General features: G+C 34.0%; 5 protein-coding genes, 1 long non-coding RNA gene and 1 other non-coding gene across 7 annotated transcripts; 2 read left to right on the forward strand and 5 right to left on the reverse strand.

Annotated features, from left to right (window-relative positions):
- Positions 1 to 18,568: 18,568 nt before the first annotated feature.
- Positions 18,569 to 29,371, reverse strand: LOC126686886 (uncharacterized). The gene is made up of 3 exons (XR_007644008.1): positions 29,217 to 29,371; positions 19,693 to 19,767; positions 18,569 to 18,776 (listed from the first exon to the last, which is right to left on the reverse strand). It is a non-coding gene; the product is annotated as an uncharacterized LOC126686886 (long non-coding RNA).
- A 2,711-nt stretch (positions 29,372 to 32,082) lies between these two features.
- Positions 32,083 to 33,798, reverse strand: LOC126686885 (glutathione S-transferase U17-like). The gene is made up of 2 exons (XM_050381166.2): positions 33,355 to 33,798; positions 32,083 to 32,611 (listed from the first exon to the last, which is right to left on the reverse strand). Exons 1-2 carry the CDS (start codon positions 33,670 to 33,672, stop codon positions 32,237 to 32,239), a joined length of 693 nt encoding a protein of 230 aa, XP_050237123.1. The 5' UTR covers positions 33,673 to 33,798; the 3' UTR covers positions 32,083 to 32,236.
- A 4,242-nt stretch (positions 33,799 to 38,040) lies between these two features.
- On the reverse strand, positions 38,041 to 38,111 carry TRNAG-GCC (transfer RNA glycine (anticodon GCC)). The gene has a single exon. It is a non-coding gene; the product is annotated as a tRNA-Gly (tRNA).
- Positions 38,112 to 42,205: 4,094 nt separating this feature from the next.
- On the forward strand, positions 42,206 to 43,051 carry LOC126687771 (uncharacterized). The gene has a single exon (XM_050382327.1). It carries the CDS (start codon positions 42,206 to 42,208, stop codon positions 43,049 to 43,051), a length of 846 nt encoding a protein of 281 aa, XP_050238284.1.
- An 8,842-nt stretch (positions 43,052 to 51,893) lies between these two features.
- Positions 51,894 to 52,739, reverse strand: LOC126687772 (uncharacterized). Its single transcript, XM_050382328.1, has one exon. The coding sequence runs from the start codon at positions 52,737 to 52,739 to the stop codon at positions 51,894 to 51,896; it is 846 nt and encodes a 281-aa protein (XP_050238285.1).
- A 3,794-nt stretch (positions 52,740 to 56,533) lies between these two features.
- On the forward strand, positions 56,534 to 58,112 carry LOC126687085 (wall-associated receptor kinase-like 20). The gene is made up of 2 exons (XM_050381447.2): positions 56,534 to 57,449; positions 57,751 to 58,112. Exons 1-2 carry the CDS (start codon positions 56,585 to 56,587, stop codon positions 57,804 to 57,806), a joined length of 921 nt encoding a protein of 306 aa, XP_050237404.1. The 5' UTR covers positions 56,534 to 56,584; the 3' UTR covers positions 57,807 to 58,112.
- Positions 58,113 to 58,359: 247 nt separating this feature from the next.
- Positions 58,360 to 62,021, reverse strand: LOC126687084 (hydroxyproline O-galactosyltransferase GALT6-like). The gene is made up of 7 exons (XM_050381446.2): positions 60,991 to 62,021; positions 60,487 to 60,719; positions 60,108 to 60,398; positions 59,881 to 60,009; positions 59,547 to 59,720; positions 59,051 to 59,158; positions 58,360 to 58,953 (listed from the first exon to the last, which is right to left on the reverse strand). The coding sequence occupies exons 1-7, from the start codon at positions 61,802 to 61,804 to the stop codon at positions 58,747 to 58,749; spliced, it is 1,956 nt and encodes a 651-aa protein (XP_050237403.1). The 5' UTR covers positions 61,805 to 62,021; the 3' UTR covers positions 58,360 to 58,746.
- Positions 62,022 to 72,089: the final 10,068 nt, after the last annotated feature.

Consider the following 72,089-nt stretch of genomic DNA (forward strand, 5'->3'; position numbering starts at 1 on the left):
ATTCATTTGATTTTCAAACTTTCAGCTTTCCCTCTAGGATGTGAGTCTGTCTTACGTGTGTGTTCGCTTGTGATGAGATGCGCGTTTATACGGTATGTGTTTGCGATAATATGTGATTGTGTGGCTAAGTAACGCTGTTTGTCTTGGTCAGGATGTCTGACCAAAGACAAGAAGTAGAGGGAGCTGCCGCTGCAGCACGTAATGTTATAGAAGGGGCGCATGACGTCCATCCAGAAGCTCAAGATGAGTCTTCTGTTCAGGGTGGACTTAACTTACCACCTGAAGCGGCTGGTGATGGTAGAGGCCAAGAGGCCCAGGCACAGGCACCTGGAGTGCAAGCGCAAGCCCAGCAACCTAATGTTGTGGGTTTTGATCTGAATCAGTTTCTTACGGGAATTGCGGCTATGCAAGCCAATCAGGCTGAGGTGCAGAATATGCATCGTGAGCAACTACAGCAGCAACAGTTATGTAATGTGGCTTTCACTGACCGAGATATCGTCCTGGCTTATATGCGTCTTAAGCCAACTAAGTTTGACAGTACAGGCGATGCTCTCGATTTCCTCGAAGAAGTAGAACGTAATGCTCGACGCCTGCAAGCTAGTGAGAGACAAACCATCATTATGGTGGAAATGTCATTGAAAGGACCTGCGAAAGATTGGTTTCAGCAGCATATTCAGCCAACCATGGATACTATGACTTGGGCTGAATTTGCAAACCACTTTAGGGAATACTTTTTACCATATGCGGTGACAGAGAGTTATCGTAGTCAGTGGTTGACCCTGAGTAGAGGCAATCGGTCTGTGCAAGAGTATGTGACGGAGTTCACTAGAGTGAGTAGGTTTGCACCAGACCTGACTACAGACCCTGTTAGAGTGAACTCGAGGTTTGTAGAGGGTCTAGGAGCTGAATTTGTGAGTCTGACGTCTGATATCGGAAGAACCCTAGTGCAACTGATTGATAGTGCTAGGCAAATGGAAGTTTCTCTGATCCGTTTTGGAAGAATTCCTGACCCTTCCAATGTTGCACCTGTGAGAGATAATACGTTTCGCAGCGTACAGAGCGCACCTACCCAATCATACGTTAGGAGTTATTCTCGACCCCCATCACGTCAACAGAGAAATAAGAGAGCTCGGTATGGAACTAGAGTCAGTACTTCAGGCACCGGATTTAGTGCCAGATCGATGAGTGACGTGGGAGGCGGAGTTCCTATATGTCTGAACTGTAATAGGAGGCATTATGGCGCGTGTTACACTGCTAATGGAGCATGTTTTAACTGTGGTCAACGGGGCCATTTTGCTAGAGATTGTCCGAGGCAGATGCCTCAGGGTTCGATGACTACAGTAGTACAGCCTTCTTATCAGCAGCAGAGGACTGCACATGAGGCAGCGTCAGGATATGATCAGACAGGAAGTACCTTCACTGGCCAGAGAGGCCGTGGTTACGCAAATCGAGGAGGCAGAAATGGCGGAGGACGCGGTACTGGTCAGACTTCGCAGGCTGGCGGAAGTCAAGCCAGGGTCTTTGCACTGAATCCTCAGGAGGCTCAGGCTTCCAATGCAGTGGTGCAAGGTACCTTTCCTATCGCTTCTCAAGACGCACTAATTTTATTTGATCCGGGCGCTACGCATTCGTTTGTTTCGCCTAGTTTTGCTGGTAAGTTAGGAGTGCAACCAACGTACCTTAGGAACCCTTTATCCGTAGCTACCCCAGTTGGCGAAAGTGTGGAAGTTAGTATCGTTTATCCGTCCTGTGCTGTGAAAGTTCAAGGACGAGATTTGTTAGTTGACTTAATTTTACTCGAAGTATTAGCTTTTGATGTCATATTAGGAATGGATTGGCTAGCTCAGCACTACGCCAATGTGGATTGTCGGAAGAAGACGGTAACGTTTAACACGCCTGGAATTGAAGCAGTTTCAATTCAGGGTGATAGAATGGAATCTTCTACGAGTATTATCTCAGCTGTTAAAGCTTGTCGTATGTTGAAGAAAGGATGTCAAGGATTCTTAGCGATAGTACGAGACGTGGAGAAGAATAGTGTAAATTTAAGTGACGTGCCAGTTGTGTCGGATTATCCAGACGTTTTTCCAGAGGAATTACCTGGATTACCCCCAGATCGCGAAATTGAATTTTCTATCGAATTGGCTCCCGGCACGAAGCCGATATCGATACCACCTTATCGAATGGCGCCAGCAGAGCTCAAAGAACTTAAGGATCAGCTGGAAGAGTTATTTGATCGTGGTTTTATTAGACCAAGTGTATCCCCGTGGGGTGCACCAGTGCTATTCGTGAAAAAGAAGGATGGATCGCTTCGATTATGCATCGATTATCGACAGCTGAATAAGGTGACGATCAAGAATAAGTATCCGTTACCTAGAATCGACGATTTATTCGACCAGTTACAAGGAGCGAAATACTTTTCCAAGGTTGATCTGAGATCAGGTTATCATCAGCTAAAGATTCGCGATGATGATGTTCAGAAGACTGCTTTCCGAACTCGATACGGACATTATGAATTCCTTGTTATGTCATTCGGATTGACGAACGCCCCAGCAGCCTTCATGGATTTGATGAATAGAATATTCAAACCGTACTTGGATCAGTTCGTGATTGTGTTTATCGACGACATTTTGATTTATTCACGTTCAGAAGAAGAGCACGCTCAACATCTGCGGATAGTACTACAGACGCTAAGAGAACATCAGCTTTACGCCAAATTCTCTAAATGTGAATTTTGGCTAACGGAAGTGGCTTTCCTAGGTCATGTGGTTTCACAAAGCGGTATTAAGGTTGACCCAAAGAAGATCGAAGCTGTGATAGAATGGAAGCGGCCTGAATCAGTTACGGAAGTTCGAAGTTTCCTTGGTTTAGCGGGATACTATAGACGATTTGTACAAGATTTTTCAAAGATCGCCGTACCTTTGACAAAGTTAACTCAGAAGAACGCGAAGTTCAACTGGACGGACCAGTGTGAACTCAGTTTTCTGAAACTGAAAGAGTGTCTGACGACGGCCCCAGTCTTAGCACTACCAGAAGGGACAGAAGAATTCACAGTTTACTGTGATGCCTCAAGAGTTGGACTGGGATGCGTCCTTATGCAACACGGTAAAGTGATTGCATACGCTTCGCGACAGCTTAAGAAGCACGAGACGAATTATCCGACGCATGATCTAGAATTAGCAGCAGTAATATTTGCGCTAAAGATTTGGAGACATTATTTATACGGCGCTACGTGCGAGATCTTTACAGATCATAAAAGCTTGAAGTACATTTTTGACCAACGAGAGTTAAATCTCAGACAACGAAGGTGGATGGAGTTATTAAAGGATTACGATTGCACAATACAATACCATCCAGGCAAGGCCAACGTAGTGGCAGATGCATTAAGCAGAAAGTCGGCAGGAAGTCTCGCTCACGTTACAACAACATGGCGGAGACCATTGATCAACGAGATTCATACGATGTTTAGCCAAGGAGTGGAGTTCGAGATTTCATCTCTCGGAAACCTAATGGCTCAGTTAACGATACGATCGACGTTGATAGATCAAATTAAAGAATTGCAAGCGGACGATCCTCAATTAAAGCATCTAATTGAGGAAGTTCAACAAGGAAAGAGTCAAGACTTCAGTATTGTCAACGGAATACTGAAGTACAGCAATCGAATGTGCGTTCCAGACGTGGAAGGCTTGAGACAGAAGATCATGGAAGAGACTCATGGAACGATCTATAGAGTTCATCCTGGTTCCACGAAGATGTACCATGACATCAAATCAACGTATTGGTGGAGCGGAATGAAGAAAGATATCGCGGAGTTCGTGGCGAAATGCCCGACTTGTCAGCAAGTCAAGTTGGAGCATCAGCGACCATACGGTTTTCTTCAGCCCTTACCCATTCCAGAGTGGAAGTGGGAGCAAATTACGATGGATTTCGTAGTCGGACTACCTAAGACGCAGAAAGGTTTTGACTCTATTTGGGTAATCGTGGATCGTTTGACGAAGTCAGCGCACTTCATTCCGATCAAGACGACGTATTCTGCAGCAAAGTTGGCAGAGATTTACATCGATAAGATCGTGAGCCTACACGGAGTTCCCGTGTCAATCGTTTCCGACAGAGGTTCCGTATTTACCTCTCATTTCTGGAAGAGCTTACAAGACGCGTTAGGAACACGATTGAATTTCAGCACTGCGTTTCATCCTCAGACAGACGGTCAGTCTGAGCGGACGATTCAAACGTTAGAAGATATGCTTAGACTTTGCGTATTAGACTTCGGAGGTAGTTGGGATACGTACCTACCTCTAGTCGAATTTGCCTACAACAACAGCTATCATTCAAGCATTGAGATGGCTCCTTACGAAGCATTATACGGTCGCAAGTGTCGATCCCCTATCTGTTGGGACGAAGTCGGTGAACGAAAGCTCACTGGAGCAGAGATCATCCAGATTACGTCAGAAAAAGTACCATTGATAAAGCAGCGTTTGAATACTGCTTCCAGTCGACAGAAGAGTTATGCGGACCCCAAGAGGAAGGATATCGAATTTCAGATTGGAGATTACGTGTTTCTCAAAGTGTCACCGATGAAAGGAGTTATTCGTTTTGGAAAGAAGGGCAAGTTAGCTCCGAGATATGTCGGACCATACCAGATCATAGAGCGCATAGGCTCAGTTGCCTACAAGTTGGATTTACCACCAGAGATGTCACAAGTTCATCCTGTCTTCCATATTTCCATGCTCCGGAAATATGTATCAGACCCTTCTCGAATAATTCAACCACAAGTGGTGGATGTCAGCGAGGAACTGACGTACGAAGAACGGCCAGTGTGGATTGTCGATACCCAGATACGACAATTACGAACGAAGAGAATTCCAATGGTGAAAGTTCTTTGGAGAAGTCAATCTGTAGAGGAGTGCACGTGGGAAACAGAAGAGGATATGAAGCAGAAATATCCATATCTATTTACTCAAGGTACGTGGCTAAAGTTTAAATTCGAGGACGAATTTATTTTAAGGGGGGGTGAATGTAATACCCCAAAATATTTTAAGGTAATTAAGTCGTGCCACGTGTCGGGATTTCCGATAAATTAAATTAAGGAGAATTTAATTTAATTATATCGGGAATTTAAAATAATTTTTATTAAGTGGATTTACGTGATTTAAGGATATAACTTCGAAAATTAATATAAAATAAATTATAAATCCCGTAATGGATTTTATTTCGCCAAAGTCCGCGAAATAATTTATAGTATTTGTGGTAAAAGTTTCGAGTCGATCGGAGATCGTTTAAAATTTGGACGCGGATAGGTTTTGGATTAAATTGAAACTTTTGAAAAGTTTCAAGGACCAAAGTGCAAATTAACCGATATATATATATATATATATATATATATATATATATATATATATATATATATATATAAGAAATGAGATGGAGAAGGATCCAGATACTCATTTCCTTCCTCAGATCATTTCTCTCATTTCTTACTCTCGCTCCGTTTCTTACGGTTCCGTCGCTCGATTCCGTTTCTCGTCCGTTTCCGACGTTCTATAACTCCAAACGATCGTATTTCGACGGGTAATCGCGGTAAGCTTGACGTTTTACCGTTTCGTTGATTATATTTTGAGTTATATCGATTTAAAGTTTTAGGCCACGAAACGAATATATCGTTTTAATCGATATTAGGATTGAATTATAGTGTTTTGGAGTTAGATTAAGCGTTTGGGGTGTGTTTGAGCGTTTTTGGATCGAAAGCACGTCGGAAAAGCCGAAAAAAAATTGGTTTCCGGGGCGAGGTGTGCGGCACGCCCGCATAGGCGGGCGATGCGCCCGCATAGGCGGGCGATGCGCCCGCATAGGCGGGCGATGCGCCCGCATATGCGGGGCGTGCGCCCGCATACTATGCGGGCGATGCGCCCGCATAGGCGGGCGATGCGCCCGCATAGACGGGCGACGCGCCCGCATACGCGAGGCGTGCGCCCGCATACGCGAGGCGTGCGTCCGCATAGGCGGGCGACGCGCCCGCATATGCGGGGCGTGCGTCCGCAGCCCGCGTGAGTCGGCGACTCGCCCGCACCGTAAATTCGCCGATCGACCTAGTTTCGAGAAATTTGATGTACGCGCATATCGAGACTCGAGATTTATTAATATTCGATTAATTATCGATTAATTTGAGACGTTAACCTAACGAGGTTAAACGAGAATTGAACTAGAAGTGATATTTTATCCATAAACGAGTCTGATACCGTTATTGGATTAATCACGTGAGAAGCACGACGGTTATTAAAGTGTGTCGAGTCTCGAGTCTAGAGTCAATCTTAGAATAGGATTCTAATACAAGTCAAATATTTTAAAATCTGTTTTAGATCCGGCGAGGCAAGAAGCAGCTGGACCAGTAGTTCGGGAAGCTTGACGTTCTAAAGCCCCGACGTATTTTTGGATAAGCGTTTTCTGTGAGTTGATATGATTTGCTTTTAAAGTATTTATTTAAGCAATTATTTTATATTGCTTATTAATTGAATCGCATGTTTTATATGTGAAACTTTTATACGAATTGCATATGCTGAATTTGAAACCAGTATTGATCCGATGGAACGTGCTACCTATTGGGCGACAATAGGACTGTGTGATCACCAGTTTTGATATAACTCAGCTGGGAGCTGATGATGAATATGAAATTTACGATTGGGTTATGATTTCGATACGCAGAGTGAACTCGGCTACGGTGTAGCCTGGAAGTCCCCGTATCTAGTGGCTGGGCCACCAGCGAGTTGGACTCGCAATTGACATTTATGATTGGGTTGATCGATTGATTATTAGTATGTTCGAGGATTAAGGTTTCATTCGGATCCTATACTTGGCTGCATATGATTGATTATGATTTTATGTTTTATTTGAATACTTATTAGTAAATGTATGAACTCACTCAGTATATTCCCATATATTGACCCCTCACAGATTTCCTTTCAGGATAAAGACGCTTTGAAGTAACGGACTTCTATCCTACTCCCAGAAGTCTGTATTTTTGAGTATGTAAAGAAACAGTACTTTACTCCTAGAGTTGCAGTAGATAAGTATTTTGTCAGTCAGCTTGTAATATATAGTTTTCTGTAAATATAACTTTAACGTTTTAAAGTTTTAAACGCTTTACGCCTGCTGCGTTAGTTATATTGTGATTGCCAGAGGATATGTGTGCCTGGCATGTGTGCTCCTGCATGACACGTGTTTATTTACGTCATGCATGACATTTATATTTGCGAAAAATTATTTTACGTTTTTAGGCTTGCTACGGGTTTCGGAGCAACCACTCCCATTCCCTAGCGCCGGTCTCGGCTCTGAAATTGGGTCGTGACAACACCAAAAACACAACACACCCCGAAATTAACTCGAACAAAAACATGATAACTAAACATATAAAACATTGAAACTAAAAGACTAAGCAAAATGAACAAAAACAATAAATCGAACCTCTCGGGATTGCCTCCCGAGTGCGCTTTATTTGGAGTCCAAAGCTAAACTCTTCGCGTAAGATTGTTAAAAATATAACCTAACATGTGGAAGCCGTCTTGGTAGCATCTTCTCCCTCTTTTGCCTTGTTGGCTCCTTCAAATAAGGCTCATGTGATATGAAGTATGCGTGTACTCTAAAATAATGAACATGAGGAGTATGAAGCATCTTCATATACTTGGTATTATTTCCGTCATACTCGGAATCAAACCCCTCTAAGAATGGATCTTTATAATCAAAGGATTTGTAGATTTCCTCGTAGAGTACCGTAATACCAAATTTCTTCTCACTTTCATCATTTACGCTCTTGGGACAAGTAAGTGGCTTGGAAATTGGAGCTTCAAGTTCAACATCCTCACACTTTTTTCTTTCGATCTCTATGTGAACCATTGTGTGTGGATGTTCTACTAAAGCACCATCATCTTTCAAATCTATGGCCATAGCATGTTGTGTTGGAGTAGCGTCAATTTCGGCTAGTAATCCTCTTGGGTTGTCCGGCGCTCTCTTGAGTAGACTCGGAAAGGGCACTTTTGGTACATAAGGAGGTGGAGGTGGTGGTCTAGCATATGGAGCTTCAATATCAATAGCCACCTCCTCACAAGAACTAGGTAGTTCTGGACTAGAGCTAGCAAAACCAATCACTACTTGAGGCTCATCCTCCTTAACAACATGCTTCTTCCCAATGGCTTTCTCAAGGTTCCTCCCGCTTCGAAGCTCTTCCGCTTTAAGATGCTCTCTTGGATTGTTTTCCATAGTGGATGGCAATCCGCCTTGTGCCCTTCCTTGAAGTGCTTGGCCAAGTTGGGAGATTTGGGTCTCCAAATGATGGATTGTTGAGGCTTGGTTTTTCTCTCTTTGCCTCGCTTCAAGCTTCATCTCTCTAAGCTCCTCCAATAACTTAGCAAGCATGTTCCCCTCATCAAACATTCCATTTTTCTGAAATTTATGTGATTGTTGTGGTTCACTGCGAAAATTGGAGTTGAAGTCCCATTGGTTTTGATGTGGGTGATAGCTTGAATCGAAGTTTAAGTTTTCATTGAAGTTCTCCCAATTGTTGCTCCAACCATAATTCGGAGGGTTGTGCCACCCCGGATCATACACGTCGGAATAAGGGTCACTAGCTTGCCATTGATCACCCACATAGTCAACATTCTCATTCCACTCCGGATATAGTTTGGGACACTCATCTCCGGTATGACTAAAATTCCCACAAATATCACAATTGTAGTTAATGTTTTGGTACGGCAAATAACTTTAATTCCATGCCATTACTCCTTTCTGACCATAATTCTCCATAAAAAGAATATTTGAAGATAAACCAATGAAGTCCAAAATTTCCTACGCAACCACAAACAAGAACACCAAGCGTAATTCACGAAAACACAAACTAACAAAAGAAAAGTAAAAACAGAAAATAAGGCTAACTCGACCGAATTTCAAAATACTTTCAATCAATTAAACGCAACCTCATCCCCGGCAACGGCGCCAAAAACTTGTTGGCAATTTTACTCACCAACTTGTAATAAAAGTGGACTTTAAGTCCGGGTTGTCGAACCCACAGAGATGAGAGGTTTAAAATGAGTGAAATATGGTTTTGAACTTCAATTCGGAAAGCAATGAAAATAGATTGGTTTCTAATAACAACTAAACAACTAACCAACAACTAACACTAATCTAGCAATTAACAACTAAAATGGCGATTAGTAAAAACTAAAACGATTAACAATTAACAAGAATTCAAATGATAAACGAGGTTTGGGGGTTGACAATCCACCTAGGTCATGAATTCTCGGTATTCGGGTTTAGGGTCATAAAACGAGGGCCGAGTGTTTCTAAATCGCAACTCCCGCTCTCTCGAGTATCAGAGAGCTACAAAACCACAACTAATCAAGCTTAACCTACTCTCGTAGAACTAAACACAAATAGAGCAATTACAATAAATCACAACTCAAAGGCCACTTAATTACTAACCCACTCTCATGGTGTCACTAATTAAGCATCTAATTAACTCTTTCCAATTAATAAACCCTCTCCCAAGGTGAATTTTAATCTAGTAACAATACTTAGGTAGCTAGTCTAAGCAAGCCTTAGGAGCATTAATTAGAACATCCAAACTAACCCAAACCCTAACCCAATCATGCATTAACTAGGATTCATAACAACCTCCAAACAAGGGGATTTAGCCAACCATGGCTAAATCAACAACAATCAAATAACCAGAGCAATAAAGCATTAAAGAGATAGAAGTAATTATCTTAAGTAAGTAGGGAAGACATATCATAGACAAGATAATGAAGATAGAAAACCAAAAGCTTGCATTAATGGAGATGAAAGACAAATTACAAAATCTGAAAATTAATTGAAGAACACTGAGAACTATGAAGATCATATTCTAAAAGTAGAGAAAAAAAAGGAATTACAACTACACTAAGAATTGATGTCTCCTACACTAATGAGGCATACCCTAAAAAAGAGATAAAGTTGTTTATATTGTACTCCTAGAAAGGTAATAAAAGACAACCTATTACAAGAGTGTTTGGCTAAATGTTGAGCCTTGAAATTTGAAAGCTGAGAATTAATTTTGCACAGGTCCAGATCGTGACCCTCAGGGTCTAGATCGTGACCTCCTTTAAAAATGCCTCTTCGCCGTTTTCTTGCTCCAAGACTTTGCCGAATCGATTCTTTCCCGGTTCTTTCCGCTTTTTGGGCCAAATAGTCTCCATTACGCTCCAATACTCCTGAAATGCATACACATACGATAAGGCACCAAAACACCTCAAAATACGTGCTAAAATGTATCAAAACGTAATGGAAACGACTCTAGATATAGGAGTATTTTACTCTTATCACTACTACCAATATTCCTTCTTCTGCTTTTATTCTTCCTTAGGTTGTTACCACATAGATAGCATATTTGAGGAAGCGCCATGCCTCTTTGCTTCCAGATTCTTCTTCTCCTTGCAAACATCTTCTCCAAGTCCCAGAACCTCCATGTACGTGGAAAATTCTCAAAATAAATCAAACTCCTTTAGGATAATTTAGAATCAGATTTCCTAGCCACCAAATTGGCGTTCGATATGCTTGAAATCAAGGTTTGAGCATAGATAGGGTTAGGGTTTTTTGGGGGGTTTTGCGTGGAATTCATAATGCTTGATTATTTGTCGGATCACACTAACATGTTGAACTTTAAAGGGCTTGTTACATAAATACCTCTTTTAATGAGGTCATTATCTTTTATACATTTGAAAATATGCTTTTTTGAAAAACTGTAATATTTCTATGCTCTTTTCTTCCATCTCACCTTAATTGGACTAAAATAGATTTTTCCAACATCCATCTTAAGATTAATCGTTTCTTAAAAAAATTAAAATTACAAAGAAATTGTCTGATTTCTACTCTCTCTCTCTCTATCGCAGCTGCATTTACTCTCTCCGTTGCAGTTTTGTCTGATTCTAATCTCTCCATCGCACTTGCGTCTGATTTTTTGAGCAATGTATTTGGATTCTCATGTGTATAGGATGTTCATTTTTGATCTATTTTTGTATGAACACTGCCTTATTAATCTTGTCCAAATCAAATCTTAATTTTTTGAGAAGATGAAGGTTTTAGCTGAGAAATTATTACATAGACTTAGTGGATGTTTGGTTCAACTTTTCGTTGGAAGTTTTAGCTTTTACTTTTCAAAAAACTCCACTAAAGCGTTTGATGAGAATTTTTTAAAAGTTTTTCAGAGATTTTTGAACCTCCCATTTTGAAGTTTTTTTCCAGCAACTGATAGTTTTTTCAATATTTTAAATTATTTAGACAAAATTACCCCTATTAGAATATACCATTTTTTTAATATATAAAGTTATTTAAATTATCTTTCAATACTCTAATCATTTATAAATTATATAAAATTATTTTATTTATATTAAAACAACTATAATTTAATTATTTTTTAAAATAAATTATAAATTTATTAAAAAAATCTAAATAAATTTAATTTTTTTTTAATAAATGGTGATTATATTAGCGCTATCACAAGATGCGATAGGCAAAAAAATAAACAAGCACTAGATCCTTGTGAAGAAGTCTAGGCATCGGAATACATCAATACCACTAAATATAAAATGCGGGTTATGGTATCGATAATGAAACCCCTTTACTAATACATTGAAAAATCTAATCGTTGTAACTCGAGACTTCGTTGCGAAAAACCACCTTGTTCATTGCCTTCTAAATCTCCCAAACACCAAAAACTAAATTGTTGCCCAAAGATTCTTATATTTTGAATTTGCCAAATCCATCAATTGGTAATAAAAGCTTGTTATATCTCCCGGCATCGTCCAAGCCATAATACCAATATTGGTTAAAAAATCCGACCAAAAACCCCAAGCTAACGGACAAAAAAGAATAACGTGCATGGAAGTTTGAACCTCAGAGCAGTGAGAGCAAATTGTTGCTCATGATCAATTATTCTCCGCTTAGCCAAGAAATCTTTCGAAGGAATTTGACCCCTATGCAGTAACCAAATGAAAAACTGAAGTCTGGGAGGTATCTTGTGCTTCCACATCTTCAACAAAAAACGGTCCCTTCTTCTTTCAGTCATTGCAGCATTGAACAGCCTATAAAAGCTTGCTGTTGTGTACTGGAATTTGCCGCACCAAACAGCAGTGTCTTGCTGCCCAGAAAATGTAACCTGCTGAAGCTGCTGAGTACGTAAGGGAACGCAACGACTCTGTTTCTCCCAATCTCAAGCGTCTTCGCTAATTGAAATTCCAGCTGAGCGTGCCTGAAGAATCTTGCGACGTCATATTCAAAACAGTAGCTGCAGGATCTCTAGCAAGACTGAACAGATTCTGAAACTCCAAACTAAGAGGATTAGACTGATTAGCAAGCCAAATATCTCTCCAAAAAAATGATGTCAGAGCCATTCCCAACCGCAAAACTGAAATTTTTTGAGAATAAATTCCACATTTCAGCGTTAAGACACGCAAAAATTCCGAACTCTCTTCCAAAGAGGTGACAAATGATGATTGCTAGGATCTAACAAATCATTCCAAGAATTCAAGCTAGAGTTTGAGCGAGTAACCAAAAACCAAAGCGACTCTCTATCACAAGTTAAAAGCTTCCAGATCCGCTTCAGAATTAAACTTTGATTTCTAAGCCGTAAAGAGGGGACATTAAGGCCGCCACAACAAATAGGTAAATAAATATCCTTCCACGCGACTAAATAAATTTAAATTAAATATTGATTTTTGTAAAAAAAATAATTTTTAATATTTTTATTGAATATTATATAATATAATATATTTATAATTAAAAATTAAAAAATTATGCCATTTATAGTCATTTTTATATATAAACAGTAATAGTTAATCAAATCTCATCAAACACATATAGTCTATCAGCTATCAGTTACCAGCCAACAACTAACAGCTATTAGTTACACCTAACAGCTATCAGTTACAAGAAAGAGCTAAACCAAACAGACCCTTAGTCTACCACGTCATCCGTAAAATAAGTCAATCACATTATAACACGTCATTTAGGGGTGAGCACGGGTCCTGGATATCTCCAAAACCGAACAGAAAACCGAACCGAAAATATCCAAGACCGAAAAATATTTGTTGACCATTGACTTTCTCTGAATTGAATCGTACCAAATTTTCTATTGGTATGGTTCTGGATCTTAGGTAAATAACCGTACCGAAACCCGTACCAAACCGTACCAAACCAAAAAATCTAACTTATAACCGAAGAACCCAAAATTTTATATATACTAGTTTTTTTGGCCACGTGCTACGCACGTTAACGATATCTATATGACCCATTATTTAATATTATAATTGTATATTTCTTTTATAATATATTTTTATTTAAATTTTATTAGACTTGTATTTTTTTTATTTGTTTTGTTTAATTATTTTATAAAATTTTAATTTCTTTTATTGAAAATGTTAAAAAGTTAGAATTAAGCAATAGATTTAATTTTTGATATTATCGTTATTAAAAAATGATAATATGATTGAAACAAATTTATATTATTTTTCATTGTAAATAAATAATAAATATAAAAAATATCAAAGTTTTAATTAAAAAATGATAATATAATTGAAACAAATTTATAATATTTTTCATTGTAAATAACTAATAAATATAAAAAATATCAAAGTTTTAACACGAATATTGTAATATGATTATTTAATATTAATAAAACTCGTCATATTCTTTTATATATAGTGATATATCTGCGCAATTTCTATTAGAATTAGGAATTTAACACATAATGATAATTATTGCACAATTCCTTTTAGGATTAGGAATACATAATGGTAGCTACTGCGATAATTATTTTTAATATGTTTCCTTTATAGATTAGGAATGTTATTTTGTTTGTTTGTTAAGCACAAATATGTAAAGGGTATTTTTGTCCGTGAATGGAAGTGTTCCCCTGAATACACTTTTATATTTGTTATATATATATATATATATATATATATATATATACTACTTTATTTTTAATTTAATTAATACATTCATATTACGTTAGAATTACTGAACATTAAGATTAATTTGTAACCTTAAAGAATATAAAAACTGTAGCTAATTTAATAATGATAAAAATAAAACACAACCATATAATTATAATATATTTAATTATAATTATAATCTCTAATTATTTACTGAAAAATTATATATCAAACTAATTGATTGAAAATTCTAATTAAATTGAATTATTTATAACATAATTAAAATCAATTAATATTCTAATTAATTGTCTATCAAATACTTAGAAATAATCTCTATCTATATACTTATATAATTGAAAGGATTGAAAGAGTATTCTCATGAGTTTTCAATTTAGATAAAACACTTATTTATTTTTTAAAAGTTATTATTAATAGATAATTCTAATTAATATCCAAATTTGAATAAAATACTTGAACTAAAAGAGCATTTTTATAACTTCCAAATTGAATTATCCAATGTCTATAAGCTAATTTATCTAAAAATACAAATTACTATAAGCTAATGTATGTACCAATGATAAAAATAAAAACCGTATTAATAGAGCGATTAATTATTACGATTAATTTAAACCAGAATCAATAAGAATCATGTCTAATATAATATTTTTCTTTTAAGATAAAATAAGGGGTTTACTATTCGCCGCCCCAAATTACTGGCCACCGCCCCAAAAATTATCATTTTACCCTTATTGTAAAAAAAAAAATTCTGAACCAAAAAAAAAATGTGTTCTCTCAAATGATAGTAGTCCACATTTACTAATTCGATTAAAATGACGGATAACGCTCGTAATTCGTCGGGAAACGAATATCCACCATCCGAAACTAGCGTATCCGGATTTGCCGAGGTATTTTATCTATTTTACGTTCGTTTTAAATTTTTTTAATTTTTTTTAAATATTTTTAAATGGTCCATCGCCGACAGATGGCGATGGACCATATGGGCCATCGCCCAACGATGGCCCATGGCCGCATGGGCCATCGCCATCTTTGGGCGATGGCCCATATGGTCCATCGCCATCTTTCGGCGATGGACCATTGGGCCATCACCCAATGATGGCGATGGGCCATGCGGCCATGGGCCATCGTTGGGCGATGGCCCAATGGATCAATTGTCCCTCGGGGACGATTCCGTCCCTGAGGGACAATATTTTTCATTTTTTTTTAATTTAAATAAATAAAAAAAAAATTAATTAATGAATTTAATTAATGAAATAAATAATTAAATGTCTTTAAATTAATTAATTTTTATTAGTTAGAGATCAATTAAATTCTATTAGTTATAATATAAGTTTAGTGTTTTAATTAAATTTTATGTGGATTACTATTTATTTGTTAGTGTTTTTAATTAGAGTTTCGATTAAATTTAACTTTTTTTGTTAGCGAATTTTTGTATTCATGTGTTTAATGTTATTTTATAATTGTGATTTTATTTAACTAGTGTAATTTTAATTTATTTTTTTGAAAATTGTTACAATTATTTTCGTTTTGCAGGTTCATTTAGAAGATTATGGCAGTGACGGTATCGATTACAGTGAACGGTTTTTTTATGCAAACGGGTTTGAAAGTGATACCGAAGCAATAAATTGGGCAAAGGGAATTGCTATACAGATTGGATTTGAGCTGGTTATTTCGTCTCACAAGAAAGGGGGGTTGGTAAAACTTTTGAGATGTTGTCGGGGTGAGAGATATAGAGGGTCGCACACAGATTTAGATTCTTTTGCACGAAAGAATACGAAGACGAAGGCCTGCCAATGCCCTTTCAGGATTGTGGTGAAATTTATTAATGGCACATGGACTGTTCTTGCGAAGTCTGGGATTTCAAGTATGCACAATCATGCGTTAGCTGTGTATCCTGAGGGACACCGTCAGATGAGCGGACTGAGCGCTGCGGCCAAAATGATTGTGCGGGATATGAGTGCGGCACAAGCTAAGCCGTGTGCTATTTTGGCGGCTGTTCAAGAAAAATTTCCATCTGACAACCCTACAAGAAGACAAGTTTATAATTACAGAGATAATTTGAGAAAGTCCAGCTTTGAGGATAGAGATATGGGAGGTCAGTTTTTTCATTTGGCTCTGACGCACAACTATTTACACTGGACGCTTTCTGAGGAGAGCACATATTCTAAATTGTAAATACCTAAATTTATTTAGTCCGTAAAATTAAAGATTATTTCTTAAAATCTAAAATAATATCACTATCAAAATTAAATTTAATTAAATCTATATAATAAAATTTAATTAAATAAAAAATTATATTATACAACCTAAAATTGTACTATTAAAATTTAATTTAACTACACCTATAACTAATAAAATTTAATTTAATTACACCTATAACTAATAAAATTTAATTTAATTACACCTATAACTAATAAAATTTAATTGTATTTTTCAATTAATTTTTTTAATTAATTATTAGGTTATTTCATTATTTATTAAATCGATTAATTTTAATTTTTTAAATTAAAAAATATATATAAAAAAAATTTAAATCGATTTACGGCCCTCGGACGATGGCGATGGTGCAGCAGACCATCGCCGGGCGATGGTGCACGCCATCGCCTGGCGATGGCGAAAGTCCGGCAGACCATCGCTGGGCGATGGCGATGGTCTGCTGGACCATCGCCATCGCCCAGCGATGGCGTGCACCATCGCCGGACGATGGCGATGGTGCAGCAGACCATCGCCATTGCGATGGCGATGGTCTGCTGCACCATCGCCATCGGCCAGCGATGGTGCAACCGGTCATCGCCATCGCCGGACGATGACCGGTTCCCGTAAAAAAAAAATAAAAAAATTTAAAACTGAAATTAAATTACTTACCAGAGGTCCCCGTCTTTTATCTTTCGCCAATTCCGATATAAATCGGCTCCGATTATTGCTTGAGATTTTGTAATGGATTTTAGAGAATTTTGGTTTGAGAGGAAGTTGAGAGGATGGTTTTTTTGTTTTTTGAGTTGAAAAAGGATTAGGGTAGTTTGGTCAAAATTGGGGCGGTGGGTAGTAATTTGGGGCGGTAAATAGTAGTCCACTAAAATTAATGTAACATACTTCTATAATGGAAAATGAAAATTATAAATTAACCAAATTCCGCGTAATGGCGTGGGCATACGATTAGTGCTATTAAAATAACTCCAGCTATATTATAAATTTGTGGACAAAACCTACTGCTTATACAATTGTGTATAAAAACTTATGGTTAATGACATGGTTATCAAACCCGAACCGGGCCGGCCGGTTTGCCCGAAAAATCCTCGAACCGGTCATATCAACGGTTCGGGTTGCACTAAAAACCCTTATAATTACAAATCCGCGGTTTTCTCAACGAACTGATCGGGTAACCGCTGAATTAGATCATTAATCGGCCAATTAACCGGTAAAATCGGTAAAGTTTGTTTAACAACAACATTCTCTTTGTACAAAAATAAAGAATTTAAATGGGAACCATAGGACTTGAACCTTGGTGCTAGGAATAGAAACGCTAAGCACAAGACCACCAAGCTATTTCAATTAAGACACTTCTAAGTGCATCAAGAGGTTATGGGTACGAACCAAGCCTCAGTAACTAACAACTGATACTCGAAAGAGTCGATTACCATCTTTGACAAAAAAAACTTCAATTTTATGTTTATATTTCTTATTATATAACATATATAATAATTAGTATTTGTAAATTTTACTATTTTTTTTTATTTTTATAATTCCGGTTTAACCCCGGTTGAATTTCGGTTGAACCTTTAACCCTTGACCTTCTAATGCTACCGGTTTCGTGACCGGATCGGGTTTGAAAACATTGGTTAATGATTTAGTTTCATCATTTTTTTTTTCTTACAACAATTAATAAATTTCTTATATTATATTTAAAAATACGGAGGAAGAGACATAATTTGATGTTAATACATTCAAAATTATTTTAATTATTAATATAGTTAATTAATACCATTCATAATCTTAATATGATTGGCTTAATTTATGCATGACGTGATAGACTAAATCTACCTAATAATTTCTCATTTTAGCACTATGTATTTGAATATCTTTTGTTCATAACTTGTGCTAGTTTCCAAATTAATTTATAAAAATCTCGGTTTTTTAAAACTCGGACTGGATCGGCCAGTCGAACTGAGAATCGACCAGAGGTTCGGTCTAAACCATGAAAAATTGAATCTTTGATTGGACTGGTTGGGAGAATCAAGCCTGATTGAATCGGTAAAAAAATCGAATGTTGAACCGGTGAGCCGGAAGTTGAACTGATCAGTAAAAAGCCGGTGAACCAAACTTTTTTAAATTATTAAACCGGTTGAACCGGAAACCGGTGGCCTCACCGGTTTGGCCACCGGCTCGGTTTTTAAAACACTGAAATATGCTACGACACATCAGTGACATCACTAAAAAATCAAATAGAATATGAAGCTGCATTAAAATGATGTATGTACTTTACATCTTATACGATATTATTGTACGTTATGTATTGCTAGTGTATATGACTGGTTTCATCAGTTCTATATTGGGGTTTTAAACAATGATGTATGTACTTCAATCAAAACAATTTGTTTAATAAATAATGCTATATTTTAAAGCAACGTATGCATTCATAAATATGCTATACAATCCGTATGACACAATTGCGTATAAAGAAATGCATTTTAAATACTTCAAATGTAAACACATATAAACTCACGGCTTGCTACTTCAAATACTTCAAATAAGCATAATGAGTTATTGAACCGTATGCTCCCAGCCTCGTCGATATTCCCTTCATTGAGTCTACCAAAATCCAATAACATGACGAATTAATAAAATTTCTAAATAGGATTAACTTGTCAAAAAATATATTTTTTAGCCTACTTCGGCTATTAAAACGCTTATCTTAAGTAGTCCGAACCCTAAAAAAAATTGACATTATTAAAGTTTAGAATGTCGGCTACCACTTTCGTTTAGGTCTCGCACTGAGATTAGCACCCGAAGGTGTCGGTAATCAGCCCAAAAGTTATTTCCTGGGGGCTGTTTAAGAACTGCATGGCAAACTGCACAACAAAATGTTATGCTCCAAATGTACGTCTTAGGATCCGAATTAGGAAAAACTTAAATTTCGACAATCATAGATAACACATTTAAGTTTCTGTACCAACAAACATAACTTAATTTGGAGTTATACAACTCGATATATTTCTCTTGCAATATGGTTGTTTGCAGAACACGTTTCCGCAAAATGTCAAACTAGTTTGCGTCGGAGCTAAAATCCTATCGTAATTATATTTTTATATTCATACAATCCAACCACCACATACCATCTTAGAAACTTGAATTTCATGATCTAACACCATTAGAATCATTTAAATATAAACCTTTCATTAAGGCCGAACCATATCATCAATTTTCCCATCAAAATCTTAACAATCAATCTTGACTCAAATTAGATCTATATTCATTCATATTTCAGCTATACAACTTAAAACCAAAGCTTATATACACATCAATTGGATTCCATATCAACAACCTAACATAGGGTCGAATGCCCTAGTCCCACTTCATGTCAAAATTTTCAATTCAATACAATTTCTATAGCTAAAACATCAACTATTAATCTTCACCAACTACATAGCAAAATTGAACCCTAAGCCAACCAAACTCATCCAATTTCATCAAATAACTTAATCAAAACTTAAAACACTTAGCTCACCTTGATTGTTGATGAAAGCCGAAGGTTAATCTTCCAAAATCATTGTTACAATCATTCATACAAGCTCCCAATTACCTTATAACAATCAAATACATAAAACTCCTAAATTAACTCCAAAACTGAATTAATAGCTCTAAAACCTTAATTATATACTGAGATCATGTCACGACCCAAATTATTGAGCCGAGACCGGCGCTAGGGAGTGGGAGTGGTAGCTCCAAAACCCGTAGCAAGCCTAAAACCACTAATAATTTTTCGCAAATAAAAGTATAATACATAATACGTATTAAAACATTTCCAGGAAAACCCTTTCGGATAATACACTTATAGATATTAAAATATCATATTAAAGTTTACAATATAAAAATACTGTTTGAAGTCAAAAAGTTTATCTAGTACTGACACCTACTGACTACTGCAGCTTTAGAAACTCATACTTGTGCAAGTCCACTGACTTCTGGCACAGTGGAGATGGTTTGTCTGATCCGACTCTGCCTACCTGCAAACATCAGAGTGAGGGGTCAGTATTTGGGAAAATACTGAGTGAGTTTGCAAGTTACTAACGATATTATTAAATTGATAATATCGCATACTCAAAATATTATTCATGACTTTTCATTTCATAACTATCGTACTTAATCTCATCCTCCTGACATCGATAGCGAAGCCAACCGATGTATCTTACATGCCTGACATCGATAGCGAAGCCAACCGATGTATCCTATATGCCTGACATCGATAGCAAAGCCAACCGATGTATCTCATACATCTGACATCGATAGCAAAGCCAACCGATGTATCGGATAAGTCTGACATCGATAGCAAAGCCAACCGATGTATCCGATTTAACTCACACAAACCAATCTAATATATATCATGCAGGTCATAAACATCACCACAAGGTTGATGTATCAAAGCAATCAAACATAACAAAAGCCCATACAAACAAATCATATAAATGCGATGTATAGATATCAACACTCACAATATATGAAAATAACTTTTATAATAATAATAATACGCGAAAGTAAATTGCCACTCACAGTGACCGCTATCCAAAACTGCACTATTATAATCCCGCAAGCGTAAGCTCCATGCATTGTCCAATCACGTAAACACTTCGGCCCAATGGCTTGGTAGCTCGTCGATACATCAGTTACTTAGTCGAGTTACCTGTACGTTTAATCCATAAACGTAGGCTTAATATCAAAACTCTAAGTTATAAACTTAGGTTAATATAACCGTAGTTCAAATACGACTTTTAACCTTGATCGTATTCTAATACTTATGATATCTTTAAACTTTAGGGTTTAGTTTCATTCCGTTGAAGTTTCAAGTAGTTTTCAGGACAATTCGCAGGTGCTGCCTGCGCACTGACACTGTTTAGTAAAACGACGATCTCTCCCAATTGAACCGTTGGATCGAGATAAAATTGGACAGAGGCGTTCCTAAGAGGCAAATCTATAAACTGAACGTAGGGTTTCTGAATCTGGCAACTTTTAGGTAGTGTGCGAACGCACACAATGAGTGTGCGAACGCACACCCTAACTTTCAAGGAGTGTGCGATCGCACACTCAATGTGTGCGAACGCACACCCTTGACAGCCCCCGGAAAAGTCATTTTCCGGGCGCTTCGCCGCTTTCCGGCACTCCCGACATGCTTCCGCTTCATTTTATCATATAACCCAACACAATTCTCACTAAAAACGGCTATAGAAACGCGATTACAATTCGTTTAATTCGTTAAAACGATATAACCCTAATTTACTAATTCTCACAATAAAAACGTCAAGCTTACCTCGATTTGAAGCTTAACGATGATAGAGGATCGAATTCTGGACGAATCGATATAAAGAACTCGCGATTTGGACGAGAAACGGCGAAACCGCGGCGGATCGCAATCGATCGTCGAAAACCCTTCGTCTGTTCTTTCTTTCCATTCTCTGATCATTCCTTCTTCTTAAGGAATCATTTATATATCTTGGTTAATTTTTCCTTTTAATCCTTCATTTCTTTAGCTCAAACCATTTCTCTTTTAAACTTTCTAATTTAACCAAATGGTTAAATTATTCTTTTAACTCAATTACTTACGTATTATTTATATCCAAATAAATAATACTAATCCATAATTATTATTTCCCGTCAATAATCTTTTAATTACTATTCTTGAGATTTATTTGGCTAATTTACGTTTTGGCCCTTGAACCTTTCAAAAGTTGTAATTTAGCCCAAAACGTATCCGCGTCCAAATTTTAAAAGGTCTCCGATTGACCCGAAACTTTTACCACATATATTATAAAATATTTCGCGGACTTTGGCAAAGTAAATTTCCATTTTCGGGGCATAGTGGCTAAATTACCACTTTAGTCCCTGTACTTTGTTCTGGGACTTTCTTGACATTTTTCCCTTTAATTCCAATTCTAACTTAAGTACTGAGATATAATACTAAATTCTTTACTATAATCTCTTTCAAAACCGATCTACTAAAACTTATTTATCTTACTTTTATCGGAAGACTTTCCGATATCGCCACTTTGGCGACTCAAAACTGGACACGTGGCCCAATTAGATAATTAAACATTTTGGGGTATTACATTCTTCCCCCCTTATAAAAATTCGTCCTCGAATTTTCTTATTCTTTTCTTCCTTTAATCCCATCTACATCTAGAATCCTTATTCATAGTAGGAATACCGTGTTCGTCTTACGACACTGATTAGCGTAAGGAATCGTTGTCTCACTTTCTGTACCTTTTGCACTTTGACGTCAGGTATCATTGACAATCTATCTTTGATTTCTTCTTTTTATTCTACAGCACAATCCATGTGTTTGACATTTATTACTATAAACACTTATAGTCGTACTTGAACTTTCAGTTCCTTACTGATGTTCAATGATAGCTTATCTTAATGATATTTTATCATTAAGAATGATAATGTTCGTCACTAAGCTTCCTCATTTAGACAATCCGTTAACCTTTTCTATTTGGTCGTTGTCACGACTTGATTTTATGCTCCAACACCGCCTAATCTTATTATTGTTTTTTGTTGAGTGATGTGGAGACTTAAGCAACTCGTGCTTTACTACTTACGTAGTTTCTCTTGTATGACTGTTGCCGTCGTCCGATTGTTATTTGTAGTAGCGCTAGGAACTTATCCCATTATCCGCTATTCTCTCTTGTCTCATTACTTTACTTCTCGTATGAAGATTCTTTCGCTATCGTCATCAATCATGGTTATCTATAAGGTGAATCCTCAGGATATATCCTTATGAGGTCTTTATTTACTTTCTTTGTAAAGCTTATTTACTTTTCTTTTTGTGTCAGTATATCTCGTATGTTTATTGACCTACTTCCTTTCCTTTAGCTTAACGCGCTATTCTTGAAACTTCTTGTTCCTTCATACTTTACATCAATCTGTTTTATCAATCTGGTTCTCACTCAGATAGGATTCTCATATTGGTCGTTAACTTCTTATGTTAAAGACAGCGTGTGACCTATGCTCACGTAAGCTTTCTTTGCTTAAAATCCTTAAATGAGGATCTTAATCTTCTTCCAATTATATACTTATATCAGAATGTTCCTTAATGACATCATGGCTCACTCCATGCTTGATCTTTTATTCATTATCCTTTTTCACTTCATCTACACTTTTCTCTTCTTTTTCCATTGTCTTTTTGACCTTGTTCATCTTTTGGCCTTCAAAGATGCTTTTAGCATTTATCACCATAATCCAGCTCTTTCTTAGCTTCTAAATCATTTCTCTTTATTATCACGTAGTACTAAACTTACTTCTCATTACTATTCATGATCCTTCCATTTCACTTGTTATTCCTACTTCTGTCCATATCGTAGGTATACTTCTTCGTTACTTTCTTTGACTTCTTGTCCTTAGTTAACCAATAGGAACAATAGTCTAAATGCTATGATCCTATGGTACTCTTATTGCGTTCCTAATTCACGTTCTTATCGTGTTTCTTAATCATCTTCTATTGCATTCTTTGCTTTCCTCCTCAGCGCATCTCGTACATCATGTACTACTTGCTTTTAATATCCACAACATCGATCATTAATTGAGAGTTGTGGCCTTCTTTATCTAAATTTTCCCGACGTAGTGCGTTCTTAATCGTATACATATCATCTTATCGTATTTGTACTATCATCATGGCCGTCTGTAAAGCCGATCTTATGCTGATATCACTTCTATCGCATCTCGTATTCCTGATATTTCTTGTTTCAGCACTCTAAACATCGATCACCAATTAAATAATGGGTTGCAGTTCTTTTGCCTGAATTATCGACGTAGTGCATTCTCGATTACATACATATCGTCCTATTGTACCCTTACTGACATCTTAACTGTCAGTGGATCCATTCATATGACTCTATCATCTTTATTCCTTTTTGTTTCTATGCGTTGACGACTACATAATATTTAATCCATCTGATACTCTCGTCATCTTTCCACGTGACTTTCTCTTTTTCATTTCTCAATAACTCTCATCAAGTTCCTTGCGACATACGCAGGCTATCCGTACTTTCCTTAACTCAGTTTACTTTAACTAATTTCTTATTATCCATAATCTACTTTTGCGTCTTTATACTTTATCATATACGTCATGTACCTTTGGAAATCCCTCGATCGTACGTAGGAAGTCAGTGGAATACTGTTCCACTGGTAGCATTCCTCGTAAAAAGGAGCGCATTCGCTTCCTACCCTGATCAGAGCCACTCGTGCCTGACCATTGGCTATCTCCGCATCCTCCCTCAGATTGTGATATTTTCGTACACTGGATCAGAAATGCTTACTCTAGTACTCCTCGACATCGGACTAGTCTGATAACTCTTCTTCCTAGAAGTCCTCTTCCTGAGGATCTCTTTCTGGCAATGTATCAAACAAGTTTGATCGTGTTTAATACATCTTAATCCTTTAAGGATTATAATCAATCTTCTATATCGATCATATTATGCACTTTATTCTTTATTTGATCTAACTTGAAGTCTAAGGTTTAGCACTTCACAAGCATCCATTACATTTGTATTTTTCATAGCCTACTATTCTGCTTCATAATCGGAACCTTGAGGTGGAAGTTTCAACTCTCAATCCGCCGATTGGAGTTCTTGTTGTTTGTCTCTTGATCTAAGCACCTTGATTTTTCCCGATTATCCTTAACCGGAACTAATAGTTGAAAGAATTTTCCAAATCGGGTCACAAACTTAGTTCATGTTATTTGGTCCTTCACTGCTCTAATTGCATGTCGGACTAATCATAGGTTGAATCTTTCATCGACATCTTTATTGACATTATTGTTTGTCCATCATCCGCTCGATGTGTACGAGCATCTTGCTTTACCTTCCTAGTGGATCTAGCATACCGCTTGACCCGTCAAACTCTTTTAGTCTTAACTTAAGTATACAAATATCAAATCTCCATAGGTGTCCCTTTCTTCACGTTGATACTATCTTTATATCCATAGTCCTATCATTGGCACACAATTCCTTATATCAGTTACTTTTACTGTTAACTGATTCTTAATGACGTTGGGTTACTGCGGCACTCCCGAGGCCTATACATTCCCACTTTATCTTGTTAGGTTCCCGTTGACCTTCATCGCGTTTCTGGCCTTTACTAGCCAATTGGACTAGGTTGCATTTGCCTTTGTCATCTCGATCTTATTCTCGCGCCTCATATACTTGCCGTGCAACAGCACGCATTCGCGCAATTCTGCATTCTTAGTATAGCGATTATACAAAGGAATACTGATAAATTCCTTACTAATCATCACGTCTAATCGATGTCCACGTACGTTGGACTCTAGGGACGTTTCCTTCCTTTAGACTTTCTAGGGTTACGTCTCTTATTGCAAGTCTTATGAGTGTTCTAACTCATCATAGACTTAGCAAGTCATCAAAACATATACTCGCAGTGTATATGTTGCACGCATATTACTATCGTAGCTATAAGCATCTATGTTGACCGGATTCAAGAAAATCAGTGTCCCCTAGATTTTCTTGATTACGTATCGCATCTTAAGTCTTGCGAGCATTCCACTCACATGGACTTAATCAAACATCATAAGTATCAAGACATAACATACATGTTCTATATATTAATAATTGGATATAAATTATTATCCGAACACATATACTATTCTAATTGTGTACTAGTTTGTTTAATCAAGGCTAAGTTCAATAACTAGAGGCACAAATCCTATATCTCTCAATTATACATATTCATTCTTCTCATAGCCTTAATCACAGCTTGCTCGCGAGCATCTCACTTCCGTCACAGAGTTTTGGTCTAGGTATACTTACATAAAAACAAAACTTCTTGAAAACTCTTTCAAATAAAACGACTCATTTGGAAATTCCATTTAAATCTTAGCAAAATTGTGCACTAGGGTGATGACGTCTCTCATCCCCAAAGAGTTGCCACATCTCACCTCTTCGTCTGAACATAATGCATATGATGCATGTCCTATTGATGCATGTATTGATGTATGTAGTGATGCATTTTCTATCGATGTCGTGGCATTTATCGATGGCTATTACGGGTCTAGGCACAATTATGCTTTTAGAATCATTAAACAAATAACTTTAACAAGTTATAAACTTCGAGTTTTGTAAGTTCTCTAGACCTTTAAACTCTGCTTCTGGAAAGTTCCTCAACTTCTACAACTTTGCATTCCTTATCCTCACTCTTTCTGAAATTTCGATCGATCGAATTCTATAGCATCTATCACGTTATCTGATGCTAAGCACACATATATATGACATCAAATTGCAATTATCTCAATATATTCTATTCATAGGAGGCAATACCTCTCCTAGAAGCTTCATTTCAAAAAGCACATTATTTATGCATGTCTCCTCGAAACAACATATACGCATATATTTCGTATATACGTGTTACAAGAAACAAACAAACGTTTCACAAATCAATTTGTTATATTGATCACCAAGCAAATCACACTAACGACTTGGATCCGACAAACCTCAACTCTATAGCTGCAGTAGTTCCTAGGTTACTCAACCGACAAACACATCTTAGCAGAGGTAACTGGACCAACTGCTCTGATACCACAATTGTCACGACCCAAATTATTGAGCCGAGACCGGCGCTAGGGAGTGGGAGTGGTAGCTCCAAAACCCGTAGCAAGCCTAAAACCACTAATAATTTTTCGCAAATAAAAGTATAATACATAATACGTATTAAAACATTTCCAGGAAAACCCTTTCGGATAATACACTTATAGATATTAAAATATCATATTAAAGTTTACAATATAAAAATACTGTTTGAAGTCAAAAAGTTTATCTAGTACTGACACCTACTGACTACTGCAGCTTTAGAAACTCATACTTGTGCAAGTCCACTGACTTCTGGCACAGTGGAGATGGTTTGTCTGATCCGACTCTGCCTACCTGCAAACATCAGAGTGAGGGGTCAGTATTTGGGAAAATACTGAGTGAGTTTGCAAGTTACTAACGATATTATTAAATTGATAATATCGCATACTCAAAATATTATTCATGACTTTTCATTTCATAACTATCGTACTTAATCTCATCCTCCTGACATCGATAGCGAAGCCAACCGATGTATCTTACATGCCTGACATCGATAGCGAAGCCAACCGATGTATCCTATATGCCTGACATCGATAGCAAAGCCAACCGATGTATCTCATACATCTGACATCGATAGCAAAGCCAACCGATGTATCGGATAAGTCTGACATCGATAGCAAAGCCAACCGATGTATCCGAATTAACTCACACAAACCAATCTAATATATATCATGCAGGTCATAAACATCACCACAAGGTTGATGTATCAAAGCAATCAAACATAACAAAAGCCCATACAAACAAATCATATAAATGCGATGTATAGATATCAACACTCACAATATATGAAAATAACTTTTATAATAATAATAATACGCGAAAGTAAATTGCCACTCACAGTGACCGCTATCCAAAACTGCACTATTATAATCCCGCAAGCGTAAGCTCCATGCATTGTCCAATCACGTAAACACTTCGGCCCAATGGCTTGGTAGCTCGTCGATACATCAGTTACTTAGTCGAGTTACCTGTACGTTTAATCCATAAACGTAGGCTTAATATCAAAACTCTAAGTTATAAACTTAGGTTAATATAACCGTAGTTCAAATACGACTTTTAACCTTGATCGTATTCTAATACTTATGATATCTTTAAACTTTAGGGTTTAGTTTCATTCCGTTGAAGTTTCAAGTAGTTTTCAGGACAATTCGCAGGTGCTGCCTGCGCACTGACACTGTTTAGTAAAACGACGATCTCTCCCAATTGAACCGTTGGATCGAGATAAAATTGGACAGAGGCGTTCCTAAGAGGCAAATCTATAAACTGAACGTAGGGTTTCTGAATCTGGCAACTTTTAGGTAGTGTGCGAACGCACACAATGAGTGTGCGAACGCACACCCTAACTTTCAAGGAGTGTGCGATCGCACACTCAATGTGTGCGAACGCACACCCTTGACAGCCCCCGGAAAAGTCATTTTCCGGGCGCTTCGCCGCTTTCCGGCACTCCCGACATGCTTCCGCTTCATTTTATCATATAACCCAACACAATTCTCACTAAAAACGGCTATAGAAACGCGATTACAATTCGTTTAATTCGTTAAAACGATATAACCCTAATTTACTAATTCTCACAATAAAAACGTCAAGCTTACCTCGATTTGAAGCTTAACGATGATAGAGGATCGAATTCTGGACGAATCGATATAAAGAACTCGCGATTTGGACGAGAAACGGCGAAACCGCGGCGGATCGCAATCGATCGTCGAAAACCCTTCGTCTGTTCTTTCTTTCCATTCTCTGATCATTCCTTCTTCTTAAGGAATCATTTATATATCTTGGTTAATTGTTCCCTTTAATCCTTCATTTCTTTAGCTCAAACCATTTCTCTTTTAAACTTTCTAATTTAACCAAATGGTTAAATTATTCTTTTAACTCAATTACTTACGTACTATTTATATCCAAATAAATAATACTAATCCATAATTATTATTTCCCGTCAATAATCTTTTAATTACTATTCTTGAGATTTATTTGGCTAATTTACGTTTTGGCCCTTGAACCTTTCAAAAGTTGTAATTTAGCCCAAAACGTATCCGCGTCCAAATTTTAAAAGGTCTCCGATTGACCCGAAACTTTTACCACATATATTATAAAATATTTCGCGGACTTTGGCAAAGTAAATTTCCATTTTCGGGGCATAGTGGCTAAATTACCACTTTAGTCCCTGTACTTTGTTCTGGGACTTTCTTGACATTTTTCCCTTTAATTCCAATTCTAACTTAAGTACTGAGATATAATACTAAATTCTTTACTATAATCTCTTTCAAAACCGATCTACTAAAACTTATTTATCTTACTTTTATCGGAAGACTTTCCGATATCGCCACTTTGGCGACTCAAAACTGGACACGTGGCCCAATTAGATAATTAAACATTTTGGGGTATTACAGATCATTACCTTAAATTTCTGGGCTCAATCAATAGAGGATTCCACGCTCGTTCCGTAGCCACAAGAATCGCGTTAATCGGATCAAGATTGAAGGAGATATGGCCATTTGAAGTTGATGTTGCACGTGAGTTCTTCAAAGGTTGAAGATGATGAACTTTAAGAGCTGAGTTCAAAATTAATTGCTGAGTTTAAATATCAATCAAATGCCTTTTTTAATTTATGGCAAAGTGCTCTCTTTAGTCCTTAAAATTGCCACCTCACTTTTTAATTCCTAACTTTTCTTTCGTCCAATTTAGTCTGTCAATTGCTTAATTGTTCGAACTCGATAAATTTCATATTATATATATCCAAATAAATAATATCACCTTAACACCTCATAATTCTATTTTCGATAATTTGTTTTTGCAATTTTTGGCTAAAAACGCTCAAATTCCAATTTGAGCTAAAAGGCACTTTTTCTCACTTTTTCCTTTCAAATTTTGCTTTATTAATTATCGATAACATCGATATTGTTTTTATAAATACTAATTCCTGTCAATAACTTATTTAATTTTTATTTCCGAGAATTAAAGTCTTATTTTCCAATTTCGAGTTTAAGTGCACTTTTATACATTTTTCCATATTTTCCTTTATGGAATTTTAATATTGAAATTTTCTTATTAAAATTTCAATATTTCACTACTTGGATCTTCTATTATTTAATTATTCTGTTAACCTCCTTATTTTTCTCATTTTGACAGTTCAAGATGAGATGTTCCGCTTACTTTTGAAACGTCCAATTTTTCAGGGTACTACAACGAGACCTTTTGGACTCGGATACCGTCAGCTATGGGCTTTCGCCTTAGGAAAGTTCTTGGATTTTCTCTAACGAGTGAATCATGTACGACTCAGCTTATTATCTTATTTAGGAATTCGGTTTCCATCATTAGCATCCCCGCAAGTGATCTAAAAAATTGGCCTTTATGCCTTGTTTGATTTATCTTTTATTTGGCGAGTCGTTTTGTCTTCTGGTTGAGTCGTTTTTCAAATCTTTTTGATTTTCTTGTTTTTTGTTTTTTTACTTTTTCAGCCATAATTGTCAATGTCTTTCAATTCGAGCAATGTGTGGCTTTGTTTGGCACGTGGCATTCATCGTTTGTTGAACATAGAATTTCTTCTCTTTTACTTTTTATTTTTATTTCATTTCTTTCTTCACCTTCTTCTTCATCTTTACTTTTCTCTATTATTTTTCTGGGCTTTTGAATATTCTTTATTGATTTCTTCTAATTTCCATCTTTTACTTCTCTTTATCTGATTCCAGGTATATTTATAGCTTTTTTTAGCATTTTTTAGAAGTGCTTTGATCGTTGTTTTATTCTGTGTTTTTCTTTAATTCTCTGCATTCTTAGAGTTCTTTGTTTTTCTGGTTTTTCCTCCCTTTAATCTAATTTTCTTTTTAAAATTTATTTTTTATTGTTAATCTATTTCCCGCCTTTAGATGTCGCCTAAGAAGAAAATGAGAGTTGAGTTTGCTATCACGGCAAGTAAAGAGTCGTCATTGTCCGAGGAGGACATTTTAGTGATTCCTTTTAAATATATCTTTTTGGTAGGTTATCAGGTTAGGAGACCTGATTACCGTATGAGGGCGTTCGGTTATCCGGAATCACATCCAAAGGGCATCGTTAGTGGATCTGATTACGTGAATAACTCAAAAGTTATAAAGATTCTATAAGACTAGATCTTGCGGAATCACTTTCCTATTTAAAAACATGTTCTTATCTGAAAGGGTAATCCTATTTCGAAAAATATTTCTAAATAAGACACTGTTTAAAAAGGAATCATCTTCATATTTAGATTCATATGACTGAATATGAATCATCTTCCTATTTCAATTTAAAAAGTATTCACCATGTTCACTATATAAAGGACATGAGTATATGCCTACAACACAATTACATTGAATAAATATCTCTTAATCTTAAGCATAGGAGCACAATCGGACAACCACTGTTCGATAGGACATCTGTTCTATTTTTCAGGTTCAAACTCCATTAAGAAGACAGACTCCGTCATTTATGTTATTTATAAATTACAATACATGAAAAATAAATTAGAAGTCTAATAAATATAATGTTATTACTTATTGTCATTTTAGTATATATTTTTCTATATTTTTTTTATCTTAAAACCCGCCCTCCTCTACCACTGTTTCTAAATAAATTTCATTATTACTCTCGGCGTTCCAAAATAATAGGCTATTTGAACGAACACAATAATTAAAAAAAAATATAGTTGAATTGGTTAAAATTAGTTTTTTAATCCATCTTTTTAATTTTATTCTTTTATAATTTTTAGATATATAAATAGTATATTAATGACTAATCCTTTTATTGGTGAATCTTTCATTAGAATATGAAGCCACTAATTCATTTGCAGGAGAGATTCTTAGATAGACTCGGTCTACCACGTCATCCGTAGACTAACCTATCATATTATAACACGTCATTAAAATAATGGCACTATCGTAATTTTGTTTATTACTTATTTACACTTTTGAATAGTAAATTACGATAGTGCCATTATTTTAATGACGTGTCATAATATGATAGGTTTAGTCTACGGATGACGTGGTGGACTGAGTCTACCTAAGAATTTCTCCATTTGCAGATATGTATGCATATTTATTAGAAGTATACGGAACTTTTAGTATGTAAATTGTTTATCAAATATAAAATATGACATATAATTTGCAACGCCAAAAATAAAAAGATAGTCTATCAATTTAGTATAGAAAAAGTATTACGATCACCCGAATAAAGTGTAAAGAATGATATAGTTCTACTTTAGTTTTTCTTTTCAAAAAAAGCTACAACACGTCAGTGACATCACTGAACAATCAAGATGAATATGAAGCTGCATTAAAATATATAAAAAAAACATTTTATTCTGCATATAGCCTTGTCCGAATAAATCGGACCAAACAGCAAGTGCTACAAGCAATCTATAGCATGAAAGAAAAACAACAAGCTTATGAGGAGAAGTTTATGAATCTAAGAGTCAGTTTTAGGAGCTTTGAGTTTGGCAAAAAGAAGCTTAGCAAACTCAACAAGCTTATCAGTCTCAGGCAGTACATCCTTAACAGCAGGATGAGAAGCAAATGCATCAGCCCACTTGACAAGACCTGGAGTTTTGGCTTCATCGAGTAGCTTCACTTCACTCATTTCCTCTGTTGCTCTCAGCCAACCTAAGTAGCAACCAAATGCAATGTCGAGATATCCGATTTCATCTTCTCCGAAAAACGCTTTTCCTTTGCTGGTTTTCTGGTAAACTTCTTCGAGTAGCACCAGCCCTTCTACTATCTGCTCTTTTGCCTTCTCTTTTGCCTCTGCATCTCCTGATGCAAGCCCTCTTAAACTTGGCCACCACTGCATATTTTTATTATTGCATACACAGATTAATCACATACTCTTATCTTATACAAATTGTTACGATTTGGTTTAGTTGACTCGTTTCCGAAAAGGGGTTTTAAATGAAATTTTAGTCAAGAAATCGGGGCAAATTAAGTACTGTATAAAAAATCAAATACAAATTAAGTGTTGAGTAGCATTATGTTAAACTCGGGAGTTCAATTTTTTCACTAAGAATACAAATCCAACCACAAAATATTTATAATAATATATAAAATATGGGGTTCGATTAACTATATTTACATTTTTTATTTGATTTAATTCAATTTAATTCATAGAAATTAAAATAATAACTAAACAGTCTAAACTACTATATATGTATAATATAATATATTAATCTGGGTCTTCTATATATATAAATTTTAATGCATCTGATTGAAAAAAAAAGGTTCCATTTTTGCTTAGCCCAGGTAAACGCCATTCAATTAGAAATTCTAGTAAAGAGAACATTTCTTTTTATGGTGAGGATTCACTCTACTAAGTCAACATTTATTTATTATAAAACCCGAAATGTTAACCCCGCAAGTCTACGTATTTGATAAATCTGCACTATAATGGCCAGCAGTCAATCCCAGCTGTCCTATTTTAAAAAATGGCGTAGTAGAAGTTTGAATTTGCGATTTTGGCGTCCAAATGACTGAAATTTAGACCACTACTAACATTTAATTGCAGCAATTTGTAAAAATGAATGAAAAAAGTACCTTATCATCAATATAGGCACCCCAAAATCTAGCAGTAGCACGATCATAAGGATCTGTGGGAAGAATTTTAGGAGCAGAAGACCAAGCATCATCAATATACTCCACAATGATCAAAGACTCACAAACTGACTTGCCATCATGAATCAGAACAGGGATTTTCTTATGAACAGGGTTCGATTTTAGCAGAAGTTCACTTTTTGATCCAAAAGTTTCTTGAAGAAACTCATAGTCCACAGATTTCATGTTCAGCGCAATTCTTGGCCTCATAACGTACGGACTCGCCCATGCTCCAAGAACCTTAACCTCACTCGTAGCCATTTTTGATTATTTGTTTGTGTGTTTGGTATGAGTAACAATTTTTGATTATATAAGGATAGCAAGAAAGTTCTGGAAGGCAGTTCTGTTTAAAGAGATTAGGTAAGTGGTGGTGAAGAACATGAAGGAGACGAAGTAGCATGTCTCTTTCTGTTTAATGCCATGACGACAGCCCTTACCCAATCATAAATAAGCACTTGCACAATCATAAATAATATTTTTGACTTTTGATTGACAAATCTAAGTTTTTGCTCATTCTTAGATTAAATTGTTTAATTTTTGTTTAACTGAAAATATATTAATATCTAGATAAAACTAACTCTTTCCTATTCTATTAAATAAAAGTAAATGAATTCACAAAAAAATGTAGATGAATTATTAAAATCCCGTAGATTTAATCATATCGAGCATTATCCGATATCAAATGTGAACTATATACTTAAATTGATAAATTTTGAATGAATACGATCATGGATTTATAATTCGTAAATTTCATCGAAGTCTATTATTTGATAATAAAAAATATGAAAAGAATTTATGAATTATTAAATCTTTCATACTTTAATATTTTTCAATTAAAATCTCGCTTTTTAAATAAAAAAATAAAATCTATTATTTTTTATGAATGTTGAATTTTTTTAATATTTAATTTTTTTAAAATATTTATGTCAATTTATGAATTTTAAAGTTAATTCAAACATAAAATTTATAATTCATGGATTTGCATTTATATGAATTTAAAATGTATGAATTTAACGCTTAAACACACCAAAAATCACCAACTTTCGTTTTGATATTTAATTTTGTCATATTTAACATGAACTTTCTAATTTTTTTACAACTAAGACCACGTGTGTGTTTCTTTTGAAAAATAGTGTCATTTTACATCCAAAACGGTGTTGTTTTACATCCAAAACGGTGACAGTGTCTTTACTTGTAAAACTTTGAAAGTTCATGTACTTTTTTTTATCAAAATTAAAAAATTATATTAGAAAACACGTAAAAATTGGTGATTATGCATTTAAGCAAATTTAATAAATTTTTAAATTTATAAGTGCTTTAATAAAATTAAATAAATAATATAATATATTTTAAAATGATAATGCGCTGAAAGATGGAGAAATTTTAGATATTCAAATTTTCCCAATCTTAGCTGACTTAGTCAAACATGGGGTCCATCATTCATTAGTAACTTAAATAATAATTTGTCCCCTCAACTTTTAAATAATAGATAATTAATATATAAATTAATTTTATGGATCAATCAGTCATGAACTAGAGGTGGCAATTTTCACCCATACCTATTTACCCACTCATATCCACCCATTACTTAAAGGGTATGAATTATCAAAGGGTAGTTATTTGTTAAATGGATAGTAAATAGATAAAAATCTTTCAACCCACTAAGATGAGGGTAATAAAAAGGGTTTCATATGGGTACCCACATTCTACCCATAATGATCCAATATGTAAAATTAGTTGAATGACACATGTCAATTTAAGAAATTGATTTTTTTTTAAGATATCAAATTAATTTTAAATTTCAAAATTAATATTCAAAAATCGTAAAGAACTAAAATATTTTTACCGGAAAATATTTTTTTCAAAAAATAATTTTTTTTCAGAAAATATGTTTTTTTCAGAAAATATTTTTTTATCCAGAAAATATTTTTTTTAGAAAATATTTTTTCCAGAAAATATTTTTATTTATCGGAAAATATATTTTTTTCCAAAAAATATTTTTTGTCAGAAAATATTTGTTTTTAGAAAATATTTTTTTGTCGGAAATTACTTTTTCCAAATTATTTTTCCGGATTTCCAGAATTTTTTTCGGAAAGTATTTTTTCCTAGAACATATTCTCTCTAAAGTTTCTCTCTAAAATTTATTAATTCTCACAAAATGTACAATTAAAATGTAATATAATTTAAATTTTAAAAAGTCAATTTTTAACATTATACATATAAAGTGGGTTAATGGGTGGGTTAGGGTCATACAGGGTTATAAGTGTATGGGCATTCATATAAAATTAAAACGGATCATAAATGGGTAGATCACCCATTTATAACCCTACCCATTTAAACTCAACCCATACCCATCCAAACCCACCCATTTGCCACCTCTATCATGAACTGAGGGATTATGATCAAATAACCTAATTTTGACATATTAGCTTACAAATTGGAGGAGAAAATTGCCAATTGAGAGGACAACTAGCTTACAAATTAAGGGGATAAACTATAAAAATGGAATTAATTGACCATAATCACCAGATTTATGACTGATTTTTTCACAATGTTAATTTATGGGGTTAATGTCGAAAAAAATCACGAACTTTACATGTTTTTTCATTTTAATCACGCAGTTTAAATTTTATCATTTTCATGCACGAACTATCTTTTTTTTTCAAATTCATACACAACGCTGAGGTGCTACTCATTTATTGGTGTAAAATAAACTCCATCTCAATAAATTACACCATTGAACCCGTGACATCTCAGTACCGTGTATAAATTTGAAAAAAGTAGTAGTTTGTGCATGAAAATAACAAAATTTAACTACGTGATTAAAATAAAAATAACATATAAATTTCGTTATTTTTTTGACGTTATTCCTAATTTATGTGATAATAGCTTATTATTTACAAATTGTCATCATCTAGAAGTGCAAACGGCTTAATCTTGCTTGCTAACCATTCATAATGGACAAAATGAATCTGATGACATATAATTATCCGGGACAAGGTGACGTAGCCAGACCGTTATTTTAGGTAGGGCACAATTTAATTAAAAAAATTAAATATAATACTATAAAATATACACTAATATATAAGGTATAATGCCTGAAAATTCCCATCTTTTAATCTCTTTTCGATCCTATTCCGACGTTGACAAGTCACCAATTTTTTCCATATTTCGCATTTTCGTGTTTCAATTGTACCCTAAATTTTCAATTTGAGCCAATTTTTATAATTTGACGATAAAATCATTCAAATAATTAAATTTATAAAATTAAATTCTTTTCCATTCAAAAAATTACAATTTTTTATCTTTAAAAACTAACTAAAAACAAAATTAAATTAAACTAATATAATTTTTAATTAATAGAGTTAAATCTAAATAAATTTAAAACATGCATAATTAATGGAGTATATGCCAGACATGAAGAAATTTTTTACTTTTTTTTCTTCAAATGAAAAAAACGTCAATTTAATATTTTAGGGTGCAATTGAAACACGAAAATATAAAATAAGATAATATTGGTGATTTTTTAACGCCGAGTAGGATCGAGAAAAACTAAAACATCAAAAATCTTTAAAACATTACGCCAAAATATAATAATTAAAAGTTTAAAATAGGTCACTTTAGATATTAATTTTTTAAAAGATTGTTTTTTAATCTTGTTTAGATAGGGCCCAGGCACTGTCTGGCCCTACCTTGGCTCCATCAATGATTATCCCACTAAACAAACAAAAGTATCCATTCGACTATTTGATAAAAACGTATTTTGAAAGAAATAAATTAAATGAGCTCACGCTTGAAAATAAACTTTCTAGCTATGTATTTTTGAAAAGATGTAATAAAATTGCATAACCTGTGTAATTTCCTCTAAAATTTTTGATTGTCACTGCTTTTTACGGGTTTTATCTATACTATATATAAAAGCACGGATGGGGGGGGACAGGCAAATTTACTGAATAATCCTTTTCAATTTAATACTAAATAAAGGTTTTATTGTCAACTAATTGGTTATTTAATCAATCACTATTGTAATTAAAGTTCTAATTTTTCAATTTAATACTAAATAAAGGTTTTATTGTCAACTAATTGGTTATTTAATCAATCACTATTGTAATTAAAGTTCTAATTAGAATAGGTAGCTAAATTATCTCCAATTTAGTGTTTAGTATGTAAAATATAACTAAATTGTCTCCAAATTAGTAGGAATACCTATCTTTTAGTTTGATTGAACTACAAATTTTTTAATAACCGAATATATTATATTTACTTTTACAAATTTTTTTAATTAATTTAATATTAATTATAAATAAAAAATTAATATAATTATAATAAATTTACTAGTATGTTCATTGACAAGTTACGTTACGAGCCACGTGCATAGCACGTAATGCGAAACTAGTATATATTAAAATCAAGATCATCAAGTATAGTATGTGTACTTTTGAAAATTTCTCAAATCTCAACCTTGACTTTATCAAACAAGAGGTCCATACGAAAAAACATTTCCAAAGAAAAAATCAGTATATGTGGATTAAACTGAAACAACAGTGCACTTATGACTTATCGTTTCATTTAGTTTCTTCCTTTGTTTCCTGTTTGTTGTTCAAAAGGGAAAACTAAATCAAAAAAGTATGCACCAGCCGGGAATCGAACCCGGGTCTGTACCGTGGCAGGGTACTATTCTACCACTAGACCACTGGTGCTTTTTAATACAAATTATATTTGTTTAAATATGTAATCGGTAAAAGGCAATAATGTTTTCCAGTTCATCACTGAAGACTGAAGTAAACAAACATAGAGTTAGTTTAAACTTTAAAGTATAAAAGAATATTCATTTTTATCGATGACAGTCATAATTCCTTGCTCTACCAGCATCATCGACACAGATGCTTCTCCACTGTCGTTGTCGACGGCAGCTCTCATCATCTTATTCCGGTGCCATCAACACCTGCACAAACTATTGTCAACAGTGCAGCTGTCAGTTTAGTCATGAAGTAGTTTAGATTGCCTCAGTCGCCTCTATAGTATAGACCAATGGACATCTCCTAAAATTTAGTTTAATTTTGTATTTTATCATGTCTGATTTAGTTTGTTTTGTTGTTGTTGTAATCAGTAATAAGTAAAGAACAAAGGGTCAACACGCTCCTAAACTTGTAATACGGGGTCATCTAATCCAATTTATACTTTTTTAGCAATTAACCTCAAAACTCTTCAATTTTGGATCAAATAACCCATAATTATATTTTTACAATGTGTAAAATATAAATTGAAGGCGATGGATGCAAAAATGTAATTAGATATTTCCCTAATTGTTGCGATATAATTATTCTAAATCTATTTTTTAAAATAAAAATATAAATTATGGGGTTATTTGACCCTAAAATAAAGAGTTTTGGGGTTAGTTGCTCAAAAAAATATAAATTGGGTTGGATGACCCCGTGTCACAAGTTCAGAGAGCGCGTTGACCCTTTGTTCAATAAGTAAATATGATAGTGAAAAGCACATGAATGGTTACTACTAATTAAATTAGGATTAATTTCATAAAAAGTCACCACCTTTACACGAATTTTTATTTTAATCACGACTTTTAAAAGTTGCCGTATAAAATCACGACCTTTCATTTTTTTTTCAAATCTATCACTAAATCAATTTTCGGTGTATTTTTGATGATGTGGCCACCATAATCCGACAGACTTGAAAAAAAATAAAAGATAAAATTCACCGAAAAAATGGTCGGTGATAAATTTGAAAAAAATAAAAGGTCATGTCTTTATATGGCAATTTTTAAAAGACGTGATTAAAATGAAAATTCGTGTAAAGATCGTGATTGTTTATGTAATTAACCTATTAAATTAGTTAGTTGTGATTAGATATTTAGGTTAGATAATTTTATATTTAACGAAACCAATTAAATTTAGCAACATTGTAAATAAATATTTAATTTAATTTATTAAAAATAGTAACCCCACTAAAATCAATGTCATTTAAACATGGCCAAACCCATATAAAGGTCCTTGTACTTTACACTTTTTTTTCTGTAGGTCCTTATATTTCATTTTTGTATTATCTGATCCCTCTACTTACCTATTTTTGATTTTCTGATCCTTTGTGAGTTTTTTCCAGTCCCTCTACTTACAATTTTTGTTTCCCCCAGTCCCTCTACTTATAATTTTTGTTTCCTCCAGCCACATAAAAGGACCGGAAAAAACTCATAAAGGACCTGAAAATCAAAAATAGGTAAGTAGAGGGACCAAATAATACAAAAATGAAGTATAAGGACTTACGGAAAAAAATGTGTAAAGTACAGGGACCTTTATATGGGTTAAGCCTTTAAACATCTAAGACTTTATAAATTTTAATTAAACTGCATAGATTTATATTTTAAGAAAGGACTAATTACGTAAAACAATCTCATCTTAAACTTGTTTTTCGTTTATATCCTGACCTTATAAAAAAGCTATTTATACTCAATTTTGGTTTTTTAGTTTTCATCCCTACCTGATGGATACCGAATCCTATCTTAACTGATCAGACGATATCGGACTTCCGCCAGAAGAACCAAACATGTAAGGAAGATGGTTGAATCCACATGATCCGCCATGATATCATTCAACAAGATGAAGACCGAATCCCTGAGGGTTCAGACAAAAGCGCGTCGACCCCGGGATTCGGATAAATTACCAGATCTACTACATAATCTCGAATTATCTTTATATTTGGATACAAACTCAAACTTAGGAAGATAAGCTCTACCTTAGGAAGACGAGACTATTTAGGAAGACGTTCCTAAATAGGACTCATGTCTGAAAAAGGAAGATCATACCAAATTAAGGTCAATCCCTACAAAGTAGGATTCACTTTTCTACTACAACACTGTTAGGTATGCAATCATCTACTATAAAAGGAGCATGAGGTATGTCTAAAAACAAAACTACATTAATATACTCAAAACGCTACTCAAAGCTCTAAACTGACTTTAGTATCAGAGAGTTAATCGGACAACCACCGTCCGGTTAGCTTCTACCCTGTTTTGCAAGTCTCATTCACCGGTTCAGAAGGCAGACTCCATCAATTGGCGCCGTCTGTGAGAAAAGCTTAACTAAACTTCAAAATTTCTGAACTCAAACAAATTTCATAAAAGAAGATGACTTCTGAAGGAGTGAACCTGAAAGACAAACAACCAATGGACCTAAAAAATACGCCGGAAATCATTAGCGTTACTGAAGACGGGATGCACAGTTCTGCTGGAAAGAGTGACGCCGGAGGGACCTCTTTTTCTACTCCCCAGTACCAGACCAACCTGCTGAGAGGAAGCAACCCGATTGCTTTCAATCTGAGAACTGATGATGAACACGCGCCAGGCATGGCAGCGCAAGATCTATACAACGACATACTATAAAAGGTGTTGGAATCTGTCCAAGCAACTCTGGATAAGCTGGCCAACGAAGCCAAAAGAACAAGCGACAGGCATGACGAAACAATGAAAATCTTAAGGAAAAATTTTAGTCCAACTTCTACCAGAAGAAGAGAAAGAACTGAAAACGCAGATCCAGGCCGACATGGGCCAACTAGAGGAAGAAGCGAAAAAGAAAGGAACCCAGAAACGAAGGAAGGAATGAAGAAAGAAATCAACGAGAAAACCAAACAAGAAACGAAGAGGAGGAAGGCCCAGAGAATCAAGAGCATGGAAGAGACGATTCTGAGGAACAAACCCCAAGAGAAACGCCCATAAAAATGCAAACCAGGACGGCGCTGAAGCAGACTCAACTTCAAAAGGGAAAAACGAAGAGAAAAAGAAAAAGAAGACGCGCCGCCCAAGAGCAAAAGACAGGACAAGGAAGCAGGAAAAGAGCAATCGAAGAAAAAACAGCCGGAAAGAGAAGGAGAATCCTCAGAATCGCCCCAAAAGAGTAAAGCCACCTACGTGATAGAAGAGGACCTGGACGAAAAAATCGCCAGAGCACTTAAAAAACTCAAATCCGAAGAACTTGACATAGACGACCTCAGGTTGAAGGAATCGCCCCTTTCGCCCGAGATAATGGAGGAAGCAATCCCTTGCAACATGAAGTTGCCGGTTTTGCCAACCTTTAATGGAGAAGGAGACCCAAGGGACCATACTTCCAGATTCATGGCCACTATGGGACTATTGAGCGTATCGGACGCAACCATGTGTCGAGTGTTCCCAACCACTCTCACAGGTACCGCCCAAAGGTGGTACAACAAGCTAAAACCTGGATCAATCAAGAGTTTTGCCTCTTTGTCAACGGAATTTCTCAACAAATGTCTCATAAACATACCAGCAAAAACAACCACAAGCATCTTGAGGTCGTGTATTCAGTAAGAAGGAGAAACAGTGAGAAGCTACATCGAGCGGTTCAATAAGCAAGCTATGAAGATAGACAACATGAATGTCGACATGGCGACAAAAGCATTACGAGAGGGAACGCGATTCAACAAGTTAGTGGACAAGTTGCTAGTCAATAAACCCACAACTTTCTCGAACTTGATGGGCATAGCCCAAAACAGTTTTGAGTTGGACGAAGGCCGTAGGGCCATTCGTGGAAAAGAGGCAAAGGGAAAAGAGTCAAAAGAAAAATTTAAAGAAAAGTCAAAGTCTAAATTAGAAGATAATAGAGGGAGGCCTGAAGAAAGTAGACGATTAGCCCCCCAAATAAGGTATGAACCAAGATACGACCCCCGAGACGATGAAAGGAACTCCACACCACTGAACACCAGCCGAACCAACGTCCTCATGTGGATTAAAGAAAATATTAAGAATGTGCTATGACCACCAAAGATGAAAGCTGAAATCAGAGATACGAGAAAATACTGCAAGTTCCACGAAGATTATGGGCACGAGACAGATAGGTGCCGAGATCTAAAAGTCGAAATCAAAAGAATGACAGACACAGGCGAACTAAGAAAGTTTGTAGCTCACAAGACAAAAAGCAATGATAAAGGGGAAAAGAGGAGCATAGACGACAAAGGAAAAGAGAAGGAAGAAGAACGGCCGTCAAAAATACTGGGAACCATACATATGATGAATGGAGGAGGACACAACAGTTCGACGATTAGAAGAAAACAAAGGAGGGAAGTAATGAACATCAGAGAAACCCACATGGCACCAGTAATCTTCGATGTTGAAGACTATGAGCATGTGAAAGCACCCCATAACGGTGCCTTGGTGGTGACAACTATCATTGAGAACTGGAACGTGGAGCGAATCCTTATTGACGAAGGAAGTGCTGTAAACCTCATGGCAAATGCTGCATATAAGATGCTTGGAGGAACCGCATCAAGGTTACGCCGAGTTCCGAACCCACTATCACGACTCGGTGGCCCCTCTATCAACCAGCTAGGAGCAGTCTCGCTGGAAGTCATAATCGGCCCGGAAAGGGGAATTAACAAGAAGGTCATGTCACTATTCAACATAGTGGACATGGAACTAACATACAACGCCATCCTTGGAAGACCCTTCCTCCATGATTCCGCTGCAGTAACAAGCATAAGAGCATTGGCAATGAAAGTACCAACCGAGAAAGGAGCGGTGACATTGAGAGATGACCAAAATATCGCCAAAAAATGCTATGACGAGTTTGTTATTGATCTCCAAGAGAGCAAGGCAGAGAAGAAAGAAGAATAGAGAAAGAAAAACGACTCATCGCTAGTAAAGATTTTATGTCTTACCCGATGGTGTCACAACTATCTTTAATATTTTGTAAGCAGTTTTCAAATCAATAAAGCTCAATTTTGCTATTATGAGATTGGCCAAAGCGATTAAAAAGAAGAATAAAAAAAGAAAGCAAAAAACAAAAATTTAGATCCATCATTAATCATTAAATCAAAGGCGAAAAACAATAAAAATTGAGTTTAGATTAACTCAAACAAGGCAAATCACCAAAATAAGAGTTTAGATTAATTCAAATAAGGAAAAACGCAGAAACAAGAATTTAGATTAACTCTCAAGGCAAAAAATGCCAAACATAGAGTTTAAATTAACTCTAAACTAAAATACAAATCAACTCGGAAAACACCAAGAAAACCAACTCATACAAGTTATAGAAGAACAAATGAAAGCAAAAGTGAAGCAGACATTCGATCCAACATTAAGGGAAAAGAAATATATTCATAAATCAAAATTACAAAAAACGAGACTACCAGTCTCATACAAATAACGGCGAAAGATAAAAGAAATTAAAATCTACTTTGAGCGATCTTTCGACATTCTCTCAAGCAGGTCATGAGCGATGACTGGGGGATCCAACCCATTAACGTCATATAAATCAATATTTGGGTTCTGCTCCAGAAGCTTCTTCCCAATGGCGAGACGATACACGCTGGTTAAAGCAGAATAAACAGCTTTCTTGTCGAGCAGATGAATATGGAGTTTCTCCACCGCGACCCTCAACTTATTCCGCTCTTCACCAACATAAGTATTCACCTGAATGAGCTCCTCAATCTCCCGAATCAGGTCATCATTTTTGTTCTCGATCACTTTGACCTGGTGATCATTAATTGCATCTTGAGCCTTCAGCTGCAAAAGGAGCGAATCATTCTTTTCCAACGAAGCCATTAACTTCGCCCTTTCAGATTCAGACGTCGTCAAAAGAGAAGAGAGACGCTCAACTTCTTCTTCGGCACATTACCGACGATCATTTAATACCAGCACAGACTGAAGGGCCTGCAATCCAAAGTTAAGAAAAACAAGTTACCATAAGAAAAAAGAGGAAAAGGGACGATTCGCAAACCAAGTTATATCATCAGGAATAATACAAAAATCAACTTACCGAAAAGCCGTGGAAACAAGTAATGTCCGAGAGCTCCTGACCAGGCTTGGACGCAAACCAAGTAATATCATCAGGAATTGCTAGAGTCCTGATGTACTCGGCTAGAACCCGAGGGTTCAACAAACTAGTCGGGTCGTAACCCTCAACCCACTCTACCAAGTTAGGGGCGGATGACGAACCACCAGGAAGATTCTCTTGAGAAGAAGACTCTTCAACTCGACGCCTCTTCCGAGATGGCGAACCTAATGAGCCTCGACTCGGGGAAGCTTCCTCGGAGTCCAAAGTAATAGCCTTATTCATACTTACCCCCACCCCTTCTTCCAAATTCACAAAGAGCAAGGGGGGATAGGAGCAGGCGGGGGGATAGGAGCAGCGATCTCATCATTCAAAAGTTCTTCAACCGCATCGCCCCCCGCCACGACGACTATTCCATCGCCAACAAGTAAATTCGCTTCAGCAGGAACCAAAGCTACCTGGATCTCATCCTCTGGCTCCGGCTCCGCAAAAACATCTACTTTAAGACCGCCCATCGAAACATCCAAATCTACTTGAAATCCGGAAAGCAAATCGTCAGAGGAATAAGACATCATACAAAACAAAAAGGAAATAATAAAATAGAGAAAAAGACCTTCAAGAAACGAATAATGAAGATCCGCCAAACCGCGCGAAGGATCCTCCAGAGGAAGCCATCAGCATCGAAGATGACTATTAACCAAAATGTCTAAAACTGGATGCTGGAAAATACAATAAAAGACAAGTCAAAGGCGAGAATCGACTCAGGTAAACTCAAAGGAGACAGATGGTTTTGGATTCGATGAGTGGAAAAACCATCCGGAAAATGAAGGAAGGCAAAATTATGATACACTATGAAGAAACGCCTCCGCCAACGGTTATTCAAACAAGGCAAATAAATACGAGATCGGCCTTTCCTACCGACAGCAAAAACGAAACAACCGTCGCACTTTTTCAAATCGACAAAATAATGGAAGACATTGAGGGAAGGGGTGTTAGTGATATGCACTAGGTCAATCATGTTTGACCATGTTTTGACTTTATCATTTTGTTATTTATTGATTGGCAGTTTTTATCATTTTATATTAATGATTAAAATACTTGAATGGTTAATTCTTTCTAAGGTCATCAAGTATGTGACTTGATAGTAGAACCCTTAGGTTTAATAAAAGAATTATATACCATCTATCCCTAGTCTTAATAGAACATTGAGACTAGTATGATGTTGACTGATGATTATGTTTTACTAATCATGTATATGAGATATTAAGTCAAATCATAGGTGCTATTTGAGAAATAAGGCACTGGATGACCCACTGTGAGAATACTACATAGATCACTGTCATAAGTAATTCTCATTACAATTCTATTAGTATAATCCTTTGACCTTGAAATCATCATGGATTTCTACATAGCTATTTCATGTTTTGATACAGTCTTACATTATCTTTAACTGGATAATGGAATAGATTGTCATTGGATATGAAAGTAACTATGTGAGAAATGTGAGTGACTGAGAAGGAATTTGTCCCTCATTTATTTGAGTAAGATATCTATGGGCCCCTTGAAGAAGATAGACTGAAGGAAATGCATGGCCATGCTAATTGATAAGGAGTTATCATTTTCAGTCTACTTAGAGTCAAGAAACTAATGATTGAATATTATAAGGATGACAGGACTATGCCTTATATTCAATCTGGATATCGAGTGACAAAGGGATTAAAATATTATTGTAAATGGTTAAATCAGATTATTGATATTCGTATAACTTGGGTAGTCATAATGTCTTGCTAGAGGCCACTTATGACTTGTGGGCTGAAATAGGGATTTCGAGCCTACTGCCAACGGTATATGAACCTACAGGGTCGCACACTAAGAACAGGCCCAAAACAGTTATGGGTTGTACAAGCCCAATGTGATTAAGTGATTAATTATATATATATATATATATATATATATATAATTCGTAATATATATATTAATAAATATATATATTAATTCGAAATTTAAGGATAAGTGTTTTCCTTAATTTATTATTTTTGGAAGATAATAAATATAGTAATTAATATATATGGATGATTATCAAAAAGGAGTTTTTGATAAACATAAACTTATAGAATTGCAATGAGATTGAAATTCGAATTTGTCTCAAACCCTAGTGTTGTTTATCACTATAAATACACATTAAGCAATTGGTTTGAGAATCACGAAATTCATTATTCACTAAATCACTAAAATTCGAAATTGCTTGTGAAGCAATAGTGCTAGCACACAAGCACTAGTTTTGGCTAAGGTCTGCTCGTGTGGATACTCGTAGAGGACGCGTTCTTTTGGAGGCGTTTCTGATCCGAGGCCAGGTATCACCAAAGTGAACCACCTCCTTTCTTCCTACATTGCCGTTGAATTCGACATACAAGTAAGTACTTATTCTGTTAATTCGAATTACATGGATCTTGGTTTGGGTTTTTAGATAAATTTTTGAAATTCCGCTGCGTTATGAACCTATAAAACCCAACAAGGGGCAATGACCCCGAAGCCTACACGCTTCCACAAATGTAAGTATAACCTTTATGGTACCTGGATAGAGTTGCTCTAAAGCGATTCCTAAATCCATACACACTTCTATCAAGAAAGGATCAAACGGGAACCTAAGAGCAGCAGCGAATTGTTCTTTGAAAACAATCGCCCTACAAGATGAACCCGGGGACCCAGAAGCGGCCATATTGGCACCTGGTAACTTCACTTTATAATCAAAAGGAAAGTTATACTTAAAGTGAATATCTAGAACTTCGTCTTTATGAATCCCCGATTCAGTAATAACCATAGTAGCATACGCGTTTTCGTTAGACTAAGCGGCATCTTAGAACAGGAAATTGCGAAGAAAGATGAAAATAAAAGATCAAAACAAGAGAAATATCCAAGAACACCAAGAACAACAAAGTAATTTCCCAGAATATTTATCGGAAAATACAGATGATGAAGAAAGCAAAGATGTTGCTCTAAACCCTTAAAGCTCAAACAAGAAAAAGAAAGGTACCTGAAATCTCAAACTGGAAAAACAAACAATCAAATGCAGAAAGATCACAAGAAAATGAAGATGAAAATAATCTCAAAGTGAAGATGAAAATAATCTCAAAGTGAAAGTGGAGAGCTTCCATAAATAAGTGGAAATGGGAAAAAAAAACACGAACAGTTTAAGTACGAGGAACAAGATGACGTCAATTCATTACAAAGAATCAACAAACGACACGTGGAAAAATAAGAGAAAATAAAATATTATAAGAGAAGAGAAACGACTCGCCATAATACAAACGACTCGACCCCAAAAGAAATAAAATTTACCAAGGTATGAATACCAAGACTTTAGCCCACTTGCGAAGGGGGCTAATGATGGATACCGAATCCTATCTTAACTATAATAGAGCCGAGTCGCAGTAAATCCACTCTCAGACGATATCAGACTTCCACCAGAAGAACCAAACATGTAAGGAAGATGGCCAAACTCATAGGATCCTCCATGATATCATTCAACAAGATGAAGACCGAATCCCTGAGGGTTCAGACATAAGCGCGTCGACCCCGGGATTCGGATAGATTACCAGATCTACTACATAATCTCAAAGTATCTTCCTATTTGGATACAAACTCCAACTTAGGAAGATAAGCTCTAACTTAGGAAGACGAGACTATTTAAGAAGAAGTTCCTAAATAGGACTCATATCTGAATAAGGAAGATCACACCAAATCAGGGTCAATCCCTACAAAGTAGGATTCACTTTCCTACTACAACACTGCTAGATATACAATCATCTACTATAAAAGGAGCATGAGGTATGCTTAAAAACACAACTACATCAATATACTCAAAACGCGGCTCAAAACTCTAAACTGATTTTAGCATCGGAGAGTTAATCGGACAACCACCGTCTGGTTAGCTTCTACCCTGTTTTGCAGGTCTCATTCACCGGTTCAGAAGGCAGACTCCATCACTATCCAACACAAGAATATAATTAACAATTTAATAAATTAAAGGACGAAATCATTAAAAACAACTAAAATGAGGGTTATATCATATTGTATTTTATTTTAAAAAAATACAAACAAATTTTTCAACTTAACAAATGTTCAAATATATCCTAATAATTTATTAATTTTTTTAAATGTATAAAAAAATAAAATAAATTTAAAAAATCTTCCTGAAACCAACCGAATAGCCGCCGAGGAATACGGTGGATAATAGTGGGGTCGAAAGAGGTTTTTTTATTTATTTAATTTTTTAATAAAATTTAAAAATTATTATTAATTTAAGACTTATTTGAATGTTTTTAAAATTGAAGGACTTGTTTGTATTTTTTGAAATAGAAAAGAACAGAGTATTGACGTTCTATTTAGTTATTTGGAATATTTTCATACTTAAAGTAATTAAATCGTCATAAATTTTTAATTTGAGGTACAATTGAATATAAAAAGGCAGACTAGAGTAAAATTAGGATTTTTTCTACAGTGCAATTGAAAATAAAAATGGAGAATTTTTTAGTAATTAAATTTTTAATTCTACACTTCATTTAATTAAATGATTTACATTCAACTTAATGTATCATAAATGATTCACTATTGATCAAATAATGCAATGTTTTTTTAGAAAAATTCTTAGGTAGACTTAGTCTACCACGTCATCTGTGGACTAAACCTATCATATTATGACACGTCATTAAAATAATGGCACTATCGTAATATTTTTATTCAAAAGTGTAAATAAATAATAAACAAAATTACGATAGTGTCATTATTTTAATGACGTGTCATAATGTGATAGGATAGTGCACGGATGACGTGTTAGACTGAGTCTACCTAAGAATCTCTCGTCTTTTTAAGGTTTTACCTCAACTTTCTAATCAAAGTTCACATCAATTTACAGTTCTCGATAATTAGACAATTAGTTTGATCCTTGGTGAATATATGACATTTCAGTTAGTTTTAATTTTGTAAAGAGTTCGATTAATATTTTTCTTTTAAAATAATTATTTAATAACTACCTATGTTGAATTTTTTTTATTTATACCCTGACGTAGAAAAAAAGCCAATCGTATTCTTTTTTAGGTTTTCATGTTTCACCTCTACTTCAAAATTAAAAAATTTAATAATTTAATTAATTTAAGGATGAAAACATTAAAATCAACTAAATAAAAATATCATATCATACTTTTTTTATTTGTCAAAACAAATGTCCTTTAATTTTAAAAACGTTCAAATAAATTACAACAATTAATTAACTTTAAAATTTTATTAAAAAATTAATAAACTTCAAAAAAATATTGAAGAACAGAAAGAACAAAATTTGTTCTTAAATTAAAAAAAATAAAGAACAAATCATGTTTTTCTCTTGAAGAACAAAATCTGTTCTTCAAATTAAAAAGAAATGAAGAACAAATCTTGTTACCAACGAGCTGTATCTCAAATGGTATAAATGTTGGACAGCAAACTGTCAAGGTCGTGGGTTCAATTTCTCTCACAAACGCTCCCCTTTTCCCAATTATAAAAAAAAGAAGAACAAATCTTGTTCTTCAATTCCTCAAGGAAGAACAAACCCACGATGGGTCTGTTTTATAAGGAAGAACAAACCCACCCAAATCAGGTCCGTTCTTCCTTGAAGAACAGACCTGGCGATGCATCTATTCTTTAGATTTGTTTTTCGTTGAAAAACAGACCTGGCAATGGGTCTGTTCTTTGGGTCGGTTTTTTGTTGAGGAACAGACTTGGTGATGGGTCTGTTTTTCATGGAAGAACAGACCCGATGGAGATCGTTTTCAAGAAAAAAAATCTGAATTATTTTTAATTTTGTAAATTGGCTTTATTTTGTATAAAGGGCTTTTGTTTTATGTTTTTTAATTTCAAAAAATTATAATAATTAATATAAATTAAATAAAAACTATATTATTTGTTAAGTTTTTTGTAGGAAAAAAGGTGTTTCTGTCAATTAATAATATTAACATTTAATTAGAATATAAGCTGCCTAATTACTTAAAAAAAATCCCACCTTGTAACATTTTTTTCGTTTATATCCTGATTTAGGAAAAAGTTCATTTGTACGCTATTTTTGATTTTCTATTTTCAACTGTACCCCAAAATTTAATTTTTTAATAATTTAATTTATTGAAGAATGAAAATATTAAAAACAATTAAATAGAAGAGTTATACTATATTTTTTTCTATTTGAAAAAATACCAACAAATCCTTTAACTTTAAAAATATTCAAATAAATCCTAAAAAATAATTGTTTTAGAATTTTTTTATTTAAAAAACTTCCGACCTACCATTGTACTCCTTCGAGTTACGAATCTGCTATCAAAACCCGATAGATTTTTTTAATAAAAAATTAATTTTTTTTCGGATCTCATACAAGGTGGAGGAAATCCTCCTCCTTGCCTGAGAAGTGCTCCTCGTTTTATCGAGGAGCATCAACTCCTCGCCCGAGTCTTAGGTGAGGAACTTGTCCTCCTCCCTGGGATCAGGAAAACAAATTAGCATAAATTGATTTTTTTATGTAAAAGACATTTATTTTACGTTTTTTAATTTTAAAAAACTATTAATAATTAACATATATTAAATAAAATAAATTATTATTTGTTGCATTTTTTGAGAAAGGAGAATGTGTTTTTATATAATTAATAACATTAATGTTTAATTAGAATATAAGTTAAAAGTAAAGGATTATTTTGAACGTTTTTTTTCAAATGAAAAGAAGTCATTTTAATCTTTGGGTACATTTGAAAATCAAAAATCGAAAATAGGATACAAATGAATTTTTTCTTAGATCAGGGTATAAACGAAAAAAATGTTATAAGATGGGGTTTTTTTTAAGTAATTAGGCCAATATAAGCTAAAAACAAAATTTATTTTGAAAACAATTCCAAATAAAAACAGGTCAATTTAACACTTTGGGGTAGAGTACAGGTGAAACATAAAAATCCAAAAAAGGTACAATTAGCTTTTTTCCTACGTTAAGGTATAAATGAAAAAAAAAATCAACGTGAATGGTTTTTAAGTAATTACTCCTGTACCAATTTATATATTGTAATTGTTAAGGCTGTTAAAATAGGCCATGACATTCTGATTTGTCAAACACGTAAAATAAGCGCTTATGGATTGAGCCTTAACTGGTTCGTGTCGTAAACCGTCAACTCGTTTATAACACAAAATAAATGGGTTGTGCACTGATTGATTTGCGAACCCGCCTGGTCAGTTTATAAATTATGCTGCCTAAAATAAAATTAGAAATAAAAGAGTTATAATTTTAAAAAATATATAATATAAATTATTAAATTAGTTAAATATAATTATATTAATATATAAATAAAATTAATTATGTTACAAACTTTATGATTTGATTTTATATTGATAATTTTGAAGTTAAAATCGTATTTTATATATTTTACGGGTCAAATGACTATGATTTTTTGTGTATTTTTATATATATTTTTATGTTATGTTGTTCATTTTAAATTCGTATTGTTTTAGGGTTGGATTTTTTACACAATTAACAAAATGGGTCATATTCATATTCTAATTATATAAAAATAGAGTGAGTGAGTTTTTTTTTTGGATAAATGATGGGTATATTAGCACAATCACAAAGACGTGATTGGCAAAATCAACCCTTCTTTAAGAAAGGCAAAAGGCGCAAGTTTAATCACAATTACAAAAGAATGCTAAATTCCGATAGACATCATTACCGGAGTACTCAAACCCATGATTATTATCCTTGTAATATTGAACCGCTTTGCATATCACTTTGAAAATAAGCGAATCCACCTCAACGTGCTCATTGTCGAATATCCGCTTGTTCCTTGCTTTCCATAGTTCCCAAACACAAAAGAAGCCAATCGTCCTCCACAAAACTCTATAACGTTTGAAAGCCACTGAATCCCAATAGAATAAGAACTCAAGAAGCGTATACGGCATTACCATATGAAGATTACACATCCCGAATAACTTATTCCAAGCCAACCATGCAAAGTGACAATGAAGTACAATGTGCAAACTGTTTTCCTCCTTTGAACAAATTGTACAACCTGCATTTGCTGAATCAAGAATACCTCTATTGACAAGAGTCACATTAGATGAAATCCGGTCTCTAGCAAGCAACCAAAGAAAGAATAAAATGCGAGGAGGTAGCTTCATCTTCCAGAACGTAGAGAAAGCTGCTGAAGATGTGCGAGGAGGACGTTGCTGCTGAAGACAGTATCTCATTGCAGCTGCTGTATAGACTTTCCCATTCCAGAAGAAGGCATCCTGCTGATGAACAGAAGGCTCACAAGGACTAAGTTTCATCTGAAGTTCATTTGACAGTTCTTGGTCCCCAATACGCAAACGACGAGTCCAGCCAAGAACAAAAATGTTATTATCATAATCATAGAGATCAGAAAGTAACGAATTCTTGTTAACTGTCAAAGAAAATAACCTTGGGAAGCTCAGCGATAAGGATTGATCCCCTAACCATGTATCCTTCCAGAAGCTAATACCAAAACACATGTTAATATTATAACACGATCCAACAATATATCTCGACGTCCTGAGAATTTCTATGATGTGGATCAACTTATTTAATTTCAAATAATAGTAAAAAAATTGCATTTATTTGTTTTATTTTAAAGATAAGAAATTACTTCTAAGTTAAAATGATAAACAATATAAAGATTGTTTACATAAAGTTCTCTAAACTATTACTTTATTATAAGTATTTCCATTTCAATATAAAATAGTGGGCTGCAGTAAATCTAATAAATAATAGGGTTAGTTTTAATAAATCATGCATACCGAATTCTATCATAACTACAATGGAGCCAGTCGCACAAAATGAACCCTCTAAAAGTGACATCAGTCACCGACCAAAGGCCAAGGGCCAGATAACACCAGCGACCGAATCCACGAGATTCGTATCGACCGAAAGATCATTGCAGAATCATCTGAATCTCCAGGACAAGTCGGAATCCCCAAAGACTCGGGTAAAGCACGTCGCCTAAGGGGATTCGCACCAGACCCCTATCTGCGGAATATCTTTCCTATTTGGATACAAACTCCAATTAAGGAAGATAAGTCTATTTAGAAAGATATTCTTGAATAAGATTTCTACTTAAATAGAGAATCTCTTTTCTATTCAACATCAAACCTTACTAAATATGACCCACTTTCCTATTCGATTCTACAAGGTATTCACTCAACTACTATATAAAGAGTTTGAGGTAATACTTAAAAACACAATTACATTCATATACGAAAAACGCTGCTCAAGCCTAAACTGACTTAAGCATCGGAGAGTTAATCGAATGATAACCGCTCGGTTAGCTTCTACTCTGTTTTACAGGTTAAATCACCGGATCAGAAGGCGGACTTCATCAATAAACTACCAAACCTTTGCGAGTTTCGTTAGTTATATCAAATTTGTTCAAAATCGACTAGTTTAGGCAATTTATTTTAAACCTTTTTTTAGCCATTCGTGAATAGAACTGATAAGTTGCCACCTCACTCCCACATGCTACCAACTCAGCAGAACTCACTGAAATAAAATATCAGACCTTTGCGAATTTTGTTAATTATATACAAATCTTTCAAAATCGGCTAATTTAGTCAACTTCGGAATATTTTAAATCTTTTTTAGCTACTCGTGCATAAAATTAAAAAATTTGTCATCTCACCCGACACATCTTAACTCAGCATAACTCATTAAGTGAAACTGAGTTAGCAGTATCTACAAACCAAACAAAACCAAAAGCATCTGTAATCGAATTATATGATAAACAAACCAAAATCAAACTCAATTTAAAATTTAAAATTTAAAATCTAATTAAATCTAAATTTAAATTAAATGAATTTATTTAAATTAAACGTTAATCATCTCGAAATTTTATTTTTGTTCCGAAATAAAATCTATTTTAAAATTTAAATTTAAAATCTAATTAAATCTAAATTAAATATTTTAATAAATTTATTCAAAATTCTATTTCATAAAATATCAATTTATCTCGAAATTTAATTTTTTATTCCGAAAAATAATTATTCTAACTTTTAATTTTCTCGTACTCTGCCTAAGTAACTCCATTAATGAAGTAGATGAGCTACCTACATTAATGGAGAAGAAAAATCTAATCTTCTCCATCAATGTATAAGACACCCATGTTTGTTCGTCTTCTCCATCAATGGAGAAGATGAATCATGGTGGCCGAAGTGGGAGTGAAGAAGCGGCAATGACGATGGCAAAGTCGGAGTGAAGAGGCGGCAATGGCAGATTTAAATTTTATAGTAGTTTTTTTTGAAATAAAAAATTAAATTTTGAGATAGATTGAGATTTGATATATATAATTTTAAATTAATTTTAATAAATTCATTAAATAAGTTTATTTAATTTAGATTTAATTAGATTTTAAATTTATATTTAAGTAGATTTTATCTCAAAATAAAAATAAAATCTCGAGATGATTAGTGTTTAATTTAAATAAATATAATTTAAATAAATTTATTTATTTTAAAATTAGATATTATTAGATTTTAAAATTTAAATTGAATTTGATTTTGGTTTGTTTGTCATGTGGTTTAGTTAGAGATGCTTTTATTTTTGTTGAGTTTGTAGATGATGTCAATTCGGCTTCAATCAACGACTTCTTCTCAGTTGGCAGCGATGTGGTGAGTGAAGCGGCAATTTTTTCAGTTTGATTCACGAATGACTAAAAAAGGTTTAAAATATTTCGAATTGGATAAACTAGCCGATTTTGAAAGATTTGAATATAACTGACGAAACTCGCAAATGTTTGATATTTTATTTTAGTGACTTATGCTGAGTTGGCAGCGATGGATCGAGTTAGGTGGCAATTTTTTCGGTTCGATTTATATATAGCTAAAAAAAATTAAAATATCTCAAAACTGGCTAAACTAGCCAATTTTAAAAAAATTGGATATAACTGACGAAACTCGCAAAAATTTAATATTTTATGGAGATCATCCTAAATATTACCATATCTAAAATCACTACTATTGTATTTTCTATAAACAATAATCTTTTTGGCTGATCTCCTGCTTTTTTGAAGGGGCAATATTGATGCATTTAATTAAAAATAAATTATGCCGAGATTTCTGAAGTATATCATAATTAATACCAAATTGATATTTTTTGTTTTAAAAGTCTATTTAATGGTCTTTTAATTCTAATTCCGTTAACTGAAAGACCCTTCCGTTGATTTGAGGGAGAAAATCGTTTAATGAAATTGAAACCGAAGTATCAAATCGTCGAAATTAACGGAGGGGTCTAATAGTTAACGGAATTAAAATTAAAAAACCATTAAGTAAACTTTTAAAATAAAGGATATCGAATTATTAATTATAATATATCTTTGGAATTTATATATAATTTACTTTTTAATTAACTATTGAATTTAAATGAATGGAACTTCAAAGTGGAACTAATTGGATACCCTTGTTTTGAGGGTCATAAGTAATAGCAATAGTTGGATTTATTAATTTCATGCACCCACTATAATTTTAAAAAATTAGATATGATTGTCGGAGAGTAATCCTAATATTTTTGTTCTTGATCAATTCTTTTCAACTCCAAATACTTCGGCTTTATGTAAAATTTTCCATGAAAATTGTATCGTGTCCTTTAGCTAAAACCACATGAAATATCTAGCTTCAATTTATTTAAATCTAAAGTTGGCAGCAAAACCAAAAGGCAAATTTTTAAGTACCAAATAAATAAAGGATGTATAGATTAATTGAAAAAAAAATTCCCTGCATTTTTTTTTTGGAAAATTATTGTTTCCTCTTGATCTAAGGTTCCAATACTATGAGAAAATAATGATTCGGAAAGGAAACGAGCAATGCGTCAATTGGGTCCCTGAATTTATTAATCGGGATTAAATAACTTATTTTTATCTATTTTGATTAATTAAAAATAATATTTTTTATTTTAGGTTAATTAACAATAAAATTAGATCATCATGATCCTGAATATTGTATAATTTATTTATAATCAATCCAAAAATAAACAATATTTTTCTTAATTGATCAAAATAGTTGAAAGCAAGTTACTTGATCCCGAGTCGCACCTATTCGAAAGAAAACACCAGTTGTGTTCTGAATTCAGAAGATAATCAACCTAAAACTGATAATAGTAATCAAGCAAAGGCATCTAAATATGAATAAAGAAAAGCTAAAAAGCTTGCCAACCCTCAAATACCGAAAGCCCTCCATAAAGCACACACAACTCTCTACTTAGCTGCTTCCACAATATATATATATATATATATATATATATATATATATATATATATATATATTGACATCTGCAATCAACAGCAACTCTTCATATCTCCCATACCCTTAAAATGGAGCTCAAGCAATCTTCTTATACTACTGTTCTAGTGTTCTTCATTTCTCTCATAATTCTCCCTTCCTCAATCTCATCCCAAGCCTGCAAGAATTCATGTGGCAAAATTCCCATCAAGTACCCATTCGGAACGGGGTTCGGTTGCGGTGATCCGAGGTTCCAAAAACATGTAACTTGCAATCAGGACAAACTGACTTTGAGTACCCACACTGGCTCATATCCTATCACCAACATAGACTACACCACCCAACTTATTTACATCTCGGACCCTTCTATGTCAACCTGTTCTTGCACCCAACCAAGCAAAGGCTTCGGCCTAGACTGGGATGCCCCCTTCTCTTTTCATGACGACACTGTCTTTACATTACTCGACTGTTCGACCTCTTCTTCACCTATTTACGGAATAAGTACCGATTCTGATCATACTAATGCCACTATAGTTCCTCAATGTGACAGAACAGGAGTTCCTATATGCAGTTTCTTGTATTCCTGTCAAGCTATAAGTATGCTCAGTCTTCCCATATCTACTTGCTGCGTTTATGCACCGGTTGATCTTGGGCCGTCTTTCGAAATGGATTTAGAGAAGCTTCAGTGCTCTTCTTATTCTGGGTTTTATAGCTTTAATGGTCAGGAAGCTAATCCTGAAAATTGGAAGTATGGGATAGCGCTTAAGTATAAGTTTAATGTTTATAATGAGTATCCAAATTCTTGTGGGAATTGTGAGAAGAATAATGGTGTGTGTGGATATGGTGGAGCTTTCAATTCTTTTGTTTGTAATTGTCCTAATGGTCTCAATACCACTTCAGATTGTTTCTTTGGATCAGCATACAGTCATGGATCAACTCTTCTCCATTTGCACAGAGGTAAGTATCTCTGTTTTTTTTTCTTTGTTCTTTTCTTTTTGTTCCTATGATCAGTGGCGTAATCGTGTTTTTTTAAGTCCGGGCTTAATTTCTAGTTCATCTTTGATTTTCGAGCAGTTCGGACTTAACCTGGCCCTGAATTCACTATTAACCTGTCTCTAATTTCGAAAAATTTACCTAAAATATTTTAAATATTTCAATCCCGGCCTAGGTTGGAGCCTACCCTGACCCAAGAGTAGTTCCGCTCTTGCTTATGATATTCGGTATGCCTTAAACATTTAACATATTACGATACTTGCAGGTGGCTGGTTCATCTATTCATTGGCATACTTTTCGGCGTGGACATTATTCCTCTAGGTTTATTATCAAGGAAAATTAGTATCGTCTCCAACACAAGGTCAAAACGATTGTTTCTCTAATGGATTTTAAAAACTCATTATTTCCAAATATTTCAATTTCATATAGCTAAAATCCTCTTATATGAGAATTTCAGTTATCCAATATAGAGGAAAACAATAGTTTTGGCCTAATGTAATGTGATGATAGTAATTTTCCTTAATTCTGTTTGCATAGAGAGCATGAGCCAAGTTGTATTATGTTGATGTATCTTCATATGTAAGAAAAGAAATGTTCAAACTTCTTTATGCACATCTCACTTATTTAGCAGTTTCTATCTGGTAAGGAATATTTGCAAACCATACCACAATTTTACAAAGTGCTCATTCTTAGTATACAGAAGCAGTAATGGCACTAAAAGAACAAGATTATGGAATAAGGTTCTTACCCACCAAAGAGAATCACTTCCACTATAAAAGGTTGTGCTTCTTAAAGATGTATGGAATCATCTTTACATCAAACTCCGACCTAACAGTTTAAAATCAATCCCAAGAATTTAAGGAACTTTCGAGAATAAACAAAGAGCATCTTCTTTATTAGTAAGCTGCACAGATACCAAATTTGGCAGCATTTTTATATGAACATGAGACTTGTACTAACACTGATACTATACTTTATGCTAGCCACTGGACAAAACGAACCTGCTTCCGAGTTTTAAACCTTCTTTCACAACTTGTATAATGATATCCCCTCCATCATCGTTGTTGCTTGCTACAGCAACGAGGGGAAATTGTTGACTATATGAAACAGGGAAAAACACCGCATAATAGGGCATATGCGAGCATGATCAGAAACCCGGTATTTAATAAATCGCTCTGAATATGTACAGAGATTTTACTATGACTTCAAAACTTCTATACTTTTGCACTTTCTTGACCCTCTTGGGGTCTTTGTACACAGGTCATCTCATATTGCAGCACTGGGGATTTCCTTGTTGTAATTTGTCCCATAGGCATATCATCTGCCTTGGAGATTGATAATGAGCAGTGTAATAATCTTCCACACATCCATACTGGCAAAACATCAAGCTATGTACATACTCTACTGGCTTCGTGCTGTTAAATTTTTCCACCCACATCCCCATGCTCACATCTTCCATCTTAAACAACTGCAACCAATGAACAGAAATTCATGTTAAGTTCTGTGACCAATGCCAAACGACAATATGCGAATGAGTGCTTTAGATGGAAAATCATGGAACATACTCTCAATTTATGATTTTGGAACTCAATCACAATATAACTTGCAATGTCAGATGAGACAATATAACCAGGACCGTTTGCATAGGGTGGGTATTCTTCTTCTGGCCATTCCTGAATTACGATCAAAAGAAAGTGTCAGCCGTTTGTATAGGAACTGATGATATAAATTCCCACCTCTTCATTTAAGAAATGCAAGGCTAAATTTGCCCATACCCACTTGTAAATTATTTCATATCTGAAAGATGTACGCAGCTGTATCATAAAGCAAATAAGAAAAGGAATCGTATATCCACAAGCAAAAAGGACAGAAAAGAAAGAGAATATTTTAAAAATGAGCATTAGCTTACATAGTGTTTTATAATCAGATAACGCGAAACTAAACAAAAAAGGAGATGCCACATAACAGTACATAGTTGATAACAATGATGGCATAACCAATGCACAGAAAAATAGTATGTTACTAATTGCAAAAATCTCTCAGATATTGAAGAGCTCATACCTCAAATGTCACAGCCCATTTACCAGAACGCAAAGGCTTGTGATAGTAGTTAATATTGCCAATGTATAAGCTACTATCACTTGGCACCTTCTTTGCTTCATCAATCACAGAATCCACCCTCACAAAAGTGTCATCATCACACTTCATAATGTAATTTGCAGCCACAACGCTGACCTGGTAAAGGAAAAAACAAACAAACAGGAAAATGCTAACAATTGTTAAAAAAAAACAAGCGATATAATAAGGGTAATAGAAAAAAGGACCACTGTAAACAATGAAGATAGCGTATAAGAATAGAGCAACCAAAAACAAACAAGAAGTCCCCATCACTCACCCCATATTCACAGATTGCAACAGTCTTCAATACAACCAAATCGTAGTTATCCATGTACGGAACAATAACGATGTCACCAAAATAATCTGCTTCTTTCTTAAGCTCAAAATTTATTTCCTTTCTTCCATTCTGTTGAGCAAAAAACGATCCATAAACTATTAGAAGATTCAGCTTATGGCATAGTAATGGAGGATGAAAAGCTAATTAAAATTTTCTTAAACCCTTACCAGTGCTACAAAAAATCGAGCAACAACTTTAGAAGATCTTATCAATTTATGCTGCATCCAGGTTTTCCTTGCAGCCATTCGCTCAGCGAAATGGTTGCCAGCGGAAAGGATGCCAATGAAGAGCTCCACTTTCTCATCAAGCATCTGTGGCGCTTGCCACTTTTTAAACATCTCAAGGTGCTGCTGTGGTGCAAAACTTGGATGTGAGGAAGGCAACGAAGCAGCAAAAACAGAATGGACGTCAATATCCCCATTCAAATACAATCCAGTAGCATCCTCTAGAACAAATCCCTACAAACATAACAAAACATTCTAAGAAACTTCGGTCCTGCATTTATCAAAACATTACAAATTTTCAAAGTTCACAAAAGTTGCTTACAGTTCGGTACGGAAAAGAAGTAACATGCCTCCCGTCAACGGTAATATGATAACCTTCCAAGCCAGCACTGATGGTAAGAACAAATATTTTCCCCTCAGCAAAAGGGAAGGGCCAAGTGTATGAAATCTTCTTCTTCCGGCCAATCAATCTGTTCAGCCACCATGTCGCTTTCGACTCTTCCAAGTTACCATCATCGTCACGAAGCCATTTCTCACATTTCACCTGTCCATCAACTTCATAAAAACCGCACCAAAAAAACAATCACTAGATTATCACATGCCCACACCATTAAAACATTAAAGAAATCAATACCTTAAATATGCATAACATATAAAACCAAATAAAAATGTCAGAAAAATAAAACCTGTCGTTATCAAGAATAACAACACATCAACTACAAAACACTAAAACAAACAACATAATGTATTACAACATTATAAAACTACTCAACAAAGTTACAAACTTTAAGCATAAGAATCTTCTAAAAATGCTGACATTACTCACCAGTCTCCTCATCAGCTCTCGAACTCCAGCCTTCGCACCTCAAAGCATTACCCCATTGCATCCTATAACAAGTATTCTGCTCAATCACAGGTCTCCCACTCCAATCACCCTTCAACCTCGGATTCAAATGAAGAATCCGCGGCGGGTCCTCTCCATCCACAACTTTCAACCCCTGCAACTCCAACATAAACTGAGACACCATCAGCTCCTCCTCCCCCTCCCTCAACAGGGCGATTTTCGGGTCCTTCTCGGAGTGGGCCCATCTCGGATTAGCCACGACAGTTATATGGGACCCCAATGTCATCCCACATGGTATCTCCATGATCCTATTCTTACCATAAAACTCCCTCCCGGACAAAAACATCGAAACCGGGCACTTCTCGGTCTGATTCACACTGTCGGTGGAGTTTTCGTTGAGTTGGGTTATTTTACCCGACTGTAATAATTCCTCCCATAGCTTTTTACCGGCTAGCCAAGCCTCTTTAGCAGCTTTATGCAGAACAGAGAACTCATCTGTAGAATCATTAATTGCGTCGAAAATTGTTTCATTAAAAAACAAACCCGAGAGTTTATTAGTCTCTCGCATTTGTCTTCCGGGAGACCGAGTCATGACCCGAGTTCCTGGCAATAAGGGTCTGGACAAAACGGCGTCGTTGTCGGAGACGGAGCCGGAAAAATAGGCGGTGGACTTGAAAACCAGAGGAATTTCGAGGGTAATGAAGAGGAAATAAAACAGAATAAGAGCCAGTAAGGTTTGAATCAATGTGAGTCTGCTCACAGATACTAAAGACTCTAGCTTTACTGCTCTTTTCATTGTTTTTTTTTTCTTGGTTTTGTTTGAATCGGTGGGTATTGAGTAGGTGAATTTTCCAAAAAAAGAAGGGTAAAAATGAAGAACTTGGAGTAGTTGTGGCGTGGGTTTGTGTTGGATTTAGAGGAAGCAGGGGAAGAGTGTGTGTGTGTTATATTAGGAGTGAAGAAATGCACACTCTTTTTGGCAGAACCAGAAACTGCCGTAAAATAAATGGGAAGGAAACTGAAGTCATGCAAATCTTTTACTTCTTTTAACCTCCACTATTAACATTCTTTAATAAACTTAATTCAATTTAAAAGATATTTTCCAATTAAAAAAAATCTATTAATATTTATTAAGAATAAATTTTTATAACTTTAATCAAGCTCGGAAGATATTTGTGGTAATTTCTTGAAATGCATGTTTTGGTAACTTATTTACACCTTTACCTGTTGATTTTTCTATTATATCTTTTTTTATTTACGAAAAATACATTTTTTTTAATTTCACAAATACCTTTTTTCGGTTTTTAATTTCGGTTTTCAGTTTTTTCGCCGAACCGATCGACAATTTTTAATACATTTTTTTTATAGATTTTTTTCTGGATTTTTTTTTATTTTTTTATAGTGTAACAATAGTGTATATATAGTATATTTATATTGTATATATAGTGTTTATTTTTATTTTTGATAGATTTTTTTCTGGATTTTTTTATTTTTATAGTGTATATATAGTGTTTTTATAGTGTAAGATTAGTGTGTATATAGTGTATATATAGTATTTTTATAGTGTATATATATTGTATATATAGTGTTTATATAGTGTATATATAGTGTATTTATGGCATTTTGTAGTGTTTTTTGTGGTCTACACCATGAAACACTGCAAATGCACCATAAACACTGTAAATGCACCATAAATATACTAAAAACGGCAGAAATACATTATAAATACACCAAAAATCTACTAAAACGTAAATATATCATAAAATTACTACAAATGCACCATAAATCAATTTTTTCTTTACAAAATCAGTAGCAATAAACAAATCTATGAATAAGAGAAGACAAAATAAATAATTATATGAATAATAGAACAATTTTATAAATAAAAAAGGCATAATCGCTCAAAAACCCCTCACCTTTAAACTTTTTTTCAATTCCACCCCGACGTTGAAAATTTGTCAATTTTACCCACTTTTGAATTTTCCGTTTTCAATTGTACCCCAATATTTTAATTTTTGTTAATTTTTTTACTTAAATGATGAAATCATTCAATTAATTAAGTCTAAACATGAAATTAAATTCTTTTTTATTCAAAAAAGTACAAATAAGTCCTTTATTTTTAAAAAAACTAACTAAAAACTATAATCAAATTAACACTAATTTAAATTCTTAATTATTTTAACTAAATTTAAATAAATTTTAAAAATATACAATTAATATATGCGAGACATGGAGAATGTTTTAAACAAATTTCCAAACGCAAAAGACGTTAATTTAATTTTTCAGGGTACAATTGAAACACAAAAATGAAAAATAGGGTAACATTGATAAATTTTCAACGTCAGGGTATGATTGAAAAGGGGCTAAAAGGTCGGGGGTTTTTAAGACATTAGGCCAATAAAAAATTATAGATCTACAATAATTTATTTATAAAATATTTAAATCATTAAAAAAATTAAAAAATTACACAAATTTAAAAACGAGTCGAGAAATCCATAGTGCGAATGAAAGAGACGAACGGATTAGTGCGAACGGAAAAGATGAACGGAAAAACGACCGGAAACGACAAGAAATCCATCGGAAGTAGACGAACGGAAGCGCGATCGGAAAGACGAACGGAAAAGTAATCGAAGGAGATAAACTGAAAATCAAATGAAAAAGAAGAAGAAAAGAAGAGAGAATTTTGAGAGAGAAGAGAGAAAAAATGGTGGCTATGTAAAAGTTTAACCTAAAATGAGATAAGATTTTTTTTATATATTGGATATTTTTGGTAAATAAGTTGGCGAATTAGGTAGCGTTGGATAAGAGAAAAAGATAGGCCAAAATGGTGTAAATAATTGTGGAAATTAGGCCCAGCACCTCAAAAGGCCTAAATATTCTCACATCTACCACGCGACTTCCTTTCTTGCAAAAATACGACACAAAGTTTATAGTTTCCATATTTCATTTTTTTCCTTCTTTTGTACGATTAATCCTTTTATTAATATTAGAGCTTGTGATTGTGCTTGGATTTTTCATATTATTGTTGCTTCCGGTGGTTGATTCTCTCCTTCCGGTTCTTCTTTCTCTATGTTTAAAGGAAACAGATGCATCAGTGGTGGATTTGTCGTTGGCGAAGTTTCAGATAAGAAATGAGTACGAATTTGGTCGATCCAGAGGTTTTTATAGAGCTCTAATATAAGATGATTCTGAAACTCCTTTGGAAGGTGTTGCCGTGGTTGGCCTTGTCGGTGTCTTGAGGCAGCTCGACGACTCAGGCAAGTCTCTGTGTTTATCATATAATTTTTTTTAGCTCTAACATGATGCTACTGCTGAATTAACTTGAATGCCAATTTAGTAGGATTAACTTGAGGATAAATTAACATTTTAGGGTAAGCGAGTGAGAGTATTTCAAGGGATTGCTTTTTTAATTGAGTTGATGATGAAATTGGACTGATGTATGTTATCTGTGAAACTAACATTTCAGGTGGCATGTAATTGTTTGAAATATTTTCTTGGATTCGAGCTGAGTTTGTAATTTATATGTGTATTGAGTCTTTGAAATTGAGATGGTGCTTCATATTAGCTCTGTAAGTTATTTCTTAGTGTATCTTTCAAAAATTAAGTTGTGAAATTTAATCCATATCGAGTGAAATGTGGCGTTGGGGTGGTATTAGGCTATATTGTTGTTTTCATATGAGAAATATTTTTTAACTGTGAAACTTCAAATTTATAACTTATTCTTGTAAAACATATCGTTTTCTGTTTCAGTATTTGCCAATTCAGCGTTTTTATTTCGTCCAACATAGGTCTTAGGTGGTAATTTTTCCTGCTTAAATCTGTCATTGTTGAACTCCAAATGAAAATAACATAATTATCAAATGCAGGAAGGTAGAAAAGTTTTTATAAGGACCTAAAGCTTGAGTTTTAGTGTGGAAAGTTATAATCTTTATAGCAGGAAGCTTGAGCTTTAATGAAGTGGGTATGGTAGTAAGTGTCCATGTTTTAATGAAGTGAATTTGTTTCAGCTTAGGTTTCTATTAGGCTTCAAGAACAGCAAAAGAATCCATTGTTTATCATCTTTTTTTTGGTGGGATTTTTCAATTTGGCGGTTGTGGCATTCCCTTTGCACCACTCCATGTAGATATGAAGGTCCCATTTGTATTGCTCTTGGTTTGCTTCAGCAAATTCAAAATCGTAAACGACAACTTTCTATGTCTACTCAGGCAAACTCTACGCTGAACACATGACATGGTCTATAGTCTTGTGCTTGTTCTTTTTATCTGACATTCTTTCTGCAATAGGATTTAAAGAGTGAGATAAATGCAATGATAAATACCAGGGCTGCCGTTATAGAGGGACCACTGACTGGAGTTCACGGTAGTAACTTGTTTTACCTTTATGAATTCTTATCTCTACCTTTGCATTATTTTGGGTGCTAAAAATCAAATACCAATATGGCCAATATCTTGCCATTCCTATGAAATGTAGTAGGAATTGTACTTTTTGATTGCGGTGTTATTATATGGAGGACATTTCTCCCTGAATGTTATATGGAGGACATATCCAAATGCTATTAGCCACTTGATATTGAGCTACTAATTCCTTTTATAGGTTCAGTGTTGCCCTTAGCTTATGGTTTTTTTTTTTGACTTATTTTCTTAATTTGCAACTAATATAATTTCTAATTTTCCTTTTTTGAGCTTCCAGTTATTGGCATTTTATCTGTATTTGATGTTAATTTATCTAGTGCTTATATTGTTGCTTATAGTAATGATTTACTAAATAGTTTCTAAAAATTCACTAAAGGGTTACTAATTTTATATTTTTTAAAAAAAATCAGCAAATTTTGAAGATAGCTTCTGATTATAAAGTTATTGATGCCAAGCCAATATCATTTGTTAAGGCAAAATAAAAGTGAAACTAGTGAAGGGATTGAATCCACTTGATGAAAAGTTTGGTAAAAATATTATTTCTACTAATTAACAGCGAGAGCGTATTGCATTTTTTGTATCAATATAGGAACAAAGATGGCTGAAAATATTGAGTGCGACCAATAGGTTCAAGTTAAGAAGACGGATACGGAAGCGAGAAAGGCAAAAATGTAGAAAAAATTTAAAACTTGTGATTGTCTAGTATATGGATTTTCAATTTTAGTTGTTTGTTTGGATCATTTTAAGTATATGATTGTTTTCTAAACCTATGAATATTGGCTGTTATTTGTGTTTAATTTTATAAATTTAGTACCTATTTAGTACATTGTTAGTTAACTGGTAGTAAACTATGCTTTAGTACATATTTTACTTTATTTGGTAATCTAATAATAAACTTTCGATATATAATTTATAATTATTTTTTGATGATGCTCTTGATATTTTATGTAATTTTTTTTTCCATTTATGTATCTGTAATAATTTTGTTGTTGGTTAACCAATTGTTCACTAATGGTACACCAATAATTTTATTAAATTAAGTAATTATTCCTTTTAACATTTTATAATTAAAAAATAAAAAATAATAATTTGATTTTTAAGTAAACCGATAGTAGACAATTAGTAAACTGTTAGTAAAAATTTATAGAAAAATTAGAGCAGGTGCATACAACATATCAGAAACTGACTAAGAGGTGTCAGTTGATGGAATAAGAGATGGAGAGTTTGTCCAATGATACTACATGCTACTAGAGAGTTACTAGAGGATTACTAAAGGTTTAGTAATTTATTTTTTAGTAAATCGTTAGTAAACCGTTAGTAAATTAACTTAACTTTTTTAGTAAAATGATAATTTATAAGTGCATACAGCTGTTGACCCTAAAAATAATGTGGTTGCATTTTGTGTAGCTTTGAGTTGTTGTAAGGAAAATGTTGGCTAGTTTGATATTATACTTGTATTGATTTTTTTCCCATGGCACTTCAAGCAAGTAAGGTTTTTAATAGAACTGTTGTAAGTCAGGGGACAAGTACCTTTAGATCCTATGAAGCTACATGCTCTTTTGCAAAGTGAATGCCATAATGTAAGATGTAGTCTCTAGATCATGGCGCACTACAATAAATATTATAATTATTTATTTCGTTTAAGTAAACTCACTGTAAATTCATGGTAAATTGCTAGTAAACTAATATATCTTTTATTTTTTAGTAAATTGACAGTAATCCGTTAGTAAACCGTTATAAAGTAATATATCTAACAAATAATTTAGCTATAATTTTAAAGTAACAAATATATTATACTCCCTCTGTCCCATTGTAATTGAACACTATTTTCTTTTTGGGTGTCCCATTCTAATTGACACTTTCTATTTGTAGAGTACTTTTCACACTACTTTTCTCTTTATACCATCTTCAATTAATGCATTTAAAAAGCATATTTTTGAAAAGTTGTGATGCATTTAATGTAATATAAGGATATAAAAGTAATGTTACTAAAATTTCTTAAATAATGTGCAATTGAAATTTTCTCAATTAGAATGGGACGGAGGGAGTAATTCTTATGGAGATAAAGTAAAACATTCTAATTATAATATTAATTATTTTTAGTAAATTGAAAGTGAACTGACGGTAAATTTATTTTTTATTAAATTAAAACTAAAAAATTAATAAACAGTTAGTAAACTGTTAATTAACTGACTTATCTTTTAGAAAATCGATAGTAAACTATTAGTAATTTTATAATTTTTAAAAAATAAACAATACTAAATTGTGCTTAAGTAAACTGATAGTCAACCGTTGGTAAACTTATATTTAGTAACCGATATAAACCATAAGTTTAATATTTTATAATTTTAAAAAATAAACAATAGTAAATTGTTTTTTTTTAAGTAAACTGATAGTCAACCGTTAATAAATTTATATTTAGTAACCGATATAAACCATACATTTAATATTTTATAATTTTTTAAAAGATAAACAATAATAAATTATTTTTTAAGTAAACTGATAGTTAACCGTTGGTAAACTTATATTTATACCGATATAAACCATAAGTTTAATATTTTATAATTTTTAAAAATAAACAATAGTAAATTGCTTTTTAAGTAAACTGATAGTAAACCGTTGGTAAATTTATATTTAGTAAACTGATATAAATCATAAGTTTAATAATTTATAATTTTGAAAAAATAAACAATAGTAAATTGTGTTTAAGTAAACTGATGGTCAACCGTTGGTAAATTTATATTTAGTAAACCAATATAAACCATAAGTTTAGGATTTTATAATTTTAAAAAATAAACAATAGTAGATTGTTTTTTTATGTAAACTGATAATTAACTGTTGGTAAATTTATATTTAGTAAACCGATATAAACCATAAGTTTAATATTTTATAATTTTAAAAAATAAACAATATTAAATTGCTTTTTAAGTAAACTGATAGTAAACCGTTAGTAAATTTATATATAGTAAACCGATATAAAACATAAGTTTAATATTTTATAATTTTAAAAACATAAACAATACAAAATTGATTTTTAAGTTAACCGTTAGTAAATTTATATTTAGTAAACCGATATAACCCATAAGTTTAATAATTTATAATTGAAAAAAAAAAATTAAATAAACTGATAGTAAAACTAACGATATGTTATCCATTTAATTTTATATTTTAAAATAGCAATTTATTTTAATACATTGAGGTGTTGCCTATTGTAATCTTTCTTCACATTCATATATTTAATAAATTCTCTTTTGTTTTTTTCTTTGTTTTTGCAGTCCTTTATAGGCAATGCCTTTCGTTTCCCGAGCATCTCCATTTTCCCTTCCTCATAATATTCTTCCACATTCTCAGCCTCAAAATTACAATTACGTCATTTGATCCCATTTTCTGTGCAAAATTGAATCTGTTAAAAGCTGCTCGTTTAAAATCCCAACTTCACTAACAAAAACCAAATTCCTCAAACTATTAACCTGATATGATCTCAAACCTCTCTATGTTCCTACTCTTCCAAACTCAACCATCAGATCTCAATAATTTACTTCTTACTGCAACCAAAATCAAGCAACAAAGTAAGAATAATAAAGAACCCACCACAGCAGGAAAAAAACCCGTCATCAACATCTCCGCCGTTTGTCAATGCCTCTGCCTCTCCATCTCTGTTTTCCAACCAGCTTGTCATCCACACCTCTCCCGTCTATCAACGCATCTGCCTCCTTTCCAGCTCCATTGTCCGCACCAGCTCAGCTTCTACGCCTCTGCTGTCCTCTCAACCTCCGTCGTTCACCTGCACCAACCGTCGGTTTTAATTTTAAGTTTATTTTGGCGATTTCAATTGTAAAATTTTAATGATGGTGATGACAATTGTTTTCAGGAACTGATGGCCCTTTTGAAATCGAATCAATTTGATTATCGACTAGCTTCAGAATCAGTTGATTTCTCAAATCACAATGATAGACGAGAGAGAAGCGACCGCCATAGCAGATCGGAGAAGAATCAGATAATAACGATGAAGAAGATATAAAAGCTGATATTTAAAAACCGAAAGTATATTTCTGCAATTAAAAATGATCAAATCGTAAATTTCAATAGATTTTAGTTAATAGGTGGTCTTGAGAATATTTAGGTGTATCAAGGGTATTTGTCTAAAAATCTCTAAATAATTTACCAAAAACAGATATTTAAAAAATAATCCTAAGATATTTTATAATCTAACTAAAGTACCAACTAATTTGACATTATTTATACATAAAATACATTGATTTAGTTATAATAATTATAAAAAAATATTATTGATGTCAATTAATTTTAAAAATTAATAAATTAAAGTATTGCACTTATTTTTAATTAAAAAATCTAGCTTATTTAATATTAATTTATATATCAATTAATGATTCACATTACGAGTCACATGTGTAGCATATAATATGAAACTAGTATAAAAAATCATTTAAATTGCAAACTGTTTATATGATTTTAAAATAAGCATACATTTATTTTAATTAATTAATTCTAATTAATTAAGATTAAAAACATTGTGACTACCAATCTTAGTCCAAAATTATTATATTTATAAAAAATAAGAAAATATTTTTATCAAAAACCTAAGTAGAAGCACTTAAATATCGTTTAAAAAAATTGTATTTTAAACATCTTAGAATATATTTATTTTCTATATTTGTGGAACAAATGAAGTATTTAATTCCCGGCTCTTTACATCTACTATCCAAGTGTTTAAATTTTAAATTATTAATTTAATAAATTTTGGATCATTACTTTTAACATTTATCTTCTTCTTATATAAAAAATATGGGCGACCAACATTCAAACTAATTCTACTTATATAAAACAATTGTATTTAAAATTTAAATATATAATTATATTAGTAATTTTGTAAAAAAATTGAAACAAAAATTTACACCATTTGAAATGTCTTAGAGTATACAGATAAATGTAGTATATTACTTGATGTATTAATACCTTTTGAAAACAACCTACAAAATATCGATTTCATACTGCTCATCGGACACTAGTGGTTTGATGAACATTCTAATAATAACGGATTTTTGACGGATCTGTGCCTACAAACTTTTTAAAATTCTAACTTTGAGCATGGTTTGAAATTAATAACAATTTAGTGTCTGGGACCACCCAATCGCAAATTGGGTGGTGATCCGCGATTTAATATCACGGATCATCTTAAATAAGATTAATAGTAGATTAATCTAAGTTTAATGCCATCCGCGATTTTAAATCGCGAATGGCATTAAACAGATCCCTTGCCAATGGCAGGGAATCTGTTGACCGTTGGAATTCCAACAGTCAAAAATTGAATGCAATCCGCGAAATTAATTCGTGGATTGCATTTATACCATTCAGCCCCCATTTTCCTCACAACTCAAAATCTTAAACTCTCAAATATATGTAATTTTCTCTCAAGCGGTTTTAGAGCGGATTTTATTTTTGTAGCGGTTCTATTCAGAATTTATTTTCGGAGTGGATTATTATTTTAGCGCTATTGGAGGACTACAAGAGATGAGTTTACTTTTCATTTTTTATTGTTATATTAAATTAGAAAAAAATAGGTTAATATAACTTAAATGTTAGGTTTTGAATTATTTATTAAATATTTGTATGTTTAAAAAAATATTAGGTGTTAGTATAAATTATTAATATGTCATATTTTTCAATTAGTTACTGTTAGTAAAAATAATAGGTGTTATTGTAGTTTATTGAGAAATTGTAATTTAGTGAAATATTAAGTATGTTGATTTTCATCAAAAAAATAGTAAACACTATTAAAAATCGGTTTAGGAAAAATTGCTAAAATAATTAGACTTTATTTAATGAATTTGAAAAAATGCTATAAACTAAAATACGTGTGATGTATATTTATTTTGACGAAATTTGTAGCAATGACGACTATGAACCTATCGTTTATGATATGGTGCGATGGCCGCATCGTCGGGTGGATATGATAATTATCGAAAGGATGAATTTTGAAGAGTTGAAGAATGTGTGTACAGTCGCTGCGAAATCGGAAGTAGAGATTACCAAAATCTACTTTTTCGGCTTCCTAAAATTGAAAGTGGTCGCATAATCTCCTACTCGTTGTACTCAGTGGAAAACAATGAGCATATCTTTGCAATTCTAAGAGAGACGATGCGGTATCGATGCCTTGATACGTTAGAATTTTACGTAAAGTACCGTACTGTCGTTTGTAACAATGTTTATGTGGATCAGTTGGTTTTGAGTGAATCAAGTGGGTCAGATAAAGGCAGTGATGAAGATGATGGAGAGGATTTTTGTGGCTGCGAGGAAGAGGCAGAAGAGCAAGAGGGTTGCAATGATCATGTAGAACATTTGGATTCTGGAGAAAACACAGTGTATCAATCGCAACTCCCAGAAGGTTTTAACCGTGTGAATTTGGATGATTTTGATGTGGCACCAGATTTTGATGAGAACCTTATGTGGAATCATGGGATGGAGTTCTAAATTGGGATGATCTTCCCAAATCGTGATTCTGTTCAGGCATGTGCTACTGCTTATTCTGTTGAAAATGGAAGGGAGCACAAGAGTCACCGAACAACCAACTATACTATTGTGCTGGTTCTTCGTGGGTAGGGACTGGATGGTTATTCGACCAGTTCCGTGAGTTTCGAGAGTTAGACG

The sequence above is a fragment of the Mercurialis annua genome, linkage group LG6, assembly GCF_937616625.2.
Source record: "Mercurialis annua linkage group LG6, ddMerAnnu1.2, whole genome shotgun sequence".
Lineage (NCBI taxonomy): Eukaryota > Viridiplantae > Streptophyta > Magnoliopsida > Malpighiales > Euphorbiaceae > Mercurialis > Mercurialis annua.

Bases quoted from the DNA above. Each gene is read 5' to 3' on its own strand.
- LOC126686885 (XM_050381166.2), bottom strand. From the start codon at position 33,672: ATGGCTACGAGTGAGGTTAAGGTTCTTGGAGCATGGGCGAGTCCGTAC. The intron at 32,612-33,354 runs GTACTTTTTTCA...AAAAATATGCAG, and splicing joins GTGCCTATATTGATGATAAG to TGGTGGCCAAGTTTAAGAGG.
- LOC126687771 (XM_050382327.1), top strand. From the start codon at position 42,206: ATGAAAGCTGAAATCAGAGATACGAGAAAATACTGCAAGTTCCACGAA.
- LOC126687772 (XM_050382328.1), bottom strand. From the start codon at position 52,739: ATGTGTTTTGGTATTAGCTTCTGGAAGGATACATGGTTAGGGGATCAA.
- LOC126687085 (XM_050381447.2), top strand. From the start codon at position 56,585: ATGGAGCTCAAGCAATCTTCTTATACTACTGTTCTAGTGTTCTTCATT. The intron at 57,450-57,750 runs GTAAGTATCTCT...CGATACTTGCAG, and splicing joins TCTTCTCCATTTGCACAGAG to GTGGCTGGTTCATCTATTCA.
- LOC126687084 (XM_050381446.2), bottom strand. From the start codon at position 61,804: ATGAAAAGAGCAGTAAAGCTAGAGTCTTTAGTATCTGTGAGCAGACTC. The intron at 60,399-60,486 runs GTAAGCAACTTT...TTATGTTTGTAG, and splicing joins CTTCTTTTCCGTACCGAACT to GGATTTGTTCTAGAGGATGC. The intron at 59,159-59,546 runs GTATGAGCTCTT...ATCGTAATTCAG, and splicing joins AATGGGCTGTGACATTTGAG to GAATGGCCAGAAGAAGAATA.